The sequence below is a fragment of the Antrostomus carolinensis genome, unplaced genomic scaffold (genome assembly GCF_000700745.2).
Source record: "Antrostomus carolinensis isolate BGI_N321 unplaced genomic scaffold, ASM70074v2 scaffold8633, whole genome shotgun sequence".
Taxonomy (NCBI): Eukaryota; Metazoa; Chordata; class Aves; order Caprimulgiformes; family Caprimulgidae; genus Antrostomus; species Antrostomus carolinensis.
The window spans coordinates 1,370-73,458 of NW_010307210.1; the positions used below are offsets into that span (position 1 = coordinate 1,370).

The 72,089-nt window shown below is 37.3% G+C and overlaps 1 protein-coding gene across 1 annotated transcript; it reads right to left on the reverse strand.

The window, feature by feature from the left end:
- Window positions 1-18,659: 18,659 nt before the first annotated feature.
- LCLAT1 (lysocardiolipin acyltransferase 1) lies at window positions 18,660-51,345 on the reverse strand (the record flags this gene model as incomplete). The annotated part of the gene is made up of 5 exons (XM_010165349.2): window positions 51,284-51,345; window positions 43,833-44,001; window positions 40,065-40,263; window positions 27,580-27,726; window positions 18,660-18,776 (listed from the first exon to the last, which is right to left on the reverse strand). Coding segments are annotated over exons 1-5 (694 nt in total), but the record flags the coding sequence as incomplete, so codon positions are not given.
- Window positions 51,346-72,089: the final 20,744 nt, after the last annotated feature.

A 72,089-nucleotide genomic window follows, 5' to 3' on the forward strand; every position in this document is an offset into this window, starting at 1 on the left:
ACTGAAAAATAAGCCCATAGGTGTCTAAAACCAGGCAGCAGACCTGACCTCAGTCTTGCTGTGCTTCAGTTTCCCACGTGCATGAGATAAATACAGACATAGTGAAAACAAATTCCTTCAAGATCAGAAAGCACTGTAGTAACAGAGCAGCAGAGATGCTTATATGGAAATTCTGTTTTCAGAGAAGAGCTTGAATAGTGCAGCATATAAGCCCTGGGGCCACACACTGAAGACAAGGAGAAAACAAAAATATTTAAAAGTTGCTCCTTCAGTGAGTGCTCAATGAGGCAGAGCTCAATGTGTGTGTGGGAAGAATGGCAGGCAATCATTTAGCTAAAGACCAGATCATCTCATATATACACATGTAAGAAAGACAAATTAAGATTCCACAAACAGCTTTGTGAGGTTCACTGACTTCTGAGTGTCAAATTTTCCAAGCATTATAATGTTTTTTCTCTCTCTCTCCATCTCTCTCTCTCTCTCTCTAATTTTGCTTTCCTTGTTGGTTTAATCCAAATAAAATCACCAGTCCCAAAACAAAAGGAATAAAACAGTCCTTTAAGATTTTAAAACAGTCCTTTAAGATTTAACGATATTAGATTCTGAGAGGTGATAAAGAAATCTGGCCTCACCCTTAATGAACACATTAGGCCTTTGAATACTCAGTTTTTCATCAGTTTTTAAATTCAAAGTCCAAACTTGATCTTGAAGGAAGACTCAAATTTTGTAATGTCAATGACCAAGTCTTAGAGCTTTCCATTTATAAAAGCAGTGCTCATTAGAACTATAAAACTAATTTGCTATGATTTTTCTGATTCTGTTTCTCAGACATTTATAAAATTATTGATTCATTTTAGACTTGAACTCCATGTGAAAGTTGTAATTTGGAAACCAGCTAAGGAAAAAAAAAATAAGATTTCTGTCAATTTAACTTACAGCTCAAGTGTTAAAGCCCCACCTACAAACTTTGCACTTGTAAACTGTTTGCACTAAAAGTATATTCTTCTTTTGGCCATTATAATATGAGCTCAGTTGATGTTTCTGTTTTTTTTTTTTTTAAATTATCCCTAACATAAACAGTTGTCCTCATCCATTCCAAAGATAAGCAAACCTCTGTAATATCCAGGTAAAAGACTGTGCCCTGCAAGCCTCTGGTGGTATGTTTACCACAGATTAATGACTCCTGTCTTACAGGAAGCTGAGTGGTGGCTCAACTAATAAAATTCAACAGCAGATTAGAAAGAAGCAACAGGACTGAATCTGCAGCTCCAAGCTGAATCCTCTGTCATGACAAACAATTTGACAGACACTGATCTAAATGCTTTGGGATTTGTATTTCAAAATTGAATAGCCATATGCTTACCACTGAAATGTGCCAAAGGCATCTGTTCTTTAACAGTTTCTGAAGTTTGTTTACCAGTGCATATTAACATACATTTAATAATTACTTTAATACCCTCCTCCCTCATCCCCAAAGACTAACAGCTCCAAAAGAGTGTCAAAAGCTCTATACATAATCTATGTTTGAACTTTTTATATACCGACGGACAATTCTGAAATGAAGTAATACGAGCAGCATAAATAAACCATGCCCAAAGAGTCAGGATAAGCATTGCCATCTATCAAGGAACCTGCAGCAGAAGCTTTAAGATAAATACATCTTCTTTTTCAACTTTTTCCTTGTCCTCATTCCTCCTCATTTTTTCTTCTATACTCAGTCACCACAAGCCATTTTCCTGTCTTCCAGATATCAGGCTACCTCTCTGCTGAATTCATGCTGGAGCTCTTTCCCCGAGGAAGCAGTGTGGTGCAGCTAAGCCAGCACTTAGAGCATCCTCATCTCTTCTAGGCCAGTCCACACCCAACATTCTTACTCCCTGGTAGGGAGCACCCTTTTCGTTACTTCCACAAAGTTTTGGAAATAAGCTAGTCCTTACACAATCTCAGCACTAACTATGCCTGTTTATCACACCGATTCAACACTAGACCCCTTTAATCAGTGAAAACGGTAACATAAACATAACATCCACCAAATGTTTCAATTAGCTCTTAAAAGGCTAACTTGTCTGTTTCTAGACAAGATGATACCTATGAAGGTACTGTGAATAAAGCATACATTAAAATATCTACCCAGGAAAAGACAATTTAAGAAAGGCTCCATTTCAAGTGTCAATTTGCTGCTTTGTTCTATTCAAATGCAAAGCAGTGTTGTTGCTTATTATATTGCCACTTTCAATATTGCTTAATTTACATAAAATTTAACTAGACTCTTCTTTTGCATGCATCAAGTATTCACGGTTAGCTATCTATGTATATTTAATATATTTCCATGTCATCATCCATTGCTAGGTAATTAGTTCCTGGAACTCTTACTGTGTTTCAAACGGTGAAACATAAGATGATCTTATTTAACATCAAGTTTCCATTCAACAGATGAGTAGGAATTTCCCACTCATCTTCACCTCTTGTGTGTTTTGATACTTTTTTCTGATGCTCTACACTTAAAGGGGATGCACATTTCAGTTACTGAAGAGACACATCGTAGGCATCCAGTCCAACCAAGTTAAATAAGCACTCAACACAGACAGCTAAATGCTGACTTTTTATATTATCTTTTCTCCAAGTCATACTACCTATCCCAACACACTGACATACAAGAGAAGTTGTGCAGAGGAAGCCTCACTGAGGTTCAGAAGAAACACATTAACATCTATTTGAAACACTAATATTTTAAACATTCTTATATGCAAACATTATACAATTTTTTGTCTTGTGCAACAACACATCCAACCACCTTATCCAGTACAGTCAGTGTGAAATTTTCTACCAACTTCAAATGAGAGATTCTGTCAGAGATCTGAAGGCCAAAATGGACACCTAAAATTACCTTAACCTAACAGTGCAACAAAAGCCACAGAAATTCCTGCAAAGGAACTTCAAGTTTGTGATTAAAAAAAGCCAGAACTTTTATATTAAAAACAAACAAACAAACACACAAAACTGTAAGATGTTTCTGTTCTAACAGTATACTAAGACTGAGCAATACTGAGGTACTGCAATAGCTGGGGCACAGGTTTGATAGCCATTTCCCTCCCTGTTAAGATACTTAAAGCAGTATGCAGTTCGGTGTTTAAGTTCCACTCACATCTGCTACTCTTGGGCTAGACACTTTGGACCAAATTTCATCTCTGGTTAGCAAGATGACTACCTGCTGTTTGTTTGCTAGTGGAAGATCATTCGTTCTTCCTTTCCAGACTTGATGTTAAAGTAATTTATTTCCAAGCCCAGACAAAAATTCATGGGAAATCTACAGCTGGTCACCTTACCCCAGGTCTCTGCACTCTGCCCAGCATGCCATTCAAGGTTTGGACCTCCCTGTTGTACACCAAGTTGTACTCATGCATCCTCTGGCAGCTTTACTCAAAATGAATCTGCCTTCAAATCTGATAGATATGATCATCCAAGCACATAACCCACTCAAAGCAAACTCCTTTGAGAACCACCAGCTGGCCAGCTGTCATCCAGAATGCAAGTTTGGCAGGCAGGACCTTATTATTCCTGACTGTTTATAAAGTGGAGTAACAGCAACCCAAAGCTGCCTCTACTCTATAACCCCAACCAATCTATGTTGGTAAACAAAGGAAAACTACTGAACTCAACCAACCTTACTCATAGTCCTGCTAACTGAATTTCACTCAAAATGTCATATATGGGGTGCATTATTTCTACTGGACAATCAGAAGGCAAAAAAAAAAAAAGGAACCCAATATATCTGGTATGATAGTAAACTACTGCGGAGAGCAGCTGGGCAAGGAAGGTCTCAGTAATGTTGAGTTGGAAATGTTACTATCACAAGCATCTGCTGTGTGGCAAGAAATCTTACTCATTGTACACTGGATTCGAACATCATTGTACCGGGCAACTGCCAGGCATCAGCACAACTAGGCTGGGGGAGGAACACAGGGCAGAAGTCTCACAGAGACTCCAGAAGGGTCCTTCTGACAGCATCTGATAAAGAGGTTCTTTCCTGAGGGAAGTTAGTAAAGCATTATATCTTTCATGGTTGAGAGACAGACCAATCCAAATTTTGCTTCTTTCAAGAAGAAAAGAAGCTAAACATAATATACAGAAATGACTAGTAATTAATTGCACCATAGCCAATGCTGGAGCAAGACTGTGGTAGAGAGTGCATAGAGAGTAGAAAGGAGAAATGCCCAAAAGACAAAATCAGGAAGGTTCAAGATTTCTGAATTCTGTTGAACTTCAGAGTTGACAGAGTTTCCTCCCTCTGCTCTCAGATGAAGACAGAAACAAGGATGCAGTGGTGTAAGAGAGAAGGAAACTGTCTTCTGCAGAATTGGTGAGGCCACTTATGATACTCTTTCAGGCCTGAGACACAGGCATCAGGACGTGCAGAGGGCAGAACCACAACAATTTAGTGAAGAAGAACTACATAAAATTGTATTTGGAGTGTTTACTGCAGGGAGGTGTAGGAGGAAATCCTTCAAAAAAATCCTGATAGCATTCTAACCAAATATAAGGAAAAGACTAAGAATTTGGATGATCTTAAGCCACCGTGTTATAGCATGCACAGTAATTTACCTAAAAGATATTATTGGCTGATAAAGATGTAGCTGGGCACCAGGCTAAAATCTAAGCATGTAACTCACAATGGGGTACACAGCAAGGCTGCAAATTCCAGAATTGCTGTAGGCTTCCAGATGGTCATTTCCATTTCAGCAGAATGGCATACTCTGTTTTGAAGGCTGGACTAATTTGACCGTTTTGACAAACACAAGTACCCTGTGGTCAGTGGTGACAACAATTATAAAAAGGCACACTGCTTTCTCATCTATCTGTTTGTTGACATCAACCTGCATCTGATGGCTTCCAATTAATCTCTCTCAGCTCCAAGGTTCTGCTGATAAGCCTCAGCTCCTCCAGAACAGATTGCTTCAATCTCCTTTTACCTTGGTTGACAAATCAGAGTATTTATAATCTTCATCTAAATTTGCCCACAAATATACTAGTTACTGCTCTTTGTTTTTGACCAAAGTAGACTATTATGGAAAAATAACAGAAAGAAAAATTTCTCATCTATGTCAGCATTTTGTTTCTCTTGTAACTTCAAGTAAGTCCTTCGGTTTATTCCTATTTAACCAGGCTCCCCAGTGTATTTATCTGGTTCTGAACATTCTTTTGTATAATAAACACTGCTGAAAATAACATCTTATGAATTACAATAACAGCCTGAGAAAGATATTTTATCCCTCCGCTACACTAAAAACAGTTTCTGATAACGGTCATATTTAGATACTCTCCAAAATTCACCAAACATTTTCAAACACAAAATTTCCTTCCCCAAACCTTTTTTTCCAATAAGAATATTTAGTTCTCAGAGTTCACTGTAATGCTAATGAAAACCTTTTTTCAACCTGACTTAGTTGAAGGATATCCTGTCCTTCTGCTGCATTATTAATACCACCAAACCACTGGAAAACTAAGTGCAAATGCCAATTCACTTAGTGCTATCATTCGGCTCTACAGAATTTTCCATTTTAGCTACAGTGTGCTAAGTAGCAGCCAAAATATATTTTACATGCAGTTCTCAATAGCCTTTGTTTATCTTGTGACAAAAGCCTGACTAGCATATTGCTCATGTTCTTATTTGTTTATAATTGGTTTCTTAATGTGGGGTTGTTTTTTTTTTTTTTTTTTTTCCAGAGAAAGATTTTTGTGAAGTGTCATACTTCTGGGATTAAAACTATGCTGGCGTTCCTTTTCAAGATAACGGCTCTTGATTTTTGTCCACACCAGATATACATAGAAAATTAAGTGGAGAAAAAGGCAACATGACATATCCGGTCCATAAAGCACAAGTACAATTTAGTAATGAAAGTCAGCGAAGAAACATATCACTTGAAAATCAGAAAATCTTTTTTCTTTTTTTGTTGTTGTTGGTTTTTTTGAGGGCTGGCTTTTTGGTTTTTTGTTGTTTGTTTTTTAAGAGAGCAAACTCAGAGAGCTCGAAGATGCTTATTATGTACCCATGTTCAAATATCTCGTTTGATATAGCAATGTTTCCTAAAGTCTACTCTGGATTACTCACAGATGTAAACCACGTTATTGTATTTATAAGATCTGGATTTAAGAATCTGCTGTCAGAGTATACATCTTCAAACCCCTCTTACTTCTTTCAGCTACTTCCAACTACTTCCATCCTTTTGTATTTGCCACAACTTTTCTACTAAAATAAACACTTTAGGAATGTGTTTCTGGATAGCAATTTTTTTTTTTTTTAAAAACCAATGTTGAGATAACAGCTGTAAAAGAGTTATAGAACTTTTGAAAATGAAAGCAATGTTTCTGGAATTGTAACCAGATACTCCCAAATTCCACCTTTCTCATAGGCAGAAACTCAGTTCATTTCCTCAGGTTCACCCCTCTCAAGCTCTTCCAGAGAACACTGCAGATTATGAAACTTGCTTTATACCTTCATAGCTTCCTGCATAACAGAACAACCTCAAAGGCTTGCCAGTAAAAGCTCTCCATTCTGACTTTTTTTTTTCCTCTTTCTTTCTTTCATTTGAAATGAAAAAGCATGAAATACATTGTTAAAGTTTGCCATTCGAAGTGAAGGAAATAGCAGACGGGCAAAACCCAGTATTTGTTCTCTCACTCAAAAGCATACACCACAAGAGGGCTGCGTTCAATCTCACTTTTTGAAATTCCTATTTCTCAGCATCTAGTTATGCAATCTGAACGTTCAACACTTTTCTTCTGTTTTACTTTGAAAAGATACAGTGTCTTATGAAGCTATTTGTGTTGTAGGACAAGACGGAGCATCCTGATTTTGGATCCTAGAATGTTTTCCAAGTGACATGTACCGACTCAGTTCAGTTCCTCTTCTCAACCAGCTAAGAGAAGATAATGGACGTCTAGCAAGAAGTCAGTGAAATCCTTCTGAACAACACAGCTACAGTGGCTTGGGGATGTCCCAGAATATTTTGCAGACTTAGTGAGCCCACTTTGCCCATATTCTGGACTAGTTGAAACCCATGTTGGCTTCGTTACCACAGTCTCTTCAGTTTAGGTGTAAAGCAGTCCTTGTCTGGCCATGGTGCTTTCAGTCAGCTCAGAGGGAGTGGCAGAGTAAAGTCATTCTGCTTGTAAAAAATCCTGGGGGATATGTTCTTGCCGCATAAATTCACAAAGGCTAAGTAAGATTTGTTTTCTCTAACTGTAGTAATAAGGTTCTAGAATATGATGCTCATCCTAGACTGTTCGCCAAGTAAGACAGAAATCAGCCACCAAAACTCCTGTACATATACACAGCTTAGTATATGCACAATATACCACACCTTACAGGAAAAAACCCACATTTGAGTCATAGGCTCATTATATTCTGTCAGCATTCAGCTGTTCAATTTTAATGAATTCTGTCTTGTCCACTGGTATCCAAACAAGAAGATGCAAAAAATAATATGCTGCTGGTTGATTACAACATGTGTCAGAATACAGAAAGACACAAGACTGAAAGTCAAGAGAATTTATCCCTTCAAGGAGAAAAATCCTTTTAAAATGTTTTCTCCTAATGTACAACACTGCTGTTATAAATCAGAAATTATGTATATATTTCAAAATTGAGTGCATGCTTACGTGCGTGCCTCAGTGTGTAATGTCAACTGAATTCGTTAGCACCACAGGTAGCATAAATCCTGATGAATCTCCACAGCCTCTCAGTATGGTTTGGAATATATTATTAACAGGTTTATTAAATATTTGCAATGCCAGGGACATGCAGAGTGCACTATTTGAGACAGCTGCAGCTTAACCGCTACCTGCTTGAACAATGCTAATATACCAGTGAGATGGTTGTTTCAGACACAGAAAAACAAAACACCCACCTCAAAAAGATCCGAGTCCTAGCAGATAGTATGTGAAGGGGAAGGAAAGAAGGAGCAACATAGCTGCCAAGCATATGTTTAATTTAATTCTCTGATCCATGCTACAACAGCAGCAAAGCAACGGGCTGACAGAGAAAGCCAAGGAGCTCTCAGGTCTTTCGGAAGGAATGCTTTTTTGGATAAGTGAAGGCAGAAGTAGGACTGGTTAAATTACAGCGGTGCTGCTGACAGGATGAACCTGGAGAGCACTGAGGCAAAGAATCCTTTTGAGGGCTGATTTTTCAAAAGCATCCGAGGAGATTTAAAGAACACTAATTCTTACAGGATTTTAAATGGGACTTATGTCCCTAAGGTCTGCCCTCTTTGTGTTTGGCTTTTCAACATCAGTACCATAGCAACTTCCAGGCAACGCGAACGTGCTATTGCTCACAAATTCCAAAGTCTCTGAAGTGTTTTTGAAAATGACTCTCTTCTTTTTATTTATTGTGCATGTTATGCTTTTCTCCTAATAGATGTCCTTATTGTCTGTGCAATGCCAGGAACCATCAGGATGGGCTGGCTCCTTTCAGAGCAGCGCAGTGAAGGAGCGGTGAGCGGAACAATCCACCCAGAAGGTCACTCAGGTCCCCGCTTCTGGAACCGTTCTATAATCCACAAGAGCCCTCACTTTTACTGCTGTACTGCAAGGTTAACAATGACTACCAACACAAACAAAATCACAATTTTGCATAGATGATCCGCATTTCAGTATGAAACCGGACTGGGGAGAGAGACTACCATAGTGAATGCCTATGAAACACAGTTCTCTAATTCTCTACTGGTAGCCATTCCACAGAAAAATGAAATCATGGGAAAATACATTAAAACCTTATATCTGTAATCTGTAATATACTTCATTATAACATTTAATTCACAATGTACACCACTTCAAGTAACTGGCATGGCACATAGGCAGTAAAGGGAAACCCTTATATTTAGCAATGTTTGGTGAGAACATTGAGAACAAAGACTTTATTTCCTGCCCTCTAGAATCCTGCAGTTCAGGAAAAGGTTGACAAAATAAGTCCCAAAGACAGCAATATTTCAGGTTATATATAAGGTGATGAATGAGGTGAAGAGTTGAATTTATCCTGAAGTTTATATTTTGATTAAAATATATTTTAAAAAGCATTGATACTCTACTACAATTTTTCCCAAGCTCCTCTGCCCTCTTATATTTTTCGTTTTTCAGTATCAGTACCATAGCAACATCCAGAACTCATGAATGTGGCATTGCTCTCAACATCTCTGGAGCAGAGCCTTGCAAATGACTGTCAAACTCGGGGATCTGAGTCAGCTTGGAAAAGTCTGATGCTGGGCTAATTTCTATATACCTTGAAAATAATGGCAGGGGACTGGGAGGAGGGCAAAGGGAAGAAGAGCTGAAGCTGCAACAGCAGAAAGGAATGAAAGAAAAACTACTTAAGGTTTAATGATATATAAGCAGCAAGTCTTGCAAGTAGAGGAGATTGAAAGTTTTATTACTATCTTACAGATTTGGAGGCTATATCTGAACAGCTTGAGGATTCCAACATTTCCAGTAACCAAAATGATACTCCACAGACCTTCTCCCCTGCCAGCAATTATTCATATAGAACAGTGATATCAGGAATACACAAAATACATTTGCAGCAACTTTAATGCAGCTGGAAATGAAAACAGCTAGCATCTGCAAAAAGAGGAAGAGTGGGGAATCTATTAAATATGAGTGAGAATCTCCTCTACAACAGGACTCTGATTTGGTATTAGTCTGTTCAGCCTGTAGATGCTGCTATTTTTCTAGTAAAACACATCAGGAAATATCATCTCTTAACTGAAACTAAAGCAGTATTCTGTCCTGGAAAAAGTAAGTTTAGGCTCCTCTCTACTCAAGACTGCCTGAAGCAATTATCTGCCTTACCAATAAACACAGACAAGAAAAGGTATGCTATGTAGAGCACCTGGTAATGCCATGTGAAATAAATAGGTATCAGGACTATTCCTCTGTTTACAGGAATTTCAACTTCAGCAGTAATTAAATATGCTACCAATCAAACCAACATCGCCTGGAAAATCATGGATCATTGGCTGATGAGAACGAGCAGCACTTAATAAACTTGAACTTTACTCAAGTCTCACCTATTGTCTGTCCTGCGGTCATAAGTCTTTAAAAACAAAAACAAAGCTCAGTACTCTGACAGAAAAAAAACAAATCTCCTTGACAATTCTTATAGTATTCTGTATATTTTATTAGTATCAAGCCCGTCACAAGGATGTAGTGAACAAGCTCATAAAATAGACTGTTTGGTGTTTCATTCAGGCTCAGGGGAGCATCAAGAGTACTGCAAGCTTCTGTGCTGAGCTTACTGTGCTGTTGTGAGTGACACCACAGGAAAAAACAAATCAAATAAATCTTCCAATCAGATTAATTACCTTTCAAAATGCACACCCAGAGAGATGCTGACCAAGTCTAGATCAGCAGATACACCTTGTTACACACACTGTTGGTCCACTACCTAGCCAAAGCATATAAACCAACCAGAAAAGCCTATTTTAAAAATATCTTGAAGAGGAGATAAACATTAGATCAAAAAAGCAGGAACATATTTTCAATTCTGAAGAAAGTAACTCTAGTTTTTACTGAGCCATCATTTTTCCTGAACTTATCTGTGGCCAAGCTTCATTTCTACATATGCGATCTCATGAGCTAATATTGTTCCAGGCCTCCAGTTGAAGCAATTAAAAAAGTCCACATTCGCCAAACATTACCACATCGTTACCACAGATACTGTGTATTCTGAGTTAAGGGAAAACAGTGGAAACCTCTAATACCACTGTGGGGTAACTGTTGGCAAATAATAACTTTTTAATATGGTTACCACAGGGACTATTAATAACCTGCAAGGAGGTAAATGGAAAATGCTCCCCTGCATGGTATATCTGCTTGTCACAAGCCATGACTCACACATTAAAGAGTGTAAGGAGATTATTTCTGTAGATGGATCTTGATAGGCTCCAGAATGTAAAACCTGAAATATTTCCGATGAGTATCATAGATGTGTGGGTGACGCAAACAACAACATGTCAACTTGCAAACTCTACAGGTAGTAGCGATTCTTACAAGGATCCACCATAAACTCTCCAGCGAAAGGCTGTGCTCTCTTCTCAAAAGCAGCAGAGGGTAGAAAGGAGGGTTGAGAGAAAGGAGTGGTTTGGAAAAACAGATGCTTCTCAGGAGGACTGAAACGATGGATTGTTTGCCACAGAGCTGGGGTAAGTAGTGCAGAATACTGCTTCAGTAAGACATGAAAGAAGAGAAAAACTTCAATGTGTACGAAAGGCCAGAAATCATCTAACAGAAAGCTGGTGCTCATACTGAGAAGTAGGTCAAAGCCAACACATGCAGATGTTTGTAAGATATGGTAATCGTCAATGGTTGAGACGATTCTGGAAACAGTCAAGCTGCCCTTTCCCATGTTCCAGATTACAGAGACAGCTCTCAACGTTTGCAATAAAGCACAATAGCCTGCAACTCGATTTTCTGCATTGCTGAATCTCACAGACATGCCTAGCAATAAAAGTGTGGTTTTGAACAAGGTCTGGGTTGTTTTGTTTTTTTTTAAATTAACTAATTTGTTATGAATTTTCTACCAACACACAAAAGGCATAAAAGGCATGCAAGCTTCAATTTACATACTGATATTTCTACATCAAAGGCTATGCTATTTAATGCACAGGATCCAATTTTCATAAAAGCACAAGTTCAATTATAACGGCAACCAGTGAAGCTCTAATACTGCATTTTCAGCTAAAAAATTGCTCAAAGCCCTTTCACAATAGCTCTGTAATTTCTGAGCATCAGTCTACTCAGTAACACGACTCTGGGAGGTATGCATGCACAGAAGCAAAAAAAAAAAAAAAGTTAAAAGAAAAAAAATTGGGAAGAAAATTTCCTTGCACTGAGGGATGATGGCTTAGAGTTGCTGCTTAATCTCTGCAAGTCTGATGGACATACAGGTGAAATTAGTTGACTGAGGACCTAAAGTTAAAGCTCATGTGGCTACTTACATTTTCCTGTTTCCAAAACAGGCTGGTTTTGGTTTACACAAGCACCGAGCAACCAGCACAAACAGGCGAGAGCTGCTCTGAGGGATGGTCAGTGTGCAAGCTCTGGCCTCGCCAAAACCCACAGAAATTTTGGCAGTGGCAGAGCATATCATTTTGGAAGTCAGAAATCCGTTCAGTCACAAAGAGGGAGGCTAGCTTTTGTTAAAACAACAGATCTAACCCTTACTGTCTGTCATTTGATGTGAGGCCTTTATGCATCCTGTACCTCTGTTACACAGAAGACAAATTATGCACAAACATGAAAACTGCTGAAATCCGGCTTACATGCTTCAGTTTGAGGGCATAAAACCTCTGAGGGTAATTCAGCAAACACTTCTGTGATCAAGACCTGCATACCTCATGCAATATTTATGTGAAAAGAAAAAAAAAAAACTTTGTCTATCAAAACAGAAAGCAGTACATTTAATACATACATCCATTCATTCATACACCCCGCCCACCACAGCCTGAGCATTTTGGTCAACGAACAGAGCTATTACAGATGTGAATTTTACACCTGCATCAATTTGCCCTTAAAAAACCCCCAAATATAACACATTTAGGAATTGGTGTTACTTTAATTTACATTTGAAAGAATGAATGGCATCTGTCTTGTAAGCTGTAGGTGCTTCGGACATAACTGTGCTGAGAGTAGAAGCATCATGTACACCAGAAGACAAGCTTCTGGCAGCATCATGGTAGCATTCCTCATTGACATTCAATCCACTCATAAAAGCAGCCTCCTGCCTCTCTCTTTTTCAAAGTCAGAGTAAGAAAAAAAGCTCTAGGGGCTAATAGACTCTGGCTACTTCATGTTGGAGGGTCTTGTTAATTAATTACTAAATTGAGAGTCTCAACTTTAAACACTGTTTACACAAGTAATATCAAATTTGAGCACCTTGGCTCATGTGATGATTGCAGGGCTCAAGACAGAGTCATCTCCTAAAGACAGTCCATAAACTATCAGGGCTTTATATGGGAGCTTACCATACTCTCCGTGCATAGCAAGGACATCCAGATGCTGCTTGCAAGGACCTGCTGCGTAACTCTCTGGCTACATCCCACTCCCATCTACAGAGACAAACTGTATCTGTCAGTTTTCAAGAACTGCTGATCATCATCTATTAACTGTCTTAGATATATATTAATCTGCAAATTGCAAACTGTCTCCTTATATTATTAGCTCAAATGTGCCATATAAGTGCATTGTACCATAACCCAAATAAATGGCATTAAGTACATAAATATGCATACATGGATACTGTGCCTCCCAGAAAAGCATACAGAATCTACATAATAGTCAGTAAGCATCACAGGATTAAACTATTTACATAGATATATAGATAGATATATTGGACTGAACTCCTTAATATAATCTTCCTGCCCTAGCAATGAAACAGACTGGGATTCTTGCATGCAATTACTGAAACACTGTACAACTATAAAACTCAGGTATAAACAGAAGATACAGACTAGTCTCTGATTGTGTCTATGTAAACATTTAGTTGGGGGCAAAACTATCAATTTTGAACCAATCGTGGAAACAGGATGAGGATCACAGTTTCTTCCCATCAGTTAGGAAATGCAATGAAGGCAAGCATGTTAAATTTGTATCTTTTTTTTATTTTAGGATGCTGCAGTTGGCAGCAGTTATCTGCAATATTTTTTTTCAGTTGGCTAATTATGAACCAGAAATAAATTCGAAGCTGAAATACTATAACAAGGCAAATAATTCTAACTCTTCATCATACTGTAAAACCACTAAAATACAAACCCCATAATAGGAACATCCAATCCAATGTATCCACATATTAAAGACTGTTGATGGATATAGAGGAAGTGTCAAAAAGAGGTCAGTAAAATTTAATGTTGGCAGAAATGGTTGTTTGCAAAAGTATGAATAATCTTCTAATGATGCTTTAAAACCTTTTCTCTGTCTTAACACTTACTGTTTATTTCATCCTGAGAAAATACTTAAAAGCCATGAAGCAATTTTAAGAAAACATTAGTAAACAACTATTTTCTCTTGACAGACTATTTGGCTACAATTACAGATATTATGCCAAGATAATATATGTAATTTACTGAATCCAGACGATATTGAATCAAATCAACCAGTATTATTTTCCATCTCTTTGAAACTGAACATTCAAGCCGTCTGAACTTTCAATGTCATTTGGCACTTCAGAAAAAACTTTATAAAATACAACCAGGACTGAAAATCTATACTTAATTTCTGAGTAACCTCCTGACCCTTCATAGAAGGATCTCACAAGATCTTCAAGAGCATTATATAAACCATAAATGTTTCTAATTAACATTGTTAAAGGCATGCTTATAATAGTCTTATTTAAATTCCTGCACATTTCTGTCGAAGTCCCACATTTTGTAAAAGAAGATTATTTGCCTCAGTCCAAGTTATGCCAAAAATTACTCCATACATAACATCTATTCGAAGTTGCAGACTTTAAAAAAGGATTAAATATGACTTTAGGAGGTGGTTAAAGAGAGGTATATGATGATTAAAAAAAAAAAAAAGTAATGAACAATCTTCATTTTGGTGTCTGGAGTTCATTTTCTGTTGGTCATTCACATGTTTTGACTCTGTCTTTTTAGAAATGTTCACCTTTGCTCTCCAAAGAAATACAGCATAAAGCTCTAGTAATTTTTCACCAGGTGCTGACTGAATCGAGGGTTCATTACTGCTGAGGCAAGACAAATTATATACTTGATCAAGTGAACAGAATTAGAAAGAAGCAAATCAACTATTTTATTTCTCTTTGCTTTCCATCGATAGCAACTAATACTTGGGATTGCAGTGGTTGCTTTGGTCAACAAAGGTTTGGCCTACCACAGGGTAATTCCTCTGGCTGCCGTGATAAGTGATCAAAGCAATCAAATGTGCTCCAGCACTGAGAAAATGTGTAATTAATTGAGCTCATACACTTTAAGTATTTTGATGGACTAAGGCCAAAGTGTTTGAAGAAGAAAACTTTAAAGCATGCTAGGAAAAAGGGCTAGTGCTATGTTGAGCATCATGCATCAGTAAAGATTAATGAAGAATCTCACAAACCTGCTTTATTTGTTGCAGAGACTATCACAATTGACTAGAAATTCAGTAATTGTTCCCAAGAAGGTTGATCATCTTGCAGGGGTGAAAAATGCACATATTTCATTAATCTATATTTAGGCTAAATATATTCATTACTTTTCCACCTTCATTAGTCCTTACTGAAATTTTTGTTCCTCTTTTACTTCCACATCTTCACATACAACTCTATACTGTGCATCAGGTAGCAAGTTGACCAGCTACTATGCAGTTTTTCCCTCTTTGTGTTCTCATGTCTATACTGTATTTCTTTCTCTTACCATGCACAAACAATGACATATTATTAAACCATCCTACTTAAAATTATTATTGAGCCAAAGGAACACACTTCTCAAAAAAACAATGCTGAATCAAATTTATGTTTCTCTTGTTTAAAAACCAGCAAAAACTGCAGTCCTTATTTTCCTGAGTATATTATTAATTGTACATCTAAAGAATGTTTATAGTCCATGTTTACTCTTGGGTGATTCTAATTTTTATATGAATGAGAAAACAGTAATATGATCATTTACAAGTAAAATAGTATTTTCACTGTCTTGGCACCTGACCATAATGAAAGGAAAAAACAGTCAGATTTTATCTGTTTCTCTTCAGAAGAGTCAGCTCAGAGGGTAAGAGCTATTTTCACTCATGAAAAGCTAGAATGTGGAAAAAAAGGTAAGAGACTCAAAAACCAAGGAGATGTATTGCCTAAAATACTATTTTCGTTTTTTTGGTGGAGGTTATATAGATTTTTTTTTTTTTTCCCTTAGGTCCCATAATTTCAGCAAAGTCCTAGAAACCATCATAGCAATGACTACAGGCAAAAGAGATCAAACAGTTGAAATAATGACCATATAAGAGTGAGAAGGCAGCCAGAGGAATTTGAGTATTGGTCATCACTGGAAAAATCCATTCACGTGGTTTAGAAATTTTTGCCACCTATGGAAAGCATAGGACTGAAAACTGCTTGGATTATGCTGTCAGGCTGCAGACAGTGCTTCCTCTAGGAAGAAACTCTCCTGCACAGATACAAGAAACATTTTACTGAAGGTTATTTTTTCCTGATTCTTCATTTCCTATTCAGAAGGGCTGCTAATAGTTATTTTTATGTCATAACAGGTAATTCTTTCATGCTACAGCTTGTGATGCATATTAATCAGGGTTCTTGACAAATTAAATTAGTTTTTTTAACATTCAAAAAGCAGTTAAACTTCTAATGACATTTTCCCCCTCTCTTCATCAACCTATTTTTGGAGCAAAATAATGTACTCAGGCCTGAAGTAAAGACACTTGAGCCTCAGGAATGGAAAACAGCCAGGAGCCGAAATGTATTCACAGGAGAGCTACAGGGCAACAAGGTTGTCATCTATGCACAAAAATACTTTCAAAGACGTAAACATGATGTTAAAATCTCCACCACTCCCTCCTGCATGTTCAAGTCACACACACTGCTTTGTGCTTGCAGCTATAAGCAGGAAAAAAGGAAACAAGTCTATTTTTATGATTATTGCTACTATTGTAGCATTAGGACAGTCCAGAAACAGGGACTAATGTTAACACCATAACCTTACCAACCCTGGTTTTCTTTATTACTGCTAGTATCAGAAATTAGAATTGCAAAAAAAGCATTCTCATAGTATAAATCAAACTAGAGCTGTACGATAATGCTAGGTACCAATTGTGCCATCTCCATCTGAAAATCTACCTGTACATCTATATTGTACAGATGAAAATATACATATATGTAGGTGGTATATAATACACTGAAGTGTTTTAAAGTCAAGCAACTACTGTTAGGTTGTCCTTAAAATAAAATATTTCAACGCAACTGGTCCGTATTTGGCACACTTACAGACAATTGAAAACCAATTCTCAAATTAGTAAGTGATAACTAAGTATTTTAAACTGCTAGTTGAACTTGGTTCGCACACATAATTTATTACATGATAGCGTACAGTCATAATACATATAGCTTATAATGCCTGGCAAGGTACCCAATACTTAATAAATTCAATGCTAAAGGGACATTAATATTTCACACATTTGCCTGCCTTAAATAAAAATAGAACTTAAAAGCATTTGAAAGACTGGACAAAAAAAATCATCTAGGAATGTGTTTGATTTTTCCCCAGCTTTGTACTGCATGAAATCAGTTAGCCAGCCTCAAATATTTTCTTTTTTATAACCCAATAGCCTAATTTGCATAGATCTCATAGAGCAATAGAAGAGAAAGGCATTTTTATAAAATTAGAAAATGACAGTATAGCCACAAAGCTCATTTCTGCAGCAAATACAGAATCGGGTTTTTTAAGTTGATAATATTTTGAGTGGAAAATATTCCTTTAATGAGAACTTTATTTCAGGCTAGAAATATTATTCTGCAGTAGATTAACCTAGTGCTGAAAAGTTTAAAGTAAAACAAGCTTTTGAAGTTGCATATGTGGCAGATTTTTTACTGTAGCAAATTGAGTAATAAACACTAAAGACAGATGAAAATCTAAGATGCCCACTACTGAATGTCCAATAAAAATAAGGTCAAATAGATACATGGTCCATCTGGACAAAATAGCAAAGTGTTTATGCTGATTTTAGGACATCTGCTTAGTAGGAATCAGGCAAAACGCAAGCCAGGTCTGCTCCTAAAATTCGAGCATGGCTACCAGCAAGGGAAAAAAAACTACTAATGGGCCCTTATTCTTTTTAATAACCTCAAACTTCTTCCTTTGGCAGTCAGAATAACCAGCACGTGTTAAAGATCTAGAACTGCTTTTCCCTGAAGAACTAGCCTATAAATAAGTCCCTTAATATCTGCTGTACATGTTTATTTTCTGCAACCATACACTGTATGTGTATTTGAAACACTGCCACATCAGTATCATTTAATGGTTACATCATTATGGCCTCAAATCTCATCAGAATGTCCATTCCCAAAATGACCCACAGACATCTTGATCTAACAAGCAATCACACCTTTATACTCTGTTCCCCTGATAACAGGGACTTGATCTCTATCCCTAGATTAATACAAGAACGGGAGACCAATTCTAAGTAAAAAGCTAGTACCATGCATTCTCTTACCCACCACTCCGCAAAGCAGCACAACTCCTATTTTATGCAGCTTCTTCAAGTCATCATCACCTGAAAAAAGTTGGCAGCACTGGGGCAGCTGACTTGCCACATCTACATGCTGCTAGGCATTCCCCTGGACCATTTAACACAGCAGCTTGGTGTCACAGCTCTCAGACTTAAAACCAGAAGCTTTACAGAGAGGGCAGTGTTATACATGTCTATGTATTCAGTGTCAACCACCCCTCCACTACATATCTCCTGATTATATTAGTATCTGTTATCGACTCTCTCAAATCTCTCCATGTTACAATCATTTTAAGCAGGGTTGCAAACAAGGGCTTTTTTTGTGATCAGGAAACAAAGTTTTTCTGAAATTACTTCGGTTTTGTGAATATCAGCTTCTACAGCTTGGGTGAGATTTGTTATCTTAAGGGAAAAAAGAACATATAAATATAGAGCAGGGTTACCTTCCCTTAGACGCTCAACCACAAAAGTGAATCCAGTAGTTCGTGGATGTAAGACGTACTCGTATTTTTGAAGTCCATTCTTTTCAGCGAATTCATTACTGCGGGCTTTGGTATTGGCTGAAGAAGAGAATAAAAAGCACCATTTTCTATTAGTGTGCACGTAGACCATGAATTAAATATAATTATTATATGACAGGAACAGGATAACAGCAGTTCACACAGTATGAATGTACAACAGCTTTTCAGGTGGAGGCAGACTGCAAGTGTGCTTTCAGCTGGCTACAGTACGGTATGAGGAAGAGCAATGTGGATTGCAAGAAAAGCCTTTTTACCCTCTCGTTTCATTTTAGAAAATAATCAGCAAATCTTTCATATTTATCAAATGCAATCTGAAATCTATGAATTGAAGTCTGCTAATAGTTCTCTGTAAACTTCAATACCCATTTTACAGTGAAATGTGTTGTCTCAACTGTTTTGTTTGTGGTTTTGTTTTTTTTTAATCAAAAGGCACAGTGTACAGTAATGTAGGTTTGATATTATGTACCGAAATACCTGGAGGTCAGTGTTTAACCATGCTAAACTTATTTCAGAAAGAAAACATTAAATAGAGGAAAACAGTTAATCTAATACATTAAAAGGGTATCTTACATCTTCATTCTAAACCCGACATGTTTGTCAACCCACGTCGCACATACATACTCTGATTTAATTTTTGGACCAAGTGCCTCAGTGTCACAACACATGCTTGCTACCGTACACGCAAGGCATCTGGAAAGCAGTGTGGCTAAACCCCATGACAAATATGTTTCAAATCTCTGGCAAAAAAGTCTCTCACGAGGAAACCAAACAAAAGCTTTGCAGAGCCAGTTGCTAACAGAACCCACTAAGCAAGGAAGATGCAGACATTAAAGTGAAAACTTCTGAAGATGAGTGGAGAGGAAGCAATTTGTTCTCCAGTGATGTGCAGGAGGCTCTTCCAAGCAGCCACATTAGCAGCCAAACGGACTTTGCTGGCTACGCTTACTACTTTGTTGTGGGTTCTGCTGTGCCTCCCCTGGGGCCAAAAGGCAATGGACACATATACTGTTCACTTGGCAACATGGAAAAAATCAATTTGATCAACTAACTTATTAAATAACTCATATTTATATAGTTTTACGGGTGTTTAAAAGACAAAATCTCAGCAACAGATCTATGGGACAAAATCATTGCCTAAGCAATATATCATCTTTTTCAAGCAGAAACAGATCTTTTTTTAAGTGTCGACAGTTACCGTTAACAGATATGGGAGATAAAGTAATAAAAACCATATTGCTGCTTAATAATTTAACAAAATTGATACGTAAAGGTAAGTTCTTCCCTTTACAATCATCATAATTTTTTCTATGAAAGAACAATAGCACAAGTGGACAAATCAGCAGTAGTGCGAGATGTCCTTTTTGCAGTAATGCAACTTTCCTGCATCTTTTTTTTCCTAAATTATATGAGCTTTTTGTTTATCAAAAAACGTGGGTGTCCCTCCAAAAGGACCATCTACCGATCAATAAATGCTACAGCATATCAGTACAGTGAGTATTCTTTCCCCTGTGACCTGTTTCCATGCATAAGAGTACTGCTTTTCATAAGTGCAGCCCTTAAGATTTAGTGCACAGATTTCCTGACCATGTGATTTGGAGGAAAGGAAAATTGTTGCACAGTAGCCAAGCAAGTGATTCAGCAAGGAGAATCCAAAAGATTTAATTCTTGCCAAATTGCCAAAACGCACAAATACTTGAAAGTCTGACAGCTTCAAAAATCATCACTAAATTGCAGAATGTGTGAAATACTAAAATTACACTTGGTTATGTAACTTAAGTTTATCCTTCACTGGATATATGCATTATGTTTTTAACCACATGATCAGAGTATCTATTTTTGTCTGCTTGACTACTACCATTCAATATTTAAAAAGCACTATTCTGAATCAGCAAAGGGGACTTGCCTTGGACCCCTGCCTCTGTGACAGCAAAACTTGCAAAGTTAGCCATGAGCAAGACTTGGAATAGCAGAAAAGGCAAGAGTAATCCGGTAATTATCAAATGCTCCTCTGAAAAGCTGGATTCTATCTCTTAGACATAATTGTATTGCACTATTAACAACTTAAACTTTTTATTTTCTAAGAAATTATATTGATCACCAAGAGTGTTCCTATAAAAAATATACGAGTCAAGAGTTCCTTTCCAGATTCTGTGGCGATTCAAGTAAAATGCTTTTAATTAATTTATCACAAAGTTTTAAGCTAATGTATTGTTTTTTCCAAAGGACAGAGGAAGCGTCATCTTCATTTTCTGCATATCCAAATTTGGATTTCACATTGCTACATATTCAATCTGCAAATCAAGTCAATAAAAGCTTTGAGATAAAAGTGCCATAAGTGTCTAGACAAAGCTAAGCAGTCTAAAAAAAATAAAAAATCTAAATCTTAAGCATCTTAAACTGCACACAGTTAATGAGCACTCAGAAAAACCTTCTCTGTAAGTATGCTCACCAGCACTTTGCTTCAGAGGGAGCATGAATACAAATTCCTTGCTATTTGCAAAACACCTCTACTTGCACCACAAGGAAACCAAAAAGTAAATGGTGGGCAGTTTTGTTTTCTGAGCAAGACCTAATTGATGCTGCAGAATAGGTTTGTGACCTTCATTACTCATTGCCTTGAAGTAATCATCTTCAAACATCCTCTTGGTGCACTTCCCTGCACTTGGAAAGAACTCACTGTAAACATCTGTAAAACATCTTCCAAATTTCCCTTTACTACAATGCCTTTCTAAAAACATGTGAACAGCTGGACACTGGCACACCAGCCAACACTATTCAGCTATTTCCTGATACTTGCATCCCCCTCTTGCCTCTGGACTACAGAGACTGTTCCCTTCCCATTTTGCATGAACCCCAGTGTAATGGGATTTTAGAACTAGAATAACACTCCCAGCTAATACAATGATCATTGTCATATGGAAAAATCATCTCCCTCTTCCCTTCCTAACAACTATCAAGCCACAGGTCTTTGTGCATTAAAAAAAATATTTATTATAGCAAGTCAGGAAGGTCAAAATGTTTTTGATACTATCCTGAAAGCCGGGGTAGGATATGTTTTCACTCGACCGAAAAGTAAGAATAATTCCCTTCCTTCCCCTCCTGCTACTCTCAGTTTCTTACTCTGCTATTACTTATTAACAAATGCACCGACTGCCATCTTATCCAACGTAAGCACCTCGGTGCCTGCTGCTGTTTGGGATCCCTGTGCGAGACACCTGTGCATAAACCTTCTGGGAGAAATTCAGAGTAAGTCTCCTGTTCAGCACTAGATTCAATGAAAGGCAGAAAATGTGATGTTTCCCATTATATGAAACCTAGGGGCTAGAAAACTGATCCAGGAAATCAGAAACCCATTTTTATATCCTCTCCAATTTAAGGGAATTTGCATAACAAACACCTCTTTAAAATCCCTTAATCAACAGACCAGGCTACACTGTCAGCACGGCAAAACTTATGCAGATGCCTCATCATTCTGCAGGCCAGATTACAACATTCTTAGGTGAAAGAATTTAAAAAACTGAAAGATGCCTTTGTAAACCTGATAGTGAAAACACTTCCTTAAAAAGAGGAAACATATGTTCTCTTCTTTGCTTCCAACCAACACAAATTGCATAAAGGTCTTGAAGGAGGGACGGGAAACAAACTCAGTTTGGGTCTCCTGAATCCCCAAAGGTTGCTCACATCATTTGGCTAAGGGTAGTGCCCCCTCTTCCTTACTCTCTCTGAAAAGTATGAGTAAGCATTGCTTCCTAGAAACAAGTATTTTCTTTCTTACACTGCATTTAAGCCAAAGTAAATCTACCCCCAGAGTTTTTGTTTTAAGTGTATTTTGCATTTTAACTCCTTGGTTCTATTTGCTCCTATGACAAAAAGAAACAGTAGAATAACCTTTTTTTCACATAAAGCAGTCAGATTATTAATAGAGGGTGATGTGGGGCCTTTACTGATCCAGAACTGCTTCATGTTTTGTCTCCTCTGGTCTTGGACTGACTTGCTTGTCTTTCTCTGTATCCTTCAGTTAATACATGCTGCCTCTCGGAGGGTATGGTCTTTGGGGTGGTGACAAGTACAAGAAGTCAAATTTATTTGAGTCTTTAGACACTATGCAGAGCAATTGTCAAAGTACACAAAAGAACAAGAATTTAAGGATTCTGACCATAACCTCTTTCTTTTTTTTTTTTTTTTTTTTTTTTTTTTTCCCCTCCTGTGCTGCCTTTGGTACCTCATTTGGTTACATTTTTTTACCATTTATCTCAAAATCCCATTTATTCCATTTTTAAATTACTGGAAAAGCTCAGAAAGTCAGCACTTTCTAGAAGCACCACACTTCAGAATTTAATTTAAAGTAAATGGAGGAAGAAATTATGCTAACACATTTTTTTGATTTTTGAGTTACAGATTTTTAAGAAGTTAAATTGCTTTTGCCTCTGAAAACCACAGGATAAAGTGAATTCAGTTTTTTTTTCCAAAAGTCAAATTATATTTTTAATTTGTGAGACAGTTTTGAATTAAGACAAAAATCTCTAGAATTTGACTTTGATGAAAGCCATAATGCTTTCAATGCAGCCACAAGCTGCACTGGTGCAAGTCTGAAGAGGTCTGAAGACCTATACTCAAAGAAAAGCTAAGTCTGTACTCCCCATGAAATAGGTATGTAGTATTAGCTCCTCTCAAACAAAGAAGTTCACATGCTTTTGCAGATTCAACATTGTCTAGGTTGATGTGTTTTGCTGGATGTCACCCAAAAAAGAATTATGAACTTCCCTCATCATCCTACTGGAAAGCTGATTCTGGCAACTTTAATACAACTAGTTCTGATCAACTCTCAACTACTCCCCCCCACCCTCCCCATTGCCCCTAGTACTATTGCACTGAAATTTGAATATTACATACTACCTTTTCCTTTAATCTGGCTTGTGATAAAAGCATGCATGTACTTCTATGACTTCATGTACTCTCAAATGATATTGGTGTCAGACAGTGAAAAAACAAACAAGTACTGCAAAAACCTGTCTAAAAAAACCCAAAACAAACAAAAAACCCCTCCAAAAAACCTCATTTATGTATTAGACATTTGTATAGAAAGCATAAAAGCTATATTGGCTCACAGTATTTTAACAAATTCTTATTTGTGCTATTTTCAAACTATTACATGTTAAATCAACCTCTACCAGTGCTTTTGAACAGTATTTTTTTACTTTACCCAAGTACATCACACGTACTAGAAAAGAGAAAAATCCAACTGCAGTTCATTGTTACCTTCTAGGCAGAATATTGTATGTGATTCACATCACAACACTGCTGCCAAAATCTGGGCTCTAGCAAGCTTTCCTACTTGTTTTTTAGCTGTTCCTCAAGGAAAAAAGGTCTGTGCAATCACACTGTCCACCTGTTCCCCTTAACATTTGAAGTTTTTGCCTCCTGCAAACTTTGACAGAGACAAAAGATTCAAAGATAATTAAGCCCCAGAGGAGTTCTAGAAAAAAAAAAACAATGGCTGAGTAAAGGAAACCTCCAAGAGTAGAGATCTTTATGAGAAAAGCCAGGGTAAGCTCCACAGGTATTTACTCTGTCAGGGCTTTCAGCACAGCATGCAGCAGCCCCTTGGTTAACGCCAAATACTGGTGAGGATGAGCCACAGCACACGATGCCTCTTGCCGAGACAGCAGCAAGAGATTTGTTGAGGAAATGTCACATGGACAGAAACACAAGGAAAAAGGAGAAGTTGGAGTCAAGAAAAGACCATGTACAGGGATGCAGACACAAATCCATAGGAAATGAGACTTTAACAGGCTCAGAGCAATACAGAAACTTTTTTTTGTTATTGCTTTCTGAAGAATTTCTGCAGAGAGTCTTGTAAGGAAAACCAAGGAAAAAAAAAAAAAAAGAACAAGCAAAATGGTGGGTTATATTCCAGCTTTCCAGAAGCACTAGACTTATGTTTGCTCTGTTTTCTTCAGGGCTTCAGAAAGTCTGGCTAGATGGTTATCTGCTGAAGGCTTCTTTTTAAGCAATTACAATAAAATACCTTTGATGCACTTAGCTTTAACCTTGAAGTACTCCAGAGTGAAAAGATGACCAACCTATCAGAAATAAGTATAAAATTATTACCTCAGACTCGGTACATCCAGTCTGCAAAGACATTGTTCAGGGTTCATTGTTCAGGATTTTTAAATTTATTTACGTAGCATCTTCCACTGCAAAGCACTTCACCAACTTGAAGTCAGGTAGTGGTCCATATATAAATACAGTCATACTTTACATTTCTTTGAAATGTTTCATTCTCAAATACCTGAGAACATTACATAATTTCTTACAAAGAGGAATAAATCTATCATTGTCATGTGCTCACTGAGAAGATAAAAAAAGACAGTAGCACGCAGCTGCACAGCAATTCTGCTTTTCAGTGAAGTACATGTAGAATGTTATTTTTCATTTTAAGCACCAGAAGAATTTTGTTTTCAGAAGTAACTAGCAGTTTTGGAATTTGGTCAGGAAATAAAAGCGATTGCCTCTATTTTTGCAAAATGTTCCTAGGATGTTGACCATTCAGAACAAAACTGTGGTTTATTTCTTATTGTAAAAGATGGAACATGAGGTTGCAATAGCTCATTATATGTCAATAACATAAGAGTTTTCTGAAAATAATTTTCAAAGTGTTACACAAATTACATTATTACGTTCTATCATTCTCACATTGCATAAATTTAATGTTTCATCAGGATTAGCTTGTCAAGGGATTATGCAATGTCTCCTATATTTTAAAATACAGGAGCTAATGTTTCCTGTGAAGACAGTTAGATAAGGATAGTTACTTACTTTCACAGAAAAAGCCCCAGGGTTTCGCCTGTCTCCCACCTTAATACACACAAATATAATACCAAGGTGGCATTCATTACTCATAGAAAGTTAGAGTGCTAAACACTGGACAGTTTAACATCTCAGAAGGCAGCACGGCTGCCCAATGAGAAGCAGCACCCTGTCCATCAGTCTGTCCTTCCCACCGCACTGCCTCCTTCCTGGGCTGGCTTAACAAACTAGGGGGAAACAAACGATCACCACCCATCCGCAGTGGCTTAAACTGGCTTCAGAAAAACAGTGCAGTTCGTGCAGACATCCATCTGGCACTGCAAGCTTGAAGAGGACATGTTACACACGTACAAGGAAGGAAAACCAGAACAATACAGAAATACCTTAAAAAAAAAAAAACCCAAACCTGCCAAACATCTGTGTTCAGAAATCAAATTAGAGAACTTTTAAATATTAAGTGAAGAATCTTGTCTGCATGAATTTCTCAGTTGTTAGTATCAACAGCATAGATAAAATTTAGTCTAAGTCACTGATATAAGTTAAAATAGTGGAGAGAAAACCCTGTGTTTCCTTAAGCAACTCCACATTCAGGTAGAAGCATCCCCACCACTGCCTTTGGGACTCCGCAGCACAAGTGTTATCACATGGCGGCTGTCTCAATCCTCAGCTAATTCTTCTTTTTTAAAACTGCAGTACAAAACTTCCTCAGTTCTTTAAAATCTGTTGTCTCTGAGGAATATTGGGAGATATTAGCAGGTATACATAATTTATTAAATAAATTACAAACAATCCAATTATTTCAATTGTCTTGAGATGGAAATGCCTGCTCAGAAATAAGAGTGTGAACGACCCAAGGTGGAATCTCCTGACACCATGAATAAGTTTTCATCTCATATTTCAGAGCTAGGAGGGGACAGTTGTTCATTAATTCAATTAATTAAAAAAAAAAAATAAAGTGGGGTAACTTCCATCCTTCTTCCTAATTTTAGATATAAAATAACTAATTCAACAAGACATATCATGTGAAGCAGTCCAAGAATGTATAATGAATTTATCCTCTATTAGGAAGGCTGATGAAGAGATGATGATTCCCTACAGCGTGATAGCATCTGAATACTACACATACCCATTTTTAAGGATATCAGGAATACAGAAAAAAAATAGCTATATATGTTAGTTATTTTTATACTATGTCTAGTACTTGGAGATCTGACATTGCAATAAAGTATGATTTGAGAATATGTGCAATGAAAAGTATAGTAATCTTTTAAATAAGCTAAAAGGTAGAAGTTTAATCGTAATTGATTTTCTATTTAAAGATGATGCTTATCAAATCATGCTGCAGGCATGAAGAATAACAGAACATCCATACAATGTTTTCTTTTATTGGCAATTTAGTTGTCTTCAACACTGGTTTTCAGCTTGCCATAAGACACTTCTATTAAGGTAGATATTTCATTAAGAATTCAAGCTAAAGGCTCCAACTCATTAAATTTACCTTTATGATAATGTTAACATTTGGTTTAGGGAGATATTTTTCTTACAGAGGCAGATACAGACTGCTTGCATGGCCTAAGGAACAAGTATCTCCATTTTCTCCTCTTAAAACATTAGGCAAGAAATTTAATAGAATCATTAGTTCTTCTCTTTAATCACTCTTCCTTAGGTCTGAAATTATTTTGCACTGTTTGCCCCAGTAATATAGAAAATGGGAAGATGCAAGTTATTTATTTCAGGTCTTGAAGCCTACTTTTGCTAATACAATGTACACACAGCGCTGACCAATATGAAGCCATTTCAATCATCAGATGCTCTGCGATGTAACATTTACTTCAGGGAAACTGGCAAAGCCTCTCAGTGGAACTACATTTCTGCCTCTTTAATGAATCAGCACATATGATCATTAACTATAATTTCTACTGTCCATGAGAACCCAGTCCTTCCCTTTCCTTGAACTTTTTTAACTATTTCCATAAACAACAAGGAATTTCCACATTGAACGTTCCACAAAAAGATGACAGACACAGACTACCTGTGAGATCAGTTCCTTCTGGAAAGATGAGGAGTTGTAGTGGTTCATGAATGTCACAGAAATAATCCAGCATTTTTTCAAAGTGACTCTTGTCATCTTCCCACTTTCTCTGAATGAAAACAAAGGCAGCAACCTGCATTGCCCAGCCTAAAGTATAAAAAAAAAAGACACTTTTAGTAACATTTCACTCTGATACGTCTACAGTGTCTCTTATTCAAAAATATTTTATTAATTGTGTTAGACACCTATTGTCACCTCTGATTAACAGCACTTAGTTACCTTGTAAAAGGGGCTTTGGATAGGAAGCAAAAGAATGCATAATCTAACTAAATAAATCTAAATAAATTTGGAATGGCTAGAGTTTTGCAAAACTTTAGTTATCAGAGTTAGAAAAGTTTTCCAGAGAGCAAGAATAGGGTCAAAGCTGTCACAAAGTGAAGTATTTAAAACCATGGCCCTCACTATAATATCCTTAATCACTGCAACACTGATTTGCTCAAGGGAAGGTGCTGCCCCTACGGACAAACACCTCAGCAATGCACTGCAGGATAAAAGAAAGCTGCACTATGTATAGATAGTTGCTCTTGGTAGTGTGTGTTAGCCATGTGCATTGTACAGAAAATGTCTATTGCTCTGAGGGCTTTACTACATATACTTCCTTATAATTTTAATTACTAATAAAATAAAATACAAAGTTGTTCTTTGCATTTGATTTTAGAAAAAAAATACATATATCCATTTGCTTGTATTAACACACAGGAGAATTGTGAAAATTTACAGCCTGACATCAAACTGACAACGTAAAGCAGTTAAATAAATGAAACCACTGCTGAGCCTGCAGCTCAGGGGTCACACGCCATTATCTTTGATAAGCATTCTTGCCTTTTTTGGCACAATTTCCTATACAAAATATCACATAATATCAGAAGTTCTGTTCACTAGTTCAGACAGCAGGACTAAAAATCAGGGCTCCGGTTGCACCACATGCCCATGATGCTCCCTTCTTAAACAGGGCTCGGGGGAGCATGACGTTGCCTTAACACTGTATTTGGCTTAGCTTGTATCTCATCAGAAAACCTGCAGACAGACACCGCCACATCAAAGAGAAAACATCACAGCTTCCCATTCTCCTCTTTGCTCATCACAGTCCCCAAAGTCTGTTTTATCCTTTGCTGGGGACTTACAGCATGTTCTTCTTGCACTTTATTTCAGCTCCTCTTTATGGGGATTCCTTTCTATTCTGTTCATGGCAATATCTTACAAGGGGCGTATGCTAGAAAATCACCTATTAAAGTCACCAATTTTTAAATCAACTTCCTAAATCAGTCAGCCTGCATAATCTATTAGCCAAGCTGCATAATTTCCTCTGTATTGGATAGGAACATTAATTGTATTGTTAGAGATTTGTAACCTGTATTGTGGGGTACATACCTTTTATTTTTAAATCAACTAAACAGAAGGAGCATGCATAACTAACATGCTCTCTGTAATCTGGACCTAATGAGTCTCAGATACTCAGATATGAATGACATTCAGATAACTGAATATGGGAAGTGGTTACATGAATTAAGAAGATAAGATGCCCAGAATGCAGTCTCAGCAAATCTTTTCATATTTGCAAGCTGTTCTTGTTAAAAAGCCTCTGTAAACAAAACTAAACTTTGACCACAACATTTTCTGTGCATCTATGCACATATCACATTCCCACATCTGCAGTGTCAAGAAGTATCAGTACAGTTTTGTTAATACAGCCTATCTATGTTTAAGCAAATAATTTGCATGAAAAAAAGATCAATTTTAAAATAACTGAAAAATAACTTAAGTAATTTAACTATGGTTTCTTTTGCCATTTATTCACCTCCTACTGCTACAATACATTCCACTACAGTGGTGCAAAACCTTTATTTGAAATTGAACTAATCAGTGCTTCATTTTCACACTTGTCATTGTGTTATATGAAAAGGACATCTTTCCATACCAAACATTGCCAAATCACGCCAAAGCATTTGGTTCCTTTAGAAGATACATGGAAATGGTATGAAGCTGCGTCAGGGGAAGTTCAGATTGGACAATGGAAAAGGTTCTTCACTGGGAGGGTGGTCGGACACTGGAACAAGCTCCCCAGGGAAGTAGTCACAGCACCAACCCTGTCAGAGTTCAAGGAGTGTCTGGACGATGCTCTTAGTCACATGGTTTAGTTTTAAGTAGTTCTGCAAGTAGCAGGTAGTTGGACTTGATAATCCTTATGGGTGCCTTCCAACTTAAGATATTCTATGATACCTCATCTGAAATTGAATTCATAAAAATGAGCACAGCAAAGGAATAAAGCCCTCTAAGCAAAAACAGAGATACCTCGTACATTTACAGCTCTGAGAATGTAGATGCTCCATGGGACACAGTAAAAATACATACAGATTAGGAAAGTTGTGCTGTGGTTTTAGTGTTTTCCAATCGTTCTGATCGCTCCGTCCAGATCTTGTGTATGTTTTATGTACCCTAGACACTATGCCTAACCTGCACTGTGATAAACCATTGTATTCTCTGGTATCACACATCAGGCCTAAATTATTCAGTCCTTGTATTCTCATTGCAGCACAGTCTGTAGGTGGGAAGAAGGGAAACGAGAAGCAAAATAAATGCTCGCTTGGGAAGCCTGCTGATACTTTCCCAGGTCAGCAGCTCCTTAGGAAGTGGGATTTCAGTCCTTAACAGGGAGGGAGCATGGAAAAAACCTCACTGCCAGATCCCACCCTCTCCCCTATCTTTTTCCATGCAGCACAAGGCTTTAAATTATATGCAAACTTGGACATAAACTCTTTCCAGCGATCATTCTTTAACAGCACTGTGAACATCAAATTACAAACACCTTTAGCTACTAAGAAAGCTGCTGCTTGTTTGACTCTTACTTTATCTGGCTGAACTGCCTTAAAGCAGAGGGTAGTTTCCCATTCCCATCCTAAGTGGTAGTGTTCTATACAGGCTATGAAAAATTAAACAGAGGCAGTAATGTAATGACAGCAGGGTGTCAAGGAGAAGAAATAAAGAAAGAGAGGAAAGGGAGTTGGGAGGAATCTAGTTCTTAAATAAACAACAAGTTTGATTTTCTAACCTTTCCAATAGATAACATCCAGTGTTCTCAAAGAATATTTCTATCTTTAAGTGTACATCTAATTAGATAAAACAGTCCTGACTGCTCAAATAAGAACAGATTATCTAAGTCAGATGACTAACAGTAAAGGACCCAGCTTTACTCCCCACTTACCCCCAGAAGAGCACGTTGTGCCCAACTATTTTACCATCTAGGAGTGTGCAGGAATCCTCCACATTCACTCAGCGTTAAAGCCTCCAGTGAAAGGCAACAAAAAGATGAATTACTGCCTTAAACCAAAACCCTGGTCCCTGCGCCTATGGGGAGGAACACCTGCTGTTTACATGTCTCACCATCCCACCAGATTGAAGCGAGAGAGGAAATCCAGCACAGGCACGCAGACACATGCCTTTGAACAGTGCGAAAGCAGCTCTCGCTTTGATTTCTATTCCACATTGTGTGGAATTCTGCTGCTGGAAAAACAACATGTAACGAGTCTGAGGCACAAGGTGGGATCCAAATGGGAATGCACAGAGAAATCAGAGGAATTCAGTAAAGCAATGGGCAAAATGAAAGGTTTTGCTAATCAGCAAGATTTATGAATAAGCAGCAGAAGGAAGTATCTTCTCATGGGCAGCCTGCAGTGAGACACGCTGTTCAGCTAATTATTGTTAAGTTTAGGTCAACACATTGTCCAAGAAAAGTAATTATGTTTTGCTCTTTTGCTCAATGTTTTTGGTCGTCTAAAAGCTCCCAGGCAACAGGAATTTTTCTAGCAAAGGCAGCATTTACTTGACTGGGGAAAAATGGTTGTCTTTTGATTTGCAGATTCTTGAGAAATCATCAGTTATAAAAACACAGCAGAGAAACAGTAAAGCTAAAGAAATTGTAATAATGCAACTCCACTTCTTTGCTAAATCAGTCTTCTTGTAATAGATGACATTTCTGAAAAGTAACATTGCCTGTAAAAGTACACAAAAAGCATCACACTGCACAGCTCTTGCTGAAAATTGCAAAACAGCAGTGTGAAAACCTACTCGGTAGAGTAGCTAGCCACATTAAATCACCTTTTCACAGCTGAAAAAATAAAAAAGGCAGCTTCAAATCTCAAGTAACACATATATGTTAATGATATGTACTCCACACTTCAATAAGGCTTTATCAGTATATAATTCTACACAGAAAAAAAAATTTACACAAAATGTAAAGCATACTATTGAACTAGATAAATGTGCTGTATGTAAGAATTTCATTCCTGCCTGGGGGATAAAGCAAATTATAGCTTATGTAGGTTGAGAATTTGCAGCATTGTATTAAAAATGGTAGTTGCAAGTGTAAAGCTTTTCAAATTCTAAGACGCTGCGCTTCTCTTTTTCCTCATCTCAAAATCTTTTATAAGAAAATAACACTTGAACCTGAAATTTCTTATGTGTGTTTTCATTGCAAAGGTAATTTGGGAGTAAGTAGATACTACGGATGGAGGTGGCAATGAATAAAAGGAAGAGGGGAGTTGTGCAAAAACATGTCTTTGGTTTTATGTTTATATATTTTAATGTTTTTATGCTTACATTTCCATAAGCATCTCACAAATTAGACATCCCAAAAAATGTCATGTCTCTGCAGGAGGAATATCATGGTCGATGCTGAAAGCAAATATAGACACATCAAGAAAATGGTATCTATGTATTTCCCATTGCAATGCAACAAAACAGCTAATACTACTAAGCCTCCTGCAAACAAATTCAATAAATTACTCAAATCTACAAAAACAAGTAGGAAAATAGAAGTTCTAACTATGGGATTATGTTCATTCACCTCCCCTCTTTCTTCCACTGTGTTATTCACTGTTTTTTCCATATCAAACATTCTCTTGGTCAAAATAAAAAATCCCCATTGTTTAGTGTGCCTATATTCAGTAGGGATCTGGTCCTAATCAGGGCTTTTGAAGCAACGGTGAACCAGACATCTAGGCTTAATAAGGGAAATCACTCTGAAGCACATGATCCCACTGTATACAAATAATTGGGTCCATTAACAGTTTGTTATTACAAGTGTTTTGCTGCATAAAATATCCACAAGGCAACAAAACCACGCAATTCAGAATGTTCCTTATTTTAAAGGTGGGCAGGTATTAAAAAGACGTTAGCACATGGAAAATCACACAGGAAGTCAGGGTTTAAAGTCACTACGTATATACACAGTTAAGTTTTCATCAGTATAGATTGCTGAACGGATTTTTGCAAATTCAATCAGAATCAGATGTATTACTGTTTTGTCTAGAAAGTTTTACATCTAATAACCCAAAGCAAATTAAAAATTCAAAGATTTTTTAAATTTAATGTGATGGTTTGAGTGCACAAACTAGGAAAATAAATAAATAAATGCTTCTTGAAATAATCTCATAATGTAAATTCTCTGCTCCTGGCAAGTTTTTTTTAACCATGCTCAATTCCAATAATGTAGTTAAGAGTATAATGAATTGAACAACTACCATCTGATTTGATGATTTCTTTGAGCAAATTATAAAACTAGCTAAAAGATAAAATTCACAAACATAGATTCACAGTAGCACTCCTAATTTTACACTGAAACATCTGATTCAGTCTATTTATTCATTCGATTCAATCTATTTTGTAAGGTGTCTAACACTGGTATGCTTTCACTATTGCCTTGCCATATCAGGCTCTGAACATTAATGTACATCAGTTTTAATTATTTTTTTATGGTCATGTTCAGTTTATGTTCAGACCACATATTTCATACATGTATATACCACATAGTCTACTTTTTACTTGGACAGAATATAGTATCTTCCAATTTATGTGAAATCTAAACCTTTTTTTGTACTGAAACAACGTCAGTGGACAAACAGTAATTTTAGAAACACAGAATTTTAAGGTAACTGAAAAAAAAAAGAAAAATATTCTGATCTTGCTTTGATCAGTTTTACCTCTGATTTCCACATAGTTCTCATATATTTGTTTCAGCACCAAAATTTTCGAAATTTTATATTTATTTAAGTCACATTCAAATATTAACACTTCCTATATTTCCTTTGCTCTGCCTCATTCTCTTGTGGGAGAATACAGTATGTGCCAGTAGAAACATCTGCTTTAGCTTATTGTTTATTTATAATACAATTAAAAGCACCTTCAAACAATATTTGCATTACAAGATTTACTTGTCAGGGCAACAATGCTGTCAAAAAGCTAGCCAGATACAGTGGGCTATGTCTTAGCTGTGGAAATTTAACTGTGAAACCTTCTAGAAAGGATATTCCATTGAAGAACTGGTCTCAGCTAATATACACACAAAAAAAATGTGTGAAAGTACGTAGGAAAAAATAATGACAGTAGTAGCAGGATATATCCAGACAGAGGTATACCATTCTCTTGGAAAGTATTCTTTCAGTCCCTTAATCATGGATCAGAAAGATGCTATTTGGACACTTCATACTTAAATATTCATTCTATTTCCTAAATTATGCCATTTCTAGAGAACATGGACAATCAGATTATTAACTCTACCATTGTATTAGGGCTACTTACACAAAATCATTGTGCTAAAATGCTATAAACACTGTTAAGGAACATTAAACCTATTCAGTTACATCCAGTTACAATATCCATCTTAAAATAACACTTCAAATTTGATTTGGTGCACTGTGTAAAATCAGAATAATATAACATTACTCAAAACTAGAGCAAACTAAAGCAAAGGCTTAAACCTGTCGGATGCCTGGAAAGTTGCTTTTTCTAATGCATTTTAAAAATACATCAATACAGTGAAACAGTGCATGAAAACCTAAGTATTAAAAAAGATGAGTCTTGCCCAACACATATCTGGAGAAAAGCCCCACATCATTCCATAATCTCGAGAGACAGTAAGGAAACCTCTGGTTGGTAGATCATGGGGAGTGAAAAGACCTACAGAAATGCACCTGAAAATGGCAGGGTACAGTGTGAGCCTCTCCTATGGATGTGCCATCTTCACTGCAAGTCAGAAATGGTGAGAGATTTTACAATTCAGTACCTTTTTGGTAGGTCTGCATCGTTTTCAGATGCTCCATTTCCTTATGGGAGGACTGTGAAGGTAAACAGCAGAAAAAGGTCTGGAGACCAGCTACCTAGCAAGGCGGCAGAAGAGGACCTAACTAATGTCTCTGGCTGCATCTCAGCACTGTGGTCCCATAAAGGTGGGAGTATCTTGCCTGGCCCCCTCAGACTCCTTTTGGTGCATGTTTTGGAGAGGCAAAGGAGGGAGGCTGGAGTCCTTATTATACAGAAAGGATACAGAAAGTTTAAATGGAATATAGACTATTTTTTTTTTCCTGACAGAGCTAGAAATATTTCTGTGGTATTCACCCAAAAAATATTCCTATTATGTCTTTCCTGGATTACTGAACAAAGACAACAGCCAGCTGGAAAACAGGTACCTAAATATCTTTTCTTCCCCACAGGAAAATGCATCTAGAGTTATAGGCAAATTAAGTTGCATTTTTGCTTCTAAGTATAATCCTTCCCTCACATTTACAACTTCTTCAAGAGAGCGTTGTGTATCTGTCTTCACCATGAACAATCATTAGAATAACAATTGTGCTTTCCATTAGAAACGTACTTTTCAACTTCTACTTTAAAAATCACATAGGATAACAACTCTAAGGTAATTAAATCTGGCAGCTCATAATTGAATAGCTAGAAGACGAAATGTCACAGCTCCTCAAAGTTCTCATTTCAGCCTAGTTTAACATAGCAGAGATACTTGAGAAGTGAGCTATGCCAGGAAGTTCAGTAGGTTACACTTTTAATTTTTTAAACCAATATTCTCTATTGACAAGAACTTGAATGCAAATCCAGCTATAACCTGAACAAAGATGCTTCATGCCAAACTATTTATATCCCTATCTACAGAAGTAGCTGTGGCAGCACAAACATTTCCATGCCAATATAAATGCATACAGATTCCCCACAGCGTGCTGCTTTAACTTTACTCCAATTGAGTTAAGCGGTAACATTTTCTAGGCTTAGCGACACCAATATTTTACTTCATGGTAGCTGATCCATCATAGCCGTCGGTGTGCATGCTCTTAGCCCGTGGCAAAGGCAGGATAATTTGAGGTTGTTTTGCCCTGCTTCATTAAAAACTAAGATGACTCAAATTACTTTGAATTTGCTTCAGGCGAAGCTCGTGCAGATGGACAGCTATAATGGATCAACTGACGTGCTGGCTGGTGGGGCTCAGCCCAGTGCTGAAATAGAGAACAAGTACTTTTTTTTATTTTCCCCTGGCACTTAACAAAACAAGGGCCAAACCTACCTTGAGCCTTTGAGAGCTACAACACACGAGTACCTGGATGACTGAAAAACAACTAAAAAGCTCCTATATCTTGCAGTCTTTTCAAGAGCAACATTAGCCAGAGAGTAACTTGCATACAGAGGTGAAGATCTGGACAGAATTACTCAGTTATCTCTGTTCTAACTATTCCAGGTTTGCCTGCTTTGCTTACTCTCCTCTTTTCTTTATCACCTTGTCCTTTCCTAAACTGTTCCTGCCCCAGTCCACTCCAGCTATAATTCCCTGCTTTAGCAGTCTCAGTGAGCCATCTTAAAAATAGTAAGTCTTCAAGATACGTCCACCAATAGTGCCTGCAGCACCTGCATACTTTACATTTGTACACTGAATTATGGTGGTGTTTATCTTTTCCATCTGCACTAAGCAAAATGAGGGTGAATATTATCTCATGTAGCAGCCATGCACTGACACTAACCCCTTTTGGTTACCTTCTTTCATTTTTCCATCAATTTATCTGACAGTCCTCAAATTAAATCCAAATTTTAATTTATTTTTCATGTAGATGTCGAGGCATTTTTAACCACTAAAATCCAAATCTTACTGCAAGGCCACCCATAATTAAAATCCTATTTAAAACAACAAACACAAGCAAATCGTCCATCATTAAAATACATCTCTATCTGCAGTGAAGTCTTACTGGTTCATATGACAAGACTTATACAAATTAAACTATTAAGATCAAAAGGATGCAGCTATCTTCTAGTGATTATCTGGTCATCTGACACTGCTGTGTACGTTCCTTGGTATCTACTCGAACACTACGTATTCCACAGCATATGCTGAACACAAGTGCATCATCATCTGTGTCACTTCCCATGCTATTCCTTATTAATTGAGAATAGGTGAGAATATAAATTGTACAGATCTATTACAAGTACTGTGGAAAAGTCCTATCCTGTCAGACTACGCAGGAAACTGTCAATGCCATTAGAAATTCTCCTTGAAAACTGACACTGCAGAATGTGTCAGTAGTTTCTGATGATGTCAGATGAGAAACTGCAGCAACAGCTAAGAGCAGAGTAGTGCTCCCTCGAGATGCCAACTTTGGCAAGTTGTACCGAAATGCTGCAAAAATGTTTCTGAAATTGAAATTACTGAAATGTAATACCTCTTTTTGAAAACTTTGCTGCACACAATTTATCAAGCCAAAGCTACGGTTCCAGGAAGAAAGGACCATCTGTTTTCTCTTTGGGCTTCTTTTTTTAAGGCTCGCTTTTAATCAGTTTAAAGTTTTTTCATACACTGGAATGCAAAGAATTAATAACTTAAGAACTGGATAAGTGACTCAATGCTTCTTGAAATACCGACTCCTTTGAATTTAATTATAATTAACTAGAAAATAACTGTCTACTTGTAATACAGACTCATTAAATCTGATACCTTTACACTTTTAACCTACAATGGGGGTGACAATGTCTCTCGATCTATTTGCATTCCAAGCTTTGGCCTTCACCATATATAGCACCTGCGTTGGTATAATCTCTCACAGACCTATTTTTACACCCCAACTGGGACAGTACTTATAACTACAAAGATGTAACGCTTAATACTCACAAGGTTTTCGACAACATGGCAATTAAAGGGTTGTATTATAAACCTTATCTTTACATAAATTTAAATTAATTGCTTGTTAAAAAAAAATCCTTTGAAAGATCAGAAAAAATAGCATTGAAAGTAATACAGTATATTCCTTCAAATATTTCTCAAACTCAAAGCAAAATTACCATTAGGTAAAGATTTATTGGAAGTTACATTTAGCCAATATATCAATGCTTCCATAATCCTATATTTTTGACTATGTACAACTAATTCATATAAATATATGACAAGATGAAACTGAAAGGCATGGTGAAAGTAACTGTTTTAATTTCCACAAATATTATACCTTAAATGATCAACATCTAAAGTATCAACTATAGCTGCAGTGCACTGAAACTGTCCAGTTGATTTCCAGGATATCTTCTTGCCTTTAGAAGCTCATAAAATAAACACAACTTTTATGCATGCAACCACTGGACACAATTTAACAAGAACAAAAACTGACACACACCTATTAAAAGCCTATCACACAACACAGCAGGGCAATTAGAGATAAGTAGGAGAAATTCAACTCTTACTGGTGAGATTCAAGGTTGTCCACTTTGGACACTGCTTTCTGCTATATCACTGAACCAACAAAATTCATACAGATTCATGATTAAATCTTTCCTGTCAATCTTAATTTCATCCAAGAATCTCACTTTCCAACTCTACCCTAATGACATGGCTATACAGAATACTTTATTTTTGCAAGAATCTGTCACCCAAAACACATGCTGACTGAACATGGAGACACATATTTCTAGGGTCTCTTTTCTGATATACTATGATAGAATAGAAGCTGGACATTTACGACCCTAGACTATCAAATTATGGCTTGAGTGAAGGATGTAGTTTAGCTGGTTTCCTCTCCTGTGACTAATAACACAACATTAACAGTTTACTAAAAAATAAGCTAAAATTCACAACATTGCAATCCAAGTATCCAAAGCCCATATATAGTGGAGGGTGCTTAGGGATCTGACATATAAATAGTGGTTTATAACACTACAGATCCAGGCACCCAATCTACTGCCAGAAATTGTCATCCTGTAATGCAAACAAGAGTAAATGTCTGCCTTTGCCACCTCTACCACCACAGCCCACCAAGGGCAGCATAAGCTCAGGATTATCAACCTTAAAACAGCTAGTGACACACTTTCGGGAACAAAATTTTGCCAACCATAACATAGCATCCAAGCTCCTGGAGCTGACCTTTCAATTTTATTAAAGTCATTAACAAACATACATACAAATATTTTGTTAAAAACAAACAAACAAATATATATATATGTGTGTATATATATATATATATGTATATATGCTACTTTTGAAGAGATAAGCCTATGAATCTTCCAGACTATACTCTGGATTCCATCTTCCATCATTACTTTAAAAAGTTGCACTTGCAGCTGACTCCAAGATTTCAAAACATCTCTGCTGTATTATGAAGATAAAACATTTATCTACATACCTATTTTCTCATTTCCTGTAACATTAAAAGAGATGTCTTTTGTCAAGTAAAATTTACCTTAATATTTGACTGTCGGGGGAAGAAAAAAAAGTTACCTAGTTGCAGCTCTTAAGAGGACTACAGGCCCAGAAAGCGAATGCAGTAACAGCACAACAGTAGTTCCTCCATATGGAACCCTGCCAAAATTATCTGTTCAGATAAACGGCCTGACAAAAGTGAATCATAAATAAGGTTACTCTTTCGACATCATAGAGTTGATGGATATCCTGCCCAAGCTAGTTTTGTATAAAACAGCAAATAAATCTAAGAGATAAATAAAATGCAAAGAGATACTTTTATTTCAGATAAGTGTGCCTATTTATTCAGAATCTACTTGTGCGACAATTTTTGGCCTAGCTAAAACAATTTCTCTGAGTATGTGCGACTCAAGTCGGTTTCCAGCCTACATCACTATAAATACTGTTTCTTTCATATCCTGTACAGCATATTTTGCATAATCCAGTTCAATTTAAAATTATGGTTATTAAAATGAACCATCAACTTTACAACTGCCTACAGGGCTATTTCTTTAAATTTTTTTTGGTGTTTTTTTTTTTTCATCTGGTCAATAGTATAAACTGCATAATGAAGAAAGAAGCCTGATGACAGCATTTGCAATGTGGGGTGAAAAAGCACCGAAAACAAAGCGTTGAAAGAGACTTTGAAAAGACTCATAAAATCTTTTTTCATATTTTTGAAAAATGCTTTTGATATGTAAAGCAGAAATATTTTTACCTATAAAGAGCAGCACATGTAGTATATTTAAAAAGAAATGCTTAAGCATGTAGTTCAGGTGTCCTCCAGGAGATTCATCGTTTAATTGCTCAATATGCCACATATTTTACACAAGGTTTTTTTTAAATACTGAAATAGAATTTAAACCTAGGACATTTAACTGTGCTGAGCAAAATTTAAACACATTTTCCGTTCAAATTAAAGGGTTCGGTGACTTACCAAATCCCGGAATGCTTTTGAGACTGGATTTGAGACAGATTTTTTCAAGTCTGAGGTAGCTGTATCGCAGCAGGCAGTTCCACAGGAACATCCAGTCCATTCGTGTGCGATGGTTCATGATAATGACAGTCCTTTCTCCAGGAACAAATCCATCACCGGTGACAATCACCTTGGCGCCAAACACCATCTCCAGCAAGGCCTAAAATAATATCTCAATATTATGGCTATACTCCCAGAATAAAAGCATCAGCCCATTAACAATAAAAATTAATTTGAATTATATAATTTCACTTATTCACTCACATTATCACTGGTAAACAAACTTCTGACTTTTTCTAACAAAGCAGCCAGCTTTTCCACAGTAACACTCAGCTGTTTAATGGAAAAGGAAACAACTGAATAGCACCTCCTAAAAAGCATTCTTTGATAATGTCCAATGTTAAACTTACTTTGCCCCTGGTTTTCCCAGAATACTATCACGTAGGAATAAAAGTAAGGGAATCAGTATGGATTATAACATGGTAGGTGAAATTTTAAGGATAGACTGGCTGCAGAAATAATCTATTGCTCAATATTCTCAGGGCTGGGCAGGCATTAGAAGCTGCCTCGCTTTCTGCTTGAGTCCAAATGGTCAACATGCTTCTGCTTGAATTCCACCTGCAAAAATGGCTAGAACCTAATGGCAGAAAGGGCAGAGAGAGAAACCCCAATTAAGCTTGAATTCAGCACAGAGATGGAGACCTAGGTCTGTACAACTCTACAGTTCTAACCCTGATGCCTAGGTCTCCACCCGACAATTAGCAAAAAGCAGCAACCACTAAATGCTACTACACAGTCATCTCAGAAGTGCTGCCCCAAAGCAGGGAATAAGCCTTAAACTTGGAAGGACACAAACAAGAGGTCAGGCAAACAGCTTTCTCCGTTTTGCCTAAACAGCCAGTGATGCTAGAACTTCACATATAAAACATGTTTCTTGACTTACATGCCATGTGGCTCTGAAGGATCAAGTTATAAACCATTGCTTGGTAGTTTATCAAAAGCAAAAAGCAGGCCAGAGCTACACAGTAAGTTTAAGAGGTTCTGGTTTCATAATCTGGACAGCTGGATCATAAACTAGATGTACATGACATCAGAGCCCAACAGCATGCACTAGCCATGTTCACACCACTAAAGTCTCTGAACCTCCAAAAACAAGGTGGCCACATACAAATTGCTTTCTGAACATGGTTTCTGACCCGTGACCATTCCCAAATCATGGAAGAAAGTGTACAGAGGAGTGCTGGTTGGTTACAGCAAAAGACCAGGACCAGGCAAACAATTCAAAAACATGGATGATTGAATGCTTGTGCCTTGGAACCTTTTAATACCTATTGGAAACACGGTGGAAAGGTACAAAATCCCAAGAAACAGAGGCAGACAACAGATATTACCTAGAAGTATGACTTAAGGCCCTAAGGTTAGGGTCACTGGCAGGACACTGTCCAACCCAGTTAGCATAGAAAAAGAAACAACAAAACACAACTGGACATCTAGAAGAATAAACTTAAGAACTGGCCTTAACAAAAAAAAAAAAAAAAAAAAAAAAAAAAGAAAGGAAGCACTTCAAATGACCCACTTACCTTCTCTTCCCCATTATTCCTCCATAAAAATATAGAAAAAGAGCAAAGTCTGGGATTTAAACAGAGCTCTAGGAAGTAAAACTTCCTCTTCTGTTCATATTTCTGCTGTCTCTGTGCCACAGAACCTCAAAGAACACAAATTTCTCAGTTTAAGTAATCTGTAAGACCAGAATGATGTCTTGATAATGTATTGAATAGCTTGAGATCTCAGAATGAAAAGCATTATGTGGGATAACTATTAATAACTGAGCTCTCTATGATTCTAGAAAAGGTGTTTGCTATCAAGGGAAACTATGGACCACTGCAAAATCACAGATCATAGCTTAAAATTATAGAATCAGAGAATGTTGTCAGTTGGAAGGGACCCACAAGGATCATTGAGTCCAACTCCTGTCCCTGCACAGGACAATCCCAAGATTCAGACCATGTGTCTGAGGGCCTTGGCCAAATGCTTCTTGGATATTGTCAGGCTTGGTGCCATGAGCACCTCCCTGGGGAGCCTGCTCCAGTGCTCCACCACCCTAAAGTTATCTTTTCTGAAAAGAGAATAGCAGCCTTTTTTTGATAGTTTAATAAGAATCTTATTATCTTTTTAACATCTAGTTAAACATAATAATGAACAGATGTCTCATTCTAGATACCCTAATGTTTGTATAAGCCAAACTAAACTGAAACAATTAAGACCCATTTGCTGTCCCATACTGCTGACACTGCTAGAAAGGAAATAATATGTGGCAGAGGAGTGAGGAAGGTAGAAGTTTCTTCTATCTACAGATGTCAGGGTCAGGCCTTCCCTGCTGGAGTCCAACTGGTCCAACATTAGTTTATTGTTTGGAGACACAAACCCAAGTTCCTGCTTCTCCTGCCTAAGAATAGAGTACTGTAAGGACAAGGTCTGAGCCTCAAAAAGGTTGGGTGCAAAATGTTTTTCAGACCCCCTTCCTGAAAGTAAATCCCCATGATTCTTACAGGACAGAATCTTTTTCACAAAAATATTCAAATTATTTTGGTTTAGGTCCCATGTGGGCTGAAATTAAACTTCCAGACTGCAAAAGTTATCACAACTCGTTGTAATAATCCAGAATTATAAAGCTCAGGCAGCTAATTAAATAAAATACCACTATTTAATTTTGGGAAGTTTGCAATTTTAGAAAAATTGGCAGAAAGGGTCAATTTTGTGATGCTATGAGTACTCAGCTAAATTTCATCACAGCAAGAAATAACAACCCTCTGTTCCCTTTATTGGTAATTATTTCTTCCCACCTAATTTCATCGCATTTAGTAATGATGAAAAGGACAAAAATTTTAGAACGTGAAACAGCACACACTCCTTTAAAATATACAAGACAGAAACAGAGAAAGTAGAAACTATTTGATATGTAATAAAGATAAATCTTCCTTTATGCCACAAGATACGCATTTCTGCACATCAATATAGCATTTTACTTCAGAAAAATTTTTAAAAATATCTTTAAAGGCCTAGAGGAACAAAGTCCCTTGGTTTTTAGAGAACAGTTGAAGACACAGATCCTATTCATAGTGCCTTTCCTGAGGAACAATTCAGGGAAGAGCTTTGTTACTGATTTTCAGACTCCAATAGCTATAAAGTTGATGCAGTATAAGTGAGAAATACTTGAGTTTCTAGGGGAAGTTCTTTTTCATCTGAAATAATTCAACTAAAAGGACTAAATTCTAAGAGGATTAAGTAAGAGAACAGTGAAGGTCAGCAACAATGTACCAGACTGAATAATTTTCCTAATTAGATAGTTGAAGCACAGTTGAAAGGAAGAGTTTATAAAGATAACTCATTTAGGAAGTTTGTAATTTAAAAATTTCTCCTGCTTACTAGTTACTCTTCTCTGGTCAGCATCTAACTGACACTGGAAGGAGATGTCATGAAAAGACCTTTGCAAGAGTACAATTAAAACATGGCATTAGCTCACATATAAACTGTGGAAGAAGAGGGCAACTGTAGACAGGCATGCAATCTGAGCTAAAACCTGAGTCACCACAGATAGTAAGTATGTTAAGGCCTGTTTTAAAGCATAAAAAAGCAGAAAAAACTATGAAAAAATAAAAGTGTTGGTGAGCAAACTAAATTGTAGGATTATGAACATTTGCCCAGAACTTGGCTCAAACTGCAACTTACCACTGGGAGCGTGAGCCAAGTGGCCACAACACGATCAGTGATCCAGCGATACCAGGCCGGTGAGATAAACATCAAAGGTAGAAAAGGACTGAGCATGAATATACTTCCAAAAAAACTTCCCAAGAATAGTGCAAGTAGAAAGTATATTCCTTTCCATGACACCATGGCTCTGAAAGAGAAAGTTACCATTATGTTAGAGAGATAAACTGTAAATAATTACATAACTCTTCAAGTCCATAGGTCCAGTTTGAGGTAATATTCCTCCTTTTTTTCCAGGGCTAACAACATGTAAATGCAACCAAAACATTCTGACCTCACAAGCAGCAGTAAGAGAATGACTTTATAAACAGTGACTTGTAAGGCACATTGGGATATTAAAGGCATCATAAAAGTATCTGCTCCATCATAATTTCCTCCACTTACTACAGTATGTAGCTCCACTCTAAAGTCTTCAGCAAGCTATTTTTATTATGCAAAGCTACAAAGAGCTATATAACACAACATCTGTTATATTAAACTTTTCAGGTATTATCTCTGCCATTGGCAAAGTACTAATGTTAGCATTTCCTGAAGACTGGGAACTTTGCTTCTCTATTTCTCCATTTTGCTCCTTATCCCAGGGTTGCAGAAACTCATCTTCCCCATCTAACAAGGGTCTACATGTGACCTCCTTCAGAAATCACTCAAACCTTGCGAGAGTGATTGGCCATTTCAAACACCATTTCCCTTTACATCCCAACAGGACAGGCAAGCAGTGGCTGAAACTGCCCAACTCACCCTGGCTTAGAGAACTTGTGACTTTTTGAAGTTTGCTGTACTTCAACTGTCCTTATCAGTTATTTTCCAACTTATTTCACCAAAAAGTCAATAGCCTTTGGTATTTTTAAGACAGTCAGTTAGACTTGAAATATTTCAATGTCTGTGCTACCAGCTATACTCCCTTATTATAAATTGGAATGTACAGTGCACGGAACTTCTTAATGCATTACAGCAGAACACTCAGCAATCCTCCAACGATTTGTAATAGCTACAAGCTTTCATAATTTAGCGACTACTACCAGCTATGACAAAGCAAATGTGGAAATATCAATTCTCTAAATTAGGGCCTAAAAATAGACTGTTTTCATCTATTTAGGACTCAACCAATTGTTTATAAAAATCAAAAGGTTAAGTAGAAGTCACTTTTCAGTCACTTTACTGAATTCCTTTTTTGACAGGCTATTTTAGAAATTTATAAGAGCTCAGACAGACAGGACTTCAGGACAAGAAAAATAGGAAGCTGGTGGTTTTAATTTTAAAATGAGCAATGGAAAAGTAATCCATTAAGCCTTCTCTGTTGTAACATACATGATTTATCTCAAGCGTGTACCGTGCAATGTCCATAGCAATAACATTTGCACAGCAAAGTATTCTAAAGTCAAGAAATGGCAACGCTGGTGTTGCTAGCATATGAATTTGCTTCTGCTACTTCATGTTGACAAGTAAGAAGAAAGTAGCTCTATTTTGGGTTACTTTTAGGTTAAAGCAATTTCCTAAACTGTACATGTTTGGAGGAAGGCCAAGAGAAGAGACCATGCCAATTCGTTAACATAAGAAGGATATAGGAAACAGCATTTAGCCTGACTTCTGCAGCATAGCAAAAAAAGTAATATTAAATACAAACATTTGCTATTAGCTGTATCAGAAAGACTTTAACATAATGAAATTTTAATTCAAACAAACACATGTTATTTACATCCTGGAGTACAAAGCCCGCTCTTTCCTGCCAAAAGCAGGAACTAAATAACCATCTGGCCACATGCACTAAGTAGGATCAGTGTGAACACACAGGGGTTCCGTTAAGAGCGCTGCGCTGAAGAAACACTTTCTTGCTTTTGTTACTGCAAAACAGCGTAGGGAAAGTTCGAAATAAAGGTAGCAGAGGACTAAAGATGAAACCCAGAGCAGTATAGAAACAATAGAAAGGGGAAAGAAAAGCATTAAGAAGAAAAGCATCTTGCAGCAAGACTAGAAGAAAAGGCCTTCTCCTGACATGTCAAGATTTGAGACCTACAACAAAAGGCAGTAAAGAAGATTAAAATTCAATGTGCTTGACCTAATCAAGCATTTTTTGAGGAACAAACACAGCAAAACATCTGGAAACATCTAGGGACAGCTTACAGACACATAAAACCCAGTAGCAGACATAGAACTCGAGTTTGTTTAGCTTCAGCCAGCCACTCTGGCCCTCCCCGAGGCTGCTCAGAGCCACTGGTCATTGAGTCAGACGCAATGACTTCAGCCAGACAGACACCCTGGCTCCAAACGGCTCCAACACAGAAGCCCATTCCAGTTCCAAATGCTTGACTGCTGCACACAGGTAACCACAGAGTTAATAACAAAAGACACAGCTCTGTCACCCATCTAGACTCCTAGGAAAGCAATGCAGGTCACCTACTTACAGGCTGAGCTTTTCAGTTTACATTGGTCCTTCCCTCAAATTATAGCACAGAGCCAAAGATTTAAGAAAAATCCTTTCTGTATTTTATGTGAAAGACTGTCTTGTACTTTTGAAGTTCTGAAGTTTCTCTTCTTCACTCTGCAACCCAGCAGCATTTTGTTTAACATTACATTATACACATATATAAGTCCTACTGCATTCCACTGGGTTAAACACTGGTGTTTATTTCTAAATGCAAGAGATATAATGTGTTTTAATTGACGTCATTGATCTCTCTTGCATGCACATTTTTAAATTGTGAAACATACTATATTTTGTTTATTACTTATATATGATACATTATATATCTTTACACATAAACACATGCATTTATCTAGAATAATGGATAGGCTTTGTCTCTGAATTACTTCCACCATACCACGCAAACAGGTATGAGAACAAAAAACAACTCACTCCTAATGAATTTGAGCAGAACTGCAAAATGAGAAGTTTGTGATAACTTCAAGAACTTAGAGCAGAGAGTAATCCTCCAGCTGCCCTTCTGAAAACAGTGCTCACCAAGCTCATTTTAATAACAAGGTGAAATTGTTGACACACTCAACCCATTTGTTTTCATTTGTGGGTTCATGTGGTGGAGTTACAGCCCAGGCAACAGGTTATATGATTTAAAATGCATCTGTCTACACATGTCAGTTGAGCAACATTTACATATACTTGCATTTTAGCCAACAGCCAAGGATGGGTATTCATCACAGAAGCTGCTGGGCATGTTGCCTGCCAAGAGCACATGCCCTGGGCTAGAGAGCTAAAGTGTTGCTCTGCATGTGTGTAGCGCAGGGAGGGCAGCAAAGCCCCAGCTGGATGTGACACACTCGCCAGACCAGGTGCACTGCAGAAGCAACGTGCCCTCTCTAATTTAAGTGGTGCCACAAGGAACCTGTGCCAGCACCTCCTCAGCTAGGAGTACAGCGCGTAAGTTTGTAAATTCTACACAGTTTCATCAGACAAAATAATTAGTCACAACTTTGTTTCCTACTAAAGCTTCAGTACAGCTTGCCCTGCCCCTGAAGCAGTACAGTCATAGATTCATAGAATCGTTTTGGTTGGAAAAGACCTTTAAGATCATCAAGTCCAACCAAAAACCTCACACTGACAAGTCCCCAACTAAACCACATCCCTAAACGCCACATCTACACATCTTTTCAATACCTTCAGGGATGGTCACTCCACCACTTCCCTGGGCAGCCTGTTCCAATGCTTGACAACCCTTTCAGTGAAGAAACTTTTCCTGATATCCAACCTAAACCTCCCCTGGTGCAGCTTGAGGCCATTTCCTCTTGCCCTGTTGCTTGTTACTCAGGAGAAGAGATGGACACCCACCACGCTACACCCTGCTTTCAGGTAGTTGTAGAGAGTGATAAGGTCTCCCCTCAGCCTCCTTTTCTCCAAACTAAACAACCCCAGTTCCCTCAGCTGCTCCTCATAAGACTTGTTCTCCAGACCCTGCACCAGTTTCGTTGCCCTTCTCTGGACACACTCCAGCACCTCCATGTCTTTCTTGTAGTGAGGGTCCCAAAACTGTCATGTTCATACAGTGTTGCACGTTGCCTAACAAACCCTCTTTTGCCTTTTCTCAGCTCTGTATCCTCCCCACCTTTTCCCTTCCCAACAGCAACCGCTCTCCCAGCCCTGCATCCCACATCTCCTATCCCAACGTGGCAATACCTCTCCCATACACACTCCATTTCCCCCCCTTCCCTTGCAAAACCAGCTCGTTTGGGCAGGTGAAGAGCAGCAGGCTCCAAGTGTCCACACACCCTGCTGAAAAGGAAAGATGTAATGGGGAGGACCACATGGTTGGTGTGCAGGGTCAGCTATCGAGTCCTGCCAGGCCAGGCTCTGCACACTGGTGTCAACTTGTGTTGGCACTACAAGGGCTGCTGTACCCAGTTTACCATCGTGTCAGTCAGCCAAGGAATTCCCATACACCAACCACCACGAAAGACAACAGGGAATTGACTATTATCATCCTTTTGCACCGCTCAGACCCTTAAACATCTAGCCTAGAAAGAAAGTATCTTTATAGATACCTACCAACCATCCCAAATCTACCATGTGCATTCAACAACACAAGTAACAGCTACAAATCAGTACAAAGTACACGTCTGCAACTTCAAAACATGATTAAAAACCAACGAAATAATCTCAAAGGGAAAGGAGTACTTAGTGAGGACTTGTAATAGGATCTAAAACAAATGTGAAAAATCTCAAAACAAAGAAAATCAGAGCTGATTCATGTCAGAGATGAGACTTCCAATAAATGAATTAAAGGATTTGACAGGAAGTCTGAATGACAGAACCCACGCATTTTCAAAGTACAGAAGTATTCCTTTCCTGCTGCTGACAACTATCTCTTCCTAATGGAGCAATCATTCTCAACACTGGATTTAGCACAGATTACGGCCTTTACGCTTCTTAAAGCCACTTTCCATTTGCTGAGTGGGTCAGAGCTGTGGAGAGACAATCAAAACTATTTTAAGATTCAGGCAGAAAGCTGCAGTGAGACAGCAGCTTCCTACCGGGCTTGTAGTTCCTCATCTATTTTGTGGCAGAACTCCAAGTTATTGGGGCACTGTATTTCGTATGTTCTTGTTGCCACAGCAGAAGGAAAACATGCTCTGTCTCCAGGTAACGGGAAACAGCAATTCTTAAAATACAATTTTTGTTTTACGTTTCAGTTAATTTTAAAAATTCTTGTCTACAATGGGACAAATCACTTTCCAAAACAGTTGCATTTTTGTAAACTTCATCCTTATTAGAATATTTTCTTGAAATTATTTCACTATTCTATGCAAACAAAGTATTTGTAAGATAAAGTAGTAACATAAAGCAGAGGCAGCTTCCTGTGATAGGATTTTGGCTTGTTTTGCTTACCATCTACAAGTTTGCATTCAAGGTACAGCTAGAACGACAGACAAACCACAGCTTGTTACGATGATGATTTTTAAAAGGTTTTAAACAGCCTGTTCTCCACAACAAAACTAGTTTTTCTTCACAACTGCTTCTATAGCTTATAAATGGGCAAAGGATGCAAAATAAGTTTATCTGGTAAGAAACAAAAATTAAAGATCTAGAAGTTTCACAGTAGCCAAGACTCACCACACACTTTATGTTTCCTTAACAGTTCCTGGCTAATTCAAAGTTCTTGTACAAACAGGTTAATGCAACTTCCAGGTTCAATGTAAAACCAGATTTAACCTACAGAATGGAATTAAGCAATACTACCTGACAGAGCCAGCTGCTTGATAACTAGAGAGATTTTTAAGCATGTCGTAGTATGCAGTCAGCAAATCAGGTTTTATTACACTACTGAAAAAATAAAGAAATGTTCTTTAGTGCCAATAAAAAAATGCTGTATTATTACCGGTCAGTACGTTTCCATTGAATCAGTACAGGCAATAAAACTGTTCATTACTCTTCAACAACTGAATGGGGAATACTAAGCATTAGGTTTAATTCTTCTTTCAGTCAATTACCAGTGGAAAAGTTAAATGTTATCTTCAGTTAAAATCAAGCAGGAACTCACACAGTCAGTCAATGATGCCTTCTCTCTAACTGTTCTGCATAGAAAGCCAGCAGTTCACTGCGAATTGACTTAATTTAGTTCTGCGCTTCCTCTAACCACAGCAAATAAAACAGGTGAGCTGGAAATTCCAGCTTCTATATTCAATTTTGCATTCTGAAACATAATTTCTAAATCAGAAGATACAATTTTCACAACAATTATTAAAACCTTTCAGGTGGGTGAAGTGAACTGGACTTCAAGGAGGTGGGCAAGCAGGGAACAAAGATTGCCAGCTTACCAGGAGTCCATTAAACAAGCTGTCAAATGAATGACCCAAACTTTTACCTGTTCACTGGTTTTTAAGGTTACTAAACAAAATTATCTAGACAAGAAAGCAGACAGCTGGACAGTCCTTCCCAGCTTACGAGGCAGACACCTTGGCAACCACCAAGCAGGTGGTCAAGTGACAAAACATCAGCCAGCCAGCCAAAGCTTCAGAGAAAATGACACATCCTAGCAGAACGTTTCAAGTCCAACGAATCACCAGGCTCTTCTGTTTGAGCATTTAATAGGTTTTTTTCCATAACAACATTTCAAAGGAAATTTTTACCAGCTCTTGCACTCAGAGCAAGAAACTAGTTTCTATGTAGTACTGTGTTTTGAAAAGAAAATTGCATACAGCAAGCTTTTGTAGACTCACTCTATTGTACTTCTAGATCTACAACTTATTCCATTTCTTTGATCACAACTTCTTACCTGTGCCTCAGTTAAAAGAACTGTAGAAATAGCAGAGGTTACATGGGAAGTAAGGACAGGAAGAAGCTGTTATCACTAATTGCACAGATATCCACACTAATCAGTAGCCCATATAATATAGGCAAGAAGCTCCACCAGTCTCCACAGACCTCTTTATGAACTACATTTCATTTCTAATCCTTGTCTTGGGCATTTCAGTATTTTAAGGAGCATAGACCACTATCACTGAAAAAATATGTGAAGAAACAGGCACTTCATCATTCAAACTCCTACCCTTTTAGTTAGTTCTTGCATTTGTAAACCTTTAAGAGATTTAACACATGTATCATCAAACAATATAGGATAGGGCAATAAGATAATTATCACAAACCACACCCCTGACCCTCTCAAACAGTATAGCAGATATTACCTTATGTATGCACAAAATAAGAAGTGCGATACTTAATGAATAATTTCCGTATAGATTACCAATAAAATATGATTATTACTGCATCTTACAATTTATTATCTCTTTTATTTGCCAATACTTAATCTGACTATTATAATTCAATAAAAAATTTAATAGAATATTTAGTTTGTTCTTCCAAGTAATTGTATCTTTCCAAGTGCAAAAAAATCTGGCTGAGATTCTTTGCAGCACAGCCTTTAGATACTGTAAGCTGATAATTCAGTCAGCACATAGATATTTACCTGTACTCTTTCCACTGTTGCTCCAGACAACCATTAGACCAATAAACCTTGAATGAGAGCATAAGCTAAGGTAAAATAATTTGCAAGAGTGTATCAAGCAACAGCTACAGCAGCTTCCCCCCCAAAAAAAAATTATATATATATTTATGGAAAAGTAGTTTTCTTTTATTCCTTACTATATTGAGAAAATCTAGATGAAATGACAAATTTGAGCTGCTGTAGAAAGATCCGCACAAGAGCTTTTTCTAGCAAAAGATACTTCATTTTTTATTATGCATATTGCACAGACAGAAATAATTTTGAATTACTCTTCATGGCTTTGCATGCATATAGTTGTTCTCTGTACCATTCTTCAAATTCCTGTGGCCTCACAAGCCTGTATTAAACAGCAACCAATATAAAAAGAGTGCCCTGACTGACAAGTCCTCAAAAATAGGTGTGGCAGATGAAGAACAGCTATTTCCCCTCATCCCCTTCATCCCCTGTTTTTAAATAAAACAAACAAAAAAACCCCAAACATAACCTTCCAACAAACATGAAGTAGAGGTCAGTTCTGGAGTTTTATTAGGTGCATTATATAAGACCTGTAGGTCAGCTCTAGGCCCAGTCTACTTTACAAAAAAAGCTACTTGTGGTCAACAGCTGGCAAATCTATGTCCTCTGGTTTTAAAAGTCTGTAACAGATCAAAAAGCTGACCAACTTTGACAGATCTAAGTGAAAATTTTGAAAAACAGATAAAATGTTCCACATTGTAATTGGAGATGTTACAAACAAACCAATAAATCAGTATTTTTTTTCCCCTGCGTAAGAGCACCCCAACACTCCAGTTCACAGCTATTCTTAGCAGGGAGGGGTGGCATTTATAATTTCAGAAGTACCTATTTCACAATAAAATCCTCAACTGGGGAACAGAAATCAAGGATTCTATGCTGAAGAACAGTTACTCAAAGACAAAACTAGTAGAGTGTTCAATGGAGTATCTTAAAGTCTCTGCCACTGGCATTGAACCAAAGTCACTCCCTGGGGACAGTGAAAGTTCTTCAAGTTATTGACATGCGCTACAACAGATCCTGAATGTACAATTTTAAAAAACGTTGAATTTATAAAAAACTTTGCTGTGTTCACCATTTCCAACATAAACTACTTACAGAACAGTAACTCCCAACTCCCTTCTGTGTAAGGATACATCCGTGAAACTTCTAATGGCTTTCCTACCCTCATCAAGACAGAATTTTCTCATCGTGTTAACAACTCAAAAGAAATACAGGAGACATGCATGAACAAAATTCAAACAACCTTTTCAATGAGCTACAAAAACCACTGACCATCACTAGGATACTAACAGCATGACAGAAAATTTACGCTCACTTATATTATTCTGAAGAGTGCAATTACAAAAATAAAAAGGGGAGATGTAAAAGCGGACTTCCAGAGGCCTTAAGTAACGTACCAAACTTGGAGAAAGTTTCAGTGAGAGCTTTGTATTTGTGATCAAACTCTCTCAGTTTTAGAACAGAATATATTAACCCAAATAATTCCTCCTTTTCCAGTTATAATGTATGCTACAAAGGAATTTTATTCTAGATGGGTAATATTACAGCATTTTGTTGGTTTGTTTTTTAATCCAAAGTAGGCTTTTTTAAAAAAAAAAACAAAACACAAACCCTTTATACTATGACAGCCAACCTGTAAAACAACAGCAGTTACTAAACTACTTTATTCATTTTCTTAGCAGCATGTTACATGATATAAAACTTCAGCTGCAAGCTAAAAACCCCAACAGCAAACTTACTGAAGTCAGCGAGTTTCTACCTAGAGTGAACTGTAAGATCAGATTATGTATTTTATCTACTCTCAGAATCATTAAAGGGCTGAAAAGAAAAAACTAGAAACTTATCTTCATTTCCCTACCATGTAAGTACTGCTTAGCCAGAATGACTTATATGAGAGATGGAGAACAGTGCCTACAGACAAATTTATGTCACTATTTTATTTTTTAAAAATAATAATAAAGATAAATTGCTATTATCAATTGCATATAACTCTGCCAAGCCTTTGAGTCTGCAACTGCCTCAGGCTTTTTAAAATATATTTCCAAGACAAATATCAAAGGAAAAAAAACCATTTGCAAATAATGTTAAAAATGTTCTAGCCACTTAACTGGAAAATTCTGTACTTTAGAGAACTTAAAATTTTGCAGGGCTGCCCTTGTATCAGGAATACAGAGCACTTTGATGCATACATACATATCAGCAAATATCACGTGCTTATAACAACTTTTAAAGGCACATAAATTGTAGTTTTCTAGTGAGTAATGCTTACAGGCTGATTGCTTTCCAAGGTAAGCACAGCAGAAACAATAGATTGGTTACCTGGCAGGCTTCAAAGCCAAAAGGAAAAATGCAGCAGTTCTTCAGAAACTTTCCAAACATTTCATTCCCAATAGAAGATGTAGAAACAGTTTATTTGCATTTGTTCCATTTCTGGACATGAAATTCTGTTCTCAATCTGTTATGTTTTGGTGAAGATGGAACACCCAAAGTGATATAGTCAAAAAACACACATTGCCAAACTACTGTCCCACAACTAATTAGTAATATTTTTGCTTCAAGACTTTACGGTAAGAGATGCAGTTCTGTTGTGCTTTTCAGAGCCTTCTAGAGAACAGTCTTCAAATCTCATTTGCATAGCTCACCTGTAGGATCAGTCAGCAGCACACCTGGATATTTCTAAGATTACATTACAAACCAGTGTTAAGAACTATAGCTTTAAGCCCATCTTCAGCTCTGTAATTCTCTCTTTCCACCAGCTACAAAGGGAAGCTTCTCTTCTGACAGAACACTAAAGGGATGTCCTCAGGGCTCCAAGTCGATCCAGGTCTTGAAAGTCATCTCTAACGGAGTGCAGCATTTCACAGTTTAAACACTTCCTCACTTCCTCACGCATCTGTGTGGTGCTGTGCACAGATGCCAGCTTTGCCTGGGAAGACGCACAGCTGAGTTAGACGATCTGTACTCGAGCTAATAAAGCTCCGCGTCTCAGCAGGGATTCTCAGCCCATGCACAGTGGCAGTCTGATGCAGATACGTTGCTTCTGGTTCCAAGGCTGCTAAATCTGATTTTATGAAGCAAACAAAATATTTCTTAAAACTTTTAAGTGTTCTCAAAGCGAGAAAATGTTTTACCAATATACTATAATAAAGCAACTCATGTTTCTTGTTAAAGCTGAATGGCTTTGGTCCCTCAAACACACAGGAAGATATGAGCGACCATTTGATTCCTACTTGTAAAGTGTTTTGCATTTAGATGCAAAGGACCCAGTGCTATTGACAAATGAGTAACAGAATGTTTTGCATGAACATTTAGCAAGGTCATCTTATCCTATAACCAATTACCAGTATAAGAAGCTAAATAAAGTAATTCAATGCCGAAGCAACCGGGGAAGTTATCTGCCAGTGCTTATGCAACACTTTATTAAGCTGCCAGAAGACAAATGGAAAAAAGCAACTTCTAAGACTGTTAGCTTTTTAGCTTTATATTATGTAAAATATAAAACTAGAAACAGAATCTCAGTTTCTAATAAAGTTTGCCAGAACTGAAAGGAGCTTATAAAAAAGAATTAAAAGTGGTTTAATAGGTGTTGTATTTCTAATCACATAGACCAAGTCAATGTTACAGTAAGAACGAGTTTCAAGTCAGCTGCAAATACATTTGGCAGTTGCAGATTCATTAGATAGACATGCTGTGGCAGAATCATAGATGCCAGGCAATCCAAGAATAAAGTACCCATGAAATAATTACAGAACAGCAAGTGACCTAGTCAGGGAAATAACTCATTATAGCTATTCAGGGACTACCAGATTTTACACACGTGAGCAATGCTCTAGCTTAACAAGAGCTATTAGGAAAAAAAAGGGGAGGAAAGAAGGAAAGCCTAACAAGATCTATATACAAAGAGCCTTCTAACCCACATTTAGGGCATTGTTACAGACCAACTGACCACTTCCAGTATCCAACTGGGTACCACTGGTGTTGCTATAAAAGTGCCTTAACAGCTGCAAAGTGATAGGGAAAAGGAACAAAAAGACAAAACGACTTTTAAAAGACTGTTACGTTGAAGCAAAAAATTGTTTGGATAGTAAAGGAAACTACACTGCTCATACCTCAGGGATGAGAGGCCAGAAGATAAAAAAATACCCTGACTCACACCAAAACTATCATGTGGAAGATAAAGGAGACAGGTGACATGGCAGACATAGTCTAGAGAAGGTTATTTATCAGTATCTCCTCTCCCTCTTAAAATAAATAATAATAAAAAAGGAATCTAAGAGGAAATGCAGTGACTCAATCTTTAGACTAGATAAATCATATCCAAAAAAGGAAGATATTATTCAGATTTGGGTGTGCAGATCATGCTACCAGAAATATCTAAATGCAGGATTCTTCTCATAGCAGTTTCTATAGTCATGGAACATGTTTAATATCAGCTGTATCTAGACTTTTCTTTAGGGGCAGACAGATTTAGAGTTAATGATCTAGCAATTCATTATAAGGCACTTCTCCCCCCCCCCCCCCTTTTTTTTCCCCTCTCTTGCTATAAGAATTTTTCTTCCCAGAAGATCTAGCATTCTCTCAGTTATTTCCAAGTGGGAACACACCCTGACATATGTTTCCCCTTTTACCAAAGGCCCAGACCTTTCAGGGAAAAGATTATAGAAAAACACAGAATCCCTGGAAAGAATCTGCTATGTCTGATTAGCATAGCAATATCACAGAAACAGAAGCTAGAAGAAGAGCTTATCTTCAAGGTGTAAAATATGCTCATTAACAAGAGAAGCACCTAGACAATTGGCTAAAGATATATATGAGAAAGTACATACATCTTGCTAGTTGCATTTGCAGAAGAATTCCTGAATGTAATCACAGCTCTTGAAATGCCTTTAATGAGTTCATTGTGGTGTGCATTGTGGAGGTGATATCTTTATTGGGGAAATTATAAGTCATATAATCATAGAATAGTTTCGTTGGAAAAGACCATTATGATCATCTAATCATGGACTTGTCAAAAAAAGATGCTTATGACATTCCACTTCCCTCTCTTCCTCATCAGTTTGAGGCTTCTCCCTGTGTCTTATGAAAGTGAACACACTGCTGAAACCAAATAACCAAAGGACAGTACATCTTCACATACTGGGACACTGAGTTCAAACAATACAGTCTGAAGAAAATTAGTCCACTTCTGGCATGACTGCAAGGCACGCTGAAGTTAAGAAAAAACATCACAGGCACAGCCACAGAGTTGAACACAGAAGTGCCAGCATTAAAAATAACAGCACTGACTATGAAATATTCTTATGTCCTGGAGCTAAGTGACATGTTTCATCTGAGCACGCCACAGACAGCTATCCTATCCTATCCTATACCAAGATGTTCAGCTCTGAAATATATTTATTGCTAGCATGACCATCAAGCAAACAGCTTGATAAACAAGAACAGTAGTGATGGCAAATGATCGAAGGATCAAAGACCTGATATTACACAGTATCACTTGCAGTCTATTAAAGCTATTCATTTATACTAGCAAAAGTAAATACTAACAAAAGCATGGAAACTATTCAGAGAAACTATACAAAGCCTTCATCCAACAAGGGACAGTAAAATTGTTCCAACACTTTATTAAGATGCTGTGAATTAATTAACTGACAGTTGAGTCAACTTCCTGTCTTTTCCAGAGGCATAAAACCCAGATGACACACAGTGAAGCTGCCTTCCAAGCTCATGGGCAGAATGAGTAGTGTGTGAATTTCTATTCTAGTGGAGGCACCTAATTGAGAAACACTCCTATATACATTAACTCACACTGAGCAGGGTCTTAAACCTAATTCTCCGCAATGGCACTAAAATAAGAGCCCTAGTGACAAGCAGGGTAAGGGTCCTGCCCTTCAGAGTTCTGACTTCTCCCCTCAGCAGGTCCAACTTGAGCAATGATTGAAGCAATACCTCCTCTGAAAAAGTTAAGCTGTGACTGTTAAGTTAAAAACTCCTAATTATGACTTTCACAGGGGAACATATGCAGACACTTCTTTTGAGTGTTTCCCCTCTTAACACTAAATAAGATTTCTTGTATGTACTTTGATATGAATTTATGCAAGAGCTCTGTCTTCCCGTGAGGGCAGCTCTTAATACGTAGATGGCCTTAAAAGCTCTCCACAGAAATGCACACAGAGAATTATATTGTTTTATTTTAAGATTAAGAATACATTTTCATAGTCTAAATAGAAGATAGATGTTTGCAACTTCTACTATGGTATCTACAAATGGGCTGTCAGAAAAATCCCAGGTTATTAGAGTATCAGTTATGTACTTGGATTAGCACAAATAATTTAGATTAAGCTCATAATTTCTCGAGGCCAAAACATACCATTTTTAATTTTACATAAAGTTGCTTAACACTCAAAACTTCCTTCTCACACAAATCATTTTCACCTGCTCCAGCTGTTGTCACAGACTAACAGCCAGAGAGAGAGGACAGAAAGAACCAAAACAAGGCAGCAGTGGAATAAAGGAACATACTATGTCAAAGGGAAAGCCCAGAGCTACCGGAAAGCCCTGTATTACAGCAAAGCCAGGCAAAACAACACGCCTTCTAACAAAGACAATTTGAAGCCAATTACAAGCCAGAAGATTAATGTACTGACTCAGGCATTATATGCCCGAGCTTTCCATCGCCCATCTTTCCCAAGAACTGTTGTCTAACTCGCTGAAGGATGGGTAAAGTTGGTTATAAAAAAAGTTTTCAAAAGTGCAGTAAGGAGAAAATTTGAAAACAACTTGAGGAAACATGGATTCCTAAAAGTTTTCAACAACAGCTAAGATTTATTATATTGAAAATTTTTTTCCAACATAGATACAAGCTACAACAACACGTGTTTCCTTTCCAATTCAGCCAGAGCTGAACATTTTATTGAACCATTACAGTAAGAAAAGAAGCTTTCACAACTACTTTTTAAAAAGATCTATTCTTTTGGGATCAAACTTATATATTATTTACATTATACTGGTAAGATGAATCAATCATTGGATTAAGTGATGTCAAGGATTGCTGAGCAATTAAATTTGATTACTAATTTTGATGTATTGATGAGAACGTCAGAACAGAGTATTCAGAAAAATATACTAAAGACAACTGTTCAAGAAACTATGCTTTAAGTCTTCACTTTCCCTCTGCCCTGAATTTGAATATATCAAGAAATGTAAATAACCTTTGACATCAATTTTTTGAAAAGTTTTATGGGCAGTGTATAGAGTAATCCCCTTTTTAATAAAGATATTACTTCCCACACTTGCTATTTAATCTAAGTTCTCTTATAATTTGTTTGTTTGGGGTTTTTTTGCTATAGAGAATGGGGAATAGAAGGGGAAAAAAGAAAAAGGAAGTGACACCTTCGTTAGTTTCTGTTGTAAAAGGTAAGCTAGTAATAGTTACCAAAGCCAGCATTTTTAGATCCTCCCCCACTTTCACCAGTTTAATCATATGACAAACAAACAGTCTTTTCAAAGAGTACAATGAAATAACATAGCCATATAAATTCTGTTTGGAAGCAGCTGGCTGGTCAAATGGCACATGCATAGCCCTGCACTAGTCCCAGCATGTGCTGCTTTGATATACTCCAATTAGGCAAAGGATGTGGAGGTAAAGCTGCAGTTGGTGCTTTGAAGGGTATATCATTAGGGGATAAAAAAAAAAAAATTCAAAGTATCGAGGCTTTATTATGGAACAACCCATTTTCTAAATAAGTTTTTAACAGTACCAGGTGAACCTTGCCATTGATTTCCTTGCAGAAAGCAAAACGCTTTTTGTAGACATACTACAGTATTTACAATCAAATAATCTTTATTATTTACGTAAGCCATTTTTATAGCCTCTCCTTGTAAACCACATCTGAATCCAGTATTTGGTTGTATTTTATGCTTTCTTTTTTATTAAAACAAACAAAAACTTTGCTCCATAGAAACATCAGCAATTACGCTTGGTGAACGGGGTAAGAAGTTCACACAAAGCTCTCTCACTGCATAAGCAGTGATGACAGGATTTGTTAAATACGCATTTCCTCACCTTAAAGGTATCTCACTAGAATGGACTGAGAACAAGAGAAAATGGAATGGTCTCTTGGCAGCACATATAAGCTGCCATTATTGTGATGAAACATTAAACCACAAGCAGCTTCCAGAGCGAGACCTGCTTATGTAAAGGAGCACATTTCTTAAGTGTTTTAGCTTAAACAGATTGAGCAAAGTCAAAAGAATTGAAGTAATTTTAAGAATTGCCTTCTAAGTCAGCTTTCGCCTCTTTTGTATATTACAATAACATTACTGTGCTTCTGGAGTAAGGGTTTGGTTGTTTGTTTTTTTCAAATCTTTGAGAGAAAAAGATTAAATTGAAAATAAAGTAGCTGCCTTCTGCTTCATACCAGCAAAGTAGTATAGACTTTTTAAAATCATAGATCAAAACTACCTTATGCAATTTTGAATTTGCCAAGCCTAGTATCAATCAATCAAAGAAGGATTTCCTTCATTTCATTTAGGGCATTTACATAAGTACCTTAAGTTGGGTCACTGGAATTATTCCCTCTCATTCCCCTTCCCATCTCGCTCCATTCAGTAGCCTAATCCCATAACCTAACGTCACAAAAGAAAACTCCACTTTCTCTTCCTGTGAAGCAGTAAATATACACACAGCTTATTTTCATGGAGGCTTGATCTACAGGGGGTTAATATTTTAGAACTTCTGAGTAAAATTTGTGATCACAGGTGGAAAAGCTAAAGAGATACTTAACCTCAGGGATGCCTCAGTCTCCTCACATCCTTGCGGCATCAAAACCCTCCAAATGCACACTACTATGCAGGCAATATTTTATCAAGTTTTTCTCAGAAAAGGGAGGGAAGAAAGAAGGTACAGGATGCCCTGGAAGAGTTTCCTGTTATGAATAAAGGTTTTCCTAAAAGAATATGCAACTATTACTGTACACTCTCACAGCCTGGAGTTTTGAACAGAGTTTCGGGTTATCAGACTCACTCTCATTTACATATGAAACTAAGATGTGACAACGAAAATTGCCATTTCTCTCTTTACATACAAGAGGTGACTAAACATGTGCAGAGTCATAACAAACTTCAGTGATTAAAAAACTGTTTGCAAAATGAAGTGCTTCTGCAAAATAGCACCCTCTTCAGTTTTATTTCAGTTTGTTCTTGCTGACTTAAACACACAAAAGAATATTCTTTTATCGATGCCGCCAGAAGATATTTGGAAAAACTGTGTTACATTCAGACTGTATTTTAGTTGTCACGGGCTTATCCTCCTCAAAGTTTAAAGTAGCTATCATTAGATCATCTAATCAAATGTTTATGGAAGGCTATTCAATTCATTTCACTTAGCCAACAATAGTTTGTCTAGAACAACCTTCCAAAAGGACGCCCTGTTTGAAAATATCAGCATGTGGATATCTAACACCTCCCAGTATTACGCTATTGACCCATATTTTGATTTAATAACTCTTTCCATAAAGATAATTGCAAGCTAACCATGAAACTTCAATCTTTATTTAGATAAACTGGACAAATGTAGTAATATATCATGAACAGCTAAGTAAAACACATTCCAAACACTACTGAATTCAATCAACCAAACTTATTTTTATAAAATCATACATATTCAAAGACCCTCCTAGGCCAGATGCACACTGGGCCAGCATCGCCATGACCACTAGAATTTTCCCTTAGGCAGTTCTATTTTCAAAAGAAATTATAAATTAAAAAGAAGTAACCTACAGATGATCAAACACACACCAGACAGAAAGATTCCCTACTCACTACGCTGTGAGGTTAACCCATTACCCTCCAGTAGTCTCAAGGATGTAATCTATTTCTGATGCCATGAGTACCCCAACCTCCTGCCCAACACACACTCTTTATATATGTAATACATTAGTAATCAGCTACCGGTCTTTCATAACAGACTATTTAGTACAGTCATTAAATTGGTAACATTTTAAGAGTCACTTTGATTCCAAAAAATTTTCTTCATTTTGTCATGACAACTATATTCCCTGGATAACTTATCTCCTGACTCAGGAACAGCCACATTTGTCTCCAGTCAAACTCTTCATAATTCAAAAGAGTAAACAGTGACCAAGCTGGGAAATTTGGTTTACCTGTTTTATCAAGGGACTTTCTGAGTATGTATCGAATTTACAAGAACTTGGCCTTTCAACAAATACTTGTACCTTCAGACAAGAACAGAAAAACAGGACTGTAAAAATCAAACACAGCAGCAAGTTTTTGCTCAGGGTTCCTATTTGGTGGAACAAACAGCTAAATAGCATATATCAACACCTAGATGTACTGATGCTTCAAAACAAGCTAGGAATTTATACTTTACATGTGGAAATGCATAAATACATCAATATTGAGTGAGCTGCAACACGACTACCTATTCCTGGATGGAAAACTTCCTTCATTTTAGAAAGGGGAACTAAGCCAGAAATTGCCACAGTCGAGAAAATTGCCACTTTCTCTCAGTATCTGCAAGCTCCTATGACATAACAGCTGTAAGGTAACACAGGGAAGATTTCTCTAGTAATACTGGGGCAGGAGGGTGTGTGGGGGTAGTTTGGGGGGTTTTTTAATTATTATTTTACTTTAATCTTATTTTGGATTTCAGTTTTCAGTTTGTTCTTAAGATTTCAAGTACCCTAAACTTATTATACTATTAAAATTATACTATTAGTGATATGGAAAGAGCCTAGCTAAGAAATCAGCTTAATTTCTCTACAAAATAAGTTCATTTTTCATAAAGGACGAAGAACTTGAACCAGGACATTTTCATCATTAAGAGGACCGTGCTGCTTACAAACAGGACAGGAGGTATGTTTCTAATTAAAGAGTAAGCAACACGCTTCATTGAAGGCTCTCCCTTTGGTTGCTTATAAATTTAGAGAAAGGAAACAGCTAGTTGCAGAAAAAGGAATATGTGTTCACATAAATCAAAGATACTACCAAAGTGTAGATCAAAACTGAATTAACCTCTGCAGGCAATTTTACTTCTAGTACTTAAGCTTTATTTTCCAACAAATTAATCATTTAGAATTTAAATAGTTTCATTTGTTTCACTACGAGATCACATGTTTTATTTGAAAGACTCAGGTCGTATAAACAATACAGTTTATCTGAACCCTGGAAAGGGTTGGGGAAAGGAAGAGAAAAGAGGACAGGCCTTAATTCACTGCAAGGAGCATTCAGATAGTTTGGTGATGAGATCATATAAACCTTTATGGAATAAGATATTCCAAGAAATGCTGTCAAGATCTTCAAGGGTTTACAATGCTTCAGATGCATTGAATTGTTATAGTAACCTTTAATTGTACTCAAAGAACATATTGTGGATATTTCTACAGAAGAAGTGAGCCCTACCTTACAGGTACTAGAAGAACCCCGAGAGCCTTCATTTTTTTTCCCTTATAAGAAAAGTTACATTGTAGAGCTTTAAGCATGTCCAACAGTTTGGTCAGACTAGATGTATTCACAGTAAACAAAGTATTTATGGATCCCATAGAACTTATTTTATGAGTGACAATGACTATAGGTTGGTGAAGGACTGGCATTCTATCAGCCTTTTACATCTCTCACACTGGACAGTATTTCTGTTTCTCCAATAAAAAGGAATTAGTCAAACAAGTTTTTAATCCAGAAAAGAGCAGCCCTTAGCACTGAAGATGCTGGGTGGCACTTCAGGGAAGGAGTCCTAGAGAAGCCCATATCCAGCAGAAAGAGCGTACATCAGCAAGAACTGAAAACTGCAAGTCAGAAGCTATGAAACTGTAACAAATTCCCTCATTGACCTTCTGTCGATACAAGACCTTTGCAACCCTCCATAGAGAGCTGCTAAAATAAAACATTCTACTTCCCATCACCTCTTCCCTCCCACAATACGCCTCTGATTAATATCAGTTTTCTTCAGAAGTGCTTCCTTGCTTCCTGTCTTTGCCCATGAGCTGTTAGAAGAAGTTGGAGCAAAGAGGGCACCTGTCCCTATGGAGCACAGACTGCAATGTCTAAGCACTCGGAAGACGCAGAATAACTTCAATTCTGAATATACACCTTTGCAGAATCCACGTCACACTGGGCAGGAAAAAGCTAGCTACTTGTCTTAAAGAAAAAAGCCCAAACTATGGACTTAAAAAGGAATCAAGAAGGAAATGAGTCACAGGGAAAATTTCAGGGAAATTTCACATGAAAAGGAAACCCATGAACAATTTCATAAAATTTTCCGTGCTCAGTCGTCCCTCCCGCTCTTTATTTTTTCTTTCCCAGAGGCTTGATGGAAGAGGACAAGCTTCAAAATACTTCTATTTATCCTGCTATTAGAAGGAGAACAAAACAAAAAATAGACCACAGTATGCTCTGACACCCTGAAGATTTGTCTGTTGCATCTTTTTATTCATGGAATAAAAAAAAAAAGTATTGCATCAAGAACTGGCAACTACAAGCATTCAAAAACTATGAATCAGACTGCAAAAAAACCAAAACACATTAAATAACAATTCCACTTCCAGTTTTCAGACATGCTGTCAGGAAATAAATGGTTTTTTTCTTGCCCCTACGTCAAATGGGCAGGTGGAAAATTCCCAAGCACGTTCTTCTCGTGGCTATGTTCTCAAACAGCTGGAAAGCAAGTCTGTCAAAGTCCCAATAAGGTCACTTGGATTTATGTCTTAGTTCCCCCCCCAAACCCAAGACTCTGAGCCAGCCTTCTGTCTTTGCTCCTGCACTAGAGAAACCAAAAACCTGGGACTGTTCAGGTGCAGAACTGGAAAAAAAAGATCTCTATAAATGAAGAGAGGTCATCAATACCCCTACTATCAATTGGCTTTACTTAAATAAATTACCCTCTTCCCTCTGTAAATATCTTAAGTCATCACCTAATTAAAGAAAAAAAGAAAAGCAAGCTGCTTTGCTGTTCCACATCAACATACTTTTTTTACAGAGAGCACAATAGTTTGGAGAACAGATGGAAAAGCCAGCTGGAAGCTCTGAAGGACAGTGATCTTCCTAGCTTCTCAGAGGACTGAGGCACAGTGCTCTGCTTGATCCATTTACCTGTTCACACACTTACAAGCTTTGCAGCTTCTAAACAGCACTCAGATTCCATCTCGATTCTGAACTAGGCTCAAGAAAAGGCTATCTCAATAAAAGTTTACCACAAATAGAGTCAAGCAGGGTAATTTGTCTGAATGAATTCAGAACAAGAAAAAATGAGTCCTCACGCAAAACACTTGTTTCCAGGAGGCTCACAAATGGATTCTGCTACTGAAATGACATTGTGTTTGTCTCTAGAACAAGTGTGATTTTTCCAGAAGTCTTCCAACGAGACATTGCCTGGACTCGATGAATCAGATTTTCTAGCTTCTGCACTCTCAAAAAAATAAAAAAACCACAGAAACTATGTTAGCAATCAAAATAGAAGCAGAAGCAGAGGAACTGAGAAGCTCTTTTCTTACACAGACATGATCCTCAGATTCCAGACTATGTCTCAGTTTAAGTGACCAGAGTGAACACTCTGGTTTGGGAATTCCAGTCTGACAATCAATGACCTGGAAATTCCTCATAGATACTTGCCCTTTGGAGAATGGTCACAATTGGGATCCTCAAAAAACATCTTAGGGAGGTCACGAGTCCTACCATGACTCACATGGGCAGAAGCGGTTTCAAGGAATCAATTATCAGCTCTCTGAATGTGTCAGGGCACAGTTCATACAGTTATTGCATTATACAGATCAATTGTGTAGATCTGACAGATCAAAAGGCAGCAATCTCAGAGTTTGAATGCATGAACCCAGGCAGCAGAACTTCCTCTACTAAGGAGGAAAACGAAGAAATTGTTCTTCCCTATTACACATAAAACACCGTTCTCTTTAAACTCTCACAATAGTGAATTCATTGTAACCCCAAGAATCTCAACTAAAATAAGACCAATCTGTAAGAAAACAGCAGCACATGCGACTGAAGACAGACAAGCTGCAGCCAGCCACCAGCACTCAATGAGTCAAAGAAATAACCTTGTGAACTCCATTAGTGGTTGCCACACACAACTGGTATAGAAGAAACTCAAACAGATATTCTGTAGCTGCAGATAACATCCCGATTATTGCACTAAAAACCTGCTTCCTCTTGCTGTCATTCAGTCATAGTTTCTGATCCTGCTTCTCAGCAGTGGTCTCTGACCCTTCAGTTGCATTAACTCATTCTGCCAACACAGTCTTGGTTTCTAATCCCACCTATGGTCTGTTTAACACTGATTCCTGAACCTTACCGCCTACTGTACTCCCTCACCCTACTTACTACTTCTGATCATGTCACTGAAGCTGGAGGAGGAACAAACAAGCTCCAGAGAGAGTGATCCTAGGTTAGAGGTTCTCTGCTCCATGCTTGCATCTCCTGGTTTCCTGTTCTTCATAACAATACTTCACTCCAGTCTGTCCCAAACTACAGAATCTATCCACTCACACCCCAGTTAAGATTCCTGACTATCAATTATAAGAAAAACTAGCATCAATCCAATTGATACCCTGCAAACAAGAATAACAATTGAGCATCATCAAGGACTCAGCAGTTGCCCTAGAATTTCTTGTAACCTTAACAGATGAGGAATAAAACCTTAAGAGTCAGATAAAAAGAATACCCTCTACAGTACTTGTTCTCTAGCATTTTTATTATGGCATCTGGCATCTTCTCTGAATTAGATCAGAGGCTGAAAAAGAGTCCCATTTATTTTGTGGATTAATTGGGAAGTTTTATTATTATTCTGGGACAGGGAAGGAGAGGAACATTTACAAAAAACTTGGCAATAAGTGGCAACACCCACTTTTCCTTTGTTATTTTGGCCCCCATTACTGATATTTTTGGATTTTCATTCTGGAAAAATTAGAAAGATGAGGAATTGTCTGAAGGAGTGTTTGTCGGGCTGCTTGCCCTTAGAAAATTGGAAAATTGCCCAGACTGAAGAAAGAAAGGACTCTATAAACACCGATCTAACTTGTGTTTAACGGAACAACATTTATGGAGAATGCATATTTACAGTCTGTTGACCTAAGAGACTGTGTTATCTTGTATGGTGTTGAAGAAAGAAGTGACCAGTGGAAATACCACAGAAATTGCCAAGCTGAATCAGCAGTAGCCCACCCAGTCATCCTGTTTGACAATGTCTTGAACCATGTACTTCATAAGAAGGTGCAGGAAGAAAGCCTGCAGTAGGCAGCGATGGCAAGTTTATTCTTAGTCTCTGTTAACATTTATCTTAAACCATAAAATAGATGGGCTTATATCCTTCTCAACATTTCTTATTCATTAGCAGGCTGATCTTGTCTTCTATATAAACATACCTAATCCCTTCATACTATCAGCAATGTTTAAAGCCTCCTTTGCTGTTGCTGTATATCCACATCCATACAGGAAGAGTATTGCCAGCAGCCAGACAACTTGCCCATTCAAGCAACAAAGGTACTAATAACACCCTCAGTTTCACTCAACTATCAGTAGCAGGTAGTCAAGTTGGAAGTAGGGTCATTAAAAGCCTGTAACCTTCTTAACAGCAAACTACCAGTGATTCTCATCACCACTCTCTCCTGGAATCTTTAAAATAAAATTTAAAAGTCTAAACTCTGTATCTTGTTCTAAGGAAAAAGTTCCCATATTACGGAGTATCTTACTAGAAAGCATTGCTAGCTGTGAACAGCACCTCAGATTGTGTAAAACAACTTAAAGGCTTCAGGGAACACAGTATTAAAGAGGAAGAAAGTAGTAAGGAGGAAATTAGAGCTTACATCTGGGATTTGTTCAGACAGTTATTATAGAGCAAGGGATGCTCCTGAGAAGCTGTCTCTCCAAACCAGGAAGATCTTCTTGAGCTAGCCAGCCATCCAAGGTGCCAACTACTAAGATTTTATCAGCCTTTAACTGTTGGAGCAGGTTCCCATTCTGCTGCAGCAGCGGTAGGATAGGAACTGAGGAAAGGAAGCCATATTAATAGCTACCACTGGCATGACCTTTAAAGAACAGCTGGGAGCTACCAGCTTAGACAGCAGAACCAGTATGAAGAGTCATGTAAAAAGATCGAGTCTGCAATGACTCCTTGTAAAAAAATCAACTGTAATTTTAGACAGCCTACGTTGCTAACGCCACAGGGTGTACAAAGAAAAGGAAAGAAAGATGCCAACTGGAGAAGTCTAGTCTAACAAAACAAAAATATGTTTTCCTTTTGCCTGTATTATTTATAGTATAATTTATTCATCACTGCCCCAGACTGCGAAGTGTCTGAGCAACTTCCAGAGCAGAGAGAAATTTCTTTTTCCCCTTCCAAAATATTAAGAGTATAAGAAACACAACCAACAATCACTATTTTATATAATAACTATGCAATACTATGATTCACTTTCATTAAGTCTGTCTAAATACGTCATTATCGTTAAACAGAAAATGCAGCTAATAATTTCAAATCTAAAAATAGAAAGATATGTGATGCAGCGAACCCTATGTGATTTACTCCTAATTTGAATATATTATGCTGTCTTTCAAATGTTTTTGCAGGTGCTTATCAGCTTTGCTATTTTTTTTTCCTTTTTCACTAATGTTTGCTTTATTTTTCTTTTGCTTTCAAAGATAATGCCTACTTAGAGAAATGCATTTCTAGGACTTTAAATATAAAGGACTACATGGCTACACTACTCAGTAACCATGCTGATATGAAATGTAAATGCCGTTGTAGTGGCAAAAAATCAAGTGGCAGAGACTATGACAGTGAAATATGTGGAAGCAAATACACAAATAAACCCTTCATAATGAAAGGAAATAGTACTAAAAGTCTTCTAAAAATGTCAGCTTGGGGAACTCTGAAAAGGAGAAGTTAATCAAAGGTTTTCTGTATTTACAGACTTTTGTTCCATAATTCAGTACAATGTACTCTAGGTTACATTAAAGGTAAGAAGTGACCTTTCTTGCCAACATTCACTGTTCATTATCCCAGAAGTCCCAAGTTTTGCTTGAAGAAGCCAACCAAACCTGTTGATAAGTAAATTGTCTAAATCTACACCTTGCAGTATACAATGATGTTAACCTCCAAAACCACCAGAACTTCTCCAGCATGATTACTTTTCACTGTTCCTACATAAACCAAAATAAACAACAGGTGGGGAATGACCCCAGAACTCCCTTCATATATTTTAAAACAGACATTAATGTTACCATTCCCACCACTAGCAAATGAAAATAGGTGGGGCAAATATTTTTGTGCCAATAAAAATGTTTCATTTAACAACAAAGTGTGTGTCAAGAAGGCCAATTAAAATGTACAGGCACGTTTTGAAGTCACTGAGAGTTTAGAGCCACTCCAAACTTGTGAAAAGAAACAAGCATTTCAAAATGGGAGTATTTTCATTACAAAAATGAGAAGCAGATTTCCATCACCTAAAGGAAAGTCACTTTTTATCATTTTCTTTAAACTGTCACTCTCAAAATGAAAGCAAAATCAAGAATGAGAGAAATTGTTTTTGATACTATGCATGCTCTTGAAACATCTTATTTTTTGTGGCTTAACAACCACATTTTCCTGTGTTTAAAGTGCTTCTCTCCTTTCTTATAGCACAAGACCATTACACAAGAGGAGAAAGAGCAAAACAGAGTACACAGCAAGTGCTTCTCTGCTTCCTCCTTTAGGAAAGAAAATTATTTTCCTGTGGTGGCTTAGTTACAAGATATATTTAAATTACTCTAACAGTAACTAAAACTACTGCTTCAGTTCCCAATTCACATGCTTCCTAAGACTTAAAAGAGGAAAGTAACCTTGTTTCCCAAATAACACCCCTTATTCTGCAACTTACTTTAAGCTAAGTAGTTATCTCCTCTAAAGCTGATGAGAACTTTAAAAGGAATAAATAAGGCATCTTTTACTTTAAAGAGAATCATCTTCCCCTGCAAAACACCTATGGGTGATCTCAAACCAATAAAGATTGTATGACATTTGCACAACAGAATCACACAGAATGGCTGAGGTTGGAAGGGACTTCTGGAGGTCTGGACCAACCCTCCTGCTCAAGCAGGACCATCTACAGCCAATTCCCCAGGACCATGTCTAGTCAGCTTATGAATATCTCCAAGGGAGACTCCATAACCTACTTGGGCAACCTTTGCCAGTGCTAACTGACCCTCCCACTAAAAAAAAAGTGTTTTCTGATGACCAAGAGGAACCTCCTGTCTTTCAGTTAAAGCCCATTGCTTCCAGTCCTGTCACTGGGTACCATGGAGAAGAGCCTGGCTCCATTCTCTTTGCACCCTACATTCATAAGGCCTCCCTCCCTGAGTCTTCTCCTCTCCAGGCTAAACAGCCTCAGCTCTCTCAGCCTTCCCTCGTATGTCAGATGCTCCAGTCCCTTTATTATCCTTGTGGCCCTTCACTGAACTCTCTCCAGTATGTCTAGTATGTGTTTGTGCAGTGTCTCGACCCTAAAAATTCCTGGAAGCATCCGGAGTGTCCTTATTAGCTGGGAAGTTAAGGCCCTGAGTGTTCCTTTAGCTGCTGCACAGTGTTTCTACAAGGAGAAAGACAGCTTATGACCCTCCAAATTCACCATGAGAGGGTTTCTGTCTTTCAACATTAGAATAATTCCTTTGGTCCTGGTCCTAACTCAAATCAGAATAATTAAGGTCAACTTCTAGGAAACTCTATGTCAGTGCTTGTGAAAACAGCTCCCTGCTAGCTGCACAATTAAGAGACTACAAAGTCACTTAAAAATTCATCAGTTCTCGGCTCCATTTCAAACAGTTTAAACTTCATGAAGCAAATAATTAAGCTTATAATGCTGTTTTGCAATATTGCAAGGCTGAGAGAAAAACTAAAAAGAAATTAAAGGACAAAACATGAAGATCAAGAAAATAAAGATGACATTTTCATACCAATAATTGCCAAAAATAAATGAGAAGAAGTAAACAGGTGAAACTGTTTCCAATTTTAAAGCTTTTTATAATGTGTATAAGATCTCAGTAGTTCTATTTCATAGTATGGCCTAACAAAATAGTTCAAATTACTTTAAGAAAAGGTAAATATATTCCAAAACAAAAGTGTTCACTGATCTTCCAACATTTCTTTCTCTCTCTCTCTCTCTCCACATTTTGGTAAGAGTATCCAATTCCAAACATCTAGGTAGACTGGAAGACATGAGCAGCAACTGAAAGATCCTTTTCACTTATTTATATTGGGCCATTACTTTTTCATAGTGCTCTCCAGAGCAATTTACAGTAATCTGCAGTATGCAAAAAGGATATAATAGACAAACAGAATGAGAAGTTATTTGATCAGCATTTCTTAGGCCGTCAGAATTTTTGATAACTAACATTGTGGCAAGGAAGAAAGTGACTAATGGTGATAGAGCAAGAAAAAGTAGAGAAAGCCATTCTAGTAAACTAAGCATAAATGTCCTGCCATTGCTTCAGGCTTCAGTTTGGCAGTTGCTATGGACACATCTTATCTTCAAGCCATACAGCACCAAGACACTCAGACCAACCACTTTCTGCATCTCAAAATGCTGATAAACTGGAAACTTTGAAGGGGTTTGGAAATGGAAAAGCATCAACACAAGTGGAACAAGCAGAACAAAGAACAACTTGCAAAACTAGCTTTGCACAAGATTGTTCTTACAGGATTCTCTAGCCAACAAATACAATAAGAGTGTATAGATAAACAGCTTTTGACTTATACTGGTGGGATTTTAGGCATCTTACGGGAAATAAGGAATGTAAAGTGATCTAAAACCTCTAACAGCATAATCATAAGCCTTTTTTACTGGTAACAGGTTCCAAGCTTCAAATCAGGTTTGACTGCATTAGGCACTAAGGAAAAATGTAGCAATTTCCTGATAACTTCACTGAAATTCTTAGACCAAACTAGAATACAAATAAATAATAAGCCCTTTTAGAAGGAATATCAGAAAAGGATTCTTCTCCAGCTGTTCAGGAACACTAGGGATTTAAAGTATTTCAAAATGGCTGGCTGCAGTTCAACAGAACATGGCTAATGGGATGCATCTATCAATTGTCCCATAATATTTAACGTAGTCACATAATTTATCTTTGTAACTGTCCATCTTCAGCTTCTATACTGTCAGATAAAGATATCAAGCATATAGATGGGAAATTACATCAAGATAGATCATATCTGACCCTTTTAAACTGAAAGTAGTTTTTTCTATACATTTAAGAACCCACTCACCTCAGCCGCAAGACGCCCTATTAAAGAACATCTACAATCTGCAGTTTTGGTAAAGTTGTTACACATTTTGATAACATAATTTAATCACATTCTGTTGTGCAGGACAGATAACAGAAATATACTTTGTAGCAATAACATTTTTTCCCCCCATCACTTTAAAAGTGCATAGAGGACTTCTTTTCCACTGGCAGGGAATATGGGTCATTTATTGTAATTTGTAATCAGGTATATCCATAAAGATGATTACCATGTCTGCGATCAACAGCTGAAGAAAGATTTAACTCATCATCAGATAAGGTAAACTAGGATAAAACTAAAACTCCAAGCTCCACACCTCATCCAAAATTCATCTCTCCAAGTTATCCACCTGTAAACATGGCTGCCAGTTCATCAAATAAGCTTTTCCTCGTTCTAAATATCATAAAAGACTAGGATATATTTAGATCAAATAACTTCAAGTACATTTTCAGGCTTAACTTCACTGTGAAA